At 44.5% G+C, this 55,809-nt stretch overlaps 1 pseudogene; it reads left to right on the plus strand.

Annotated features, from left to right (window-relative positions):
* Positions 1 to 1,105: 1,105 nt before the first annotated feature.
* On the plus strand, positions 1,106 to 44,786 carry LOC141088539 (cytosol aminopeptidase-like; annotated as a pseudogene).
* Positions 44,787 to 55,809: the final 11,023 nt, after the last annotated feature.

A 55,809-nucleotide genomic window follows, 5' to 3' on the forward strand; every position in this document is an offset into this window, starting at 1 on the left:
GTCGACGACCTCGTGGCCGACCTCATCCTAGGGTCGGGTTTCGTTTCATGAAACCCGACTTTGCCAAAAGTCGGCGACTTTTGAATTTTTTCGACCCGTTTCGCTCAACTCTAGTCTTTAGTGCCGCAGGTGGTGTACTAACAGACCGTCGCACGCGACTATCCTCCGATAACATTGACCGGCTTACTTTTCTGAAAATGAACAAGGCCTGGATCTCGCCGGAATTTGCCAGTCCTCTTCCAGAATAAATAATTGGTTGGCAACAGTATCCAGGTCTGCTGTTGTGTTCATGTTTCTGCCACCTGAACTGTAATCCCTGGGCTCCAACACCACCAGTTGCTGCTCAGAAGTGCCGTCTGCACAGAGAAAAACACACGCTCCAGTGTTAGTGGGGTTCAGTAACGCCAGCTACTCCCCTGCTGTGTGTCTGGCAATGTCTCCTGCTCCCTCCACATTCACACTACATCAGATTTTACACTTGCTCCAAGTAGGCCTCAGCCTACTCCATGATTGATCCTGGGCTCCAACACCGCCAGTTGCCAGTTTTTTTGTTTTTTACATATCATGAAATCTAAATTCTGATGGAGCTTTTTAAGGACGTCAAAAACAACAAATTTTTCAAGTGGAACCGCTTCAGGAAAAACTCCTTTTTTGGGGAGGTTTTTATTATCCAGTATAGTGTGTGTATATATATATATATTATAATATGAAATGTTTTTTTTCAGCTGTTTTACTTGATGTGTAAAATTCGGAGTGGATTCCAGAAGATATTCGCCTCAGAGAGGTGACATGTAGCCGAAGAGGAAGAAAATGCTCAAAAACAAGATTTGAACAGCAGGGTGGCTTAACATTGATGGGTAAGCTCTGACCCAGTACAGTGATGGACAGCGGTCTGCTTTTATTGTTTTTTATTCTTCACATATGAGAAAGGAAACAGACGTGAGACTGAGACCTCAGAACAGTTTGTAGATCTTCTTAGAGCCTTGCAGTATGATGTACCGCCACAAGGTGGCACCCATGAGCTGTGATAGGTTTCTGCTGCCTGTGGCTGACGTCAATGCAGGGAGGCCGGGCGTCGTGGCTCCGTGTGATGACGTCATCATCCTGGGTCTCTGTGCACATGTGCGGGGCACCAGCTGAGCCTCAGTGACAGCTACTGCCACTCCAGAGCGGAGATCATGCTGCAGCCCCTCAGAGCGGCGCTCCACAGCAGTGTGCACAGGAGCTGCTGCAGAGCGTTCTCCGTGTCTGCACGTTCCTACAACTCTGGGCGCAAGGTAAAACCCCGCTATAACGCGAGCCGCCCTCATCTCGCCCCTTGCTATCGGTTCCTTTAACCTGTTCACGTCTGCACACATCTGTGTCATGCCCTGGCTGTATCTGTGCTGTTCCTCTGTGCAGTATACGGTGGAGGATGGCGCTGCGGCTGGCGTATTAGGGCGCTCCGACCGCCGGCAGCTTTTTTTTTTTGCCCTCTTGATCTGACTGATCAAACTCAACCGTGGGTCTGTTATAAAAACACGAAAAACCTCTCGGCTGCCCCCCGACCATAGGTAATAATGGCAACAGAATTTATTTCCCATGGCTCATAAATGGCTGAGAATTGGATCCAATACACTGGTTACATTTTTGGCTCCCCGGATTTGCTGCTAGCGCCATGTTCTGAAGCCATGTGCATGACCCACCGCACCTTCCACCATTTGTTACCTCTGTGATATAGATGTTTCCTTTCCCTCCCAGAAGCCGTGGTGGTGGGGGAGCATGAAGAAGCCTCGGAGTGGTATGGGGGCCATTATGGCGCCATATTACACATCGCGGAGCCGTACTGCGGCCTCAGCTATTTCCATCTTTCTGCTTTAGGGCCTTGTTCTCGGTGTATATGATAAGAATAAGGAGGATGAAAGTCTCCCCCTGAGCCGGGCCGCAGACAGGTTCGACAATGCTGTTTCAGGAAAACTGCGACTTCAGCTGACAAGGTAGAAATCCAATGTTATCCGTGTATAACGCAGACTGTTCCCACCCCATCGCCCCCATAGTAATCCATGGTCTTCCTTTACAGGTCCGGGCCTGCACTGAAGAAGGGGAAGACGCGAGTGTTTTATGGTTTGCATGAGGCACGTTCTCATTATTACTATGTGATGTGTAATTATCTGGTAATATAGCGGGAAAGATGAATGAGTATTATGAGGGTCCCGCTGTTTTGTGTATAAAGCCTTTATGCAGCCCTATGTGTCGCCATGGCTACACCCTGTCCTATAGTTGTGTATTACCCCTGTCCATCTGCTGCCATTTTTTGTATATAGGTCAGGGGAAGGACGGGGTGTAGACAGCACTTATATGTGGGTTTACATTCTGCCGTATCATTACTATGTCAGGGTTGAGCAGGGTGGATTTGATTTAAATCTAACTGATTTAAATCACGATTTAAATCACGATTTAAATCACTAGTCAGTAAGGCTTGATTTAAATCAGTGATTTAAATCAAAGTTTCTACCTAAACTAGTTCTTGCTACTTTAACATGCAAGTAGATGAAGATTTTTAGAATCACTTTTTATATTACTTTTTTCTCCCCAGTTTAATGGGTTAATCATTCATATTTGGACACCACTGTTCTGTTGTACTTAGGAAGGAGAAAAATAATCCTGACCTTAATAACAATTTAAATAGATTTATTCAACTGAAACAATAACAACATTACAGCATAAGTTATTTGCTTACACAAACATCCATGTTTGTTAACTAATTTGGCTAAACAAAATATATATATATTTTAAGAAACTTAGACTGTCAGCCCAGCCGACACATGAAAAACTTAAATACTACTGTCCCTGCAGTCCTCTGTAGCTCACTTGTCGTCATCTTCATCATCATCTTCTTCTTTGTTCCTATTCATAATCTGGAAAAGAAAAACAAGCTTTCCTGCTTTATTGGGTCCCAACTGATTTCTCAATTTAGAATGAATGAGTCCAAAGGAAGAGAATATTCTTTCAACGCCTGCAGAAGAAGCTACTGCTGTTAAAAGTGAAATCATTACTTGAACAGTCTCTAAATCCAAGCGCTTAAGTGACTTCCACCAGTTTACTGGTGTGACCTTCCTTAAAATATCTTCAGCAAACATATATTTCTTGAATGGTTCCCCCTTAGCTCTGAAGTTTATTATAGTTGGCATTAAAGATGGATGATTGCTGGATACCCATGTCATAGCTAACTCCTCTTCCTCAGCACTTAGGTTTTGACCCTGATATTGGATATTGACAATATTTGCCAAAAAATGAGCTGGAGTCAGTGCTTGTCCCATTCGTTTGTTTACTGCTTGTAATTTAATTCTGTCCATGTGTAGTTCTGTTTTTAAGTGTTCACTCAGTTCCTTCCAAATTTCAACAGCATCCGCAATAAAACAGCTATTTTTCTGTATTTTGTTTAAAGCTTGAGAGATGGGTTTCAGGAAGCTCAGCATATGTTCAACATTTCTCTTAAGCCCAATGTTGAGGATTTTGGCCGTGACAGTGCCATCTATTTTATCTCGATTTTCTTCACAAAGTGTCATCAGAATAGGCCAGTTTTTGATATACTGCTCAAAACAGTCCACCACAGAGTTCCATCTAACATCTTGTGGGAGCGTTAGCTTGGTTCCACCCATCCTTTTCAGAGCTGCTGCAGCAAAATGATTATTACGGAAGTATTTAGCAATTTCAACAACATTAGCCTTTATTTCTGGAACACTTAAGTCTTTGGCTAAGAGGTGCAGCAAATGAGCACTGCAACCATATGTTATTAGCAGCTTTGTATTCCCTCCCTGCTCTTCTAAATCTCTTCTCATCTTGGATACGTTTGCAGCATTGTCAGTGACCAAACTGCGTACTAGACATTTGAATTTTTGTTCACATGTCGTTATAGCTTTTACTGCCACTTCTTGTAAGTATTCTGCTGTGGGTGCATTTCCTGACTTATCAGTTGTTTGTGCAAGGAAGACTTTACCTTCTTCTGTTGTTATACAAGCACATACAATAGGATCATTGTGGACATTACTCCACCCATCAATACTTAGGTTAACAATTTTACCCTCCAGAGCTGTTGCACATTGCTCCATTTCTCTGTCATGCACTTGATCCAGCAGTTTCCCTGCAACATCAGCTCTGCTGGGTGGACTGTATCCTGGTCTCAGTGACTGAACCATATTAATGAAATGTGGGTTCTCAGTCAGACGGAAAGAAGAGTTCGTTGCATAAATAAACTGGGCAATTTTTTCATCAATCAACTCTTTTTCTAATCTGCTAGTTCTTATCACAAACCTATCTATGGTGGTTCCAGGAGGTAAAGGTTTTGTCTTCCTTTTGGGTGATGGTGATATGTGGCTGTGGGTGTCTGATGATGATGCTGCTAATGAAGCACTATCCTGGATGGATAACTCTGAAACTGTAGAACAGGATGATGGTGATCTTGGAGGTGGATAGTTTCCAGAATCCATGAATTCCCCTAAACAAAAAAAGTCAATGCTGTTATTTTATTGTTTATACAATTTCTGCTTATTGTACACAACACATCACTGCCCCTGCCCCAAAAGGAATATTTGTTTTTCTTCATAACTGTACCAAATGACAGTAACATGCAGTAATAATAAGAAATATAATTTTTCTCACACATGACAGTTCAGTCTTTAGAAATAGGATTCAATAAAAATGTTTACCAACCTGAAGATCCTGCCTGTTCAGAAGTGTTTCTTTGGTCATCTTCATCACCGCACTTCTCATGATGTTGCCTCATTCGCGTCACCAGGCCTTGCATCTCTTTGTTGCATCGTTTGCATTTTGCACGCATGCCTGCCTTACCGATAGGCGAAGGAGCTTCATTAAAATATTCCCAAACTGGGTCTCTTTTACGGCCTGCTGCCATTATAAGGAAAGAATGTAATAAACCTCAGATCGTACACACAAACAGATTCAGACTTGTCTGTCTGTGGCTATGCTGCAGTATTGTGCTCAAAGTTTCACTTTCATTTTCTTGTCTGCTTGCCCTTCCTCCTCCTCACACTTAGATTCACATTCTTCTTGTGTTGTGCAGATCTATTCCACTCCAAACAATCAGAAACATATTGTCTAACTTCTTGGACTTGGCACTGAAGGGGTTGATTCTGTATTCATAGGTTTGTAGAACAATAGGATTAAGGTCTTTTTCTCAACTCTGTTCATGTTGTAACATTTTTGCCGTGAAGAAGAGGCTGGGACCTCTGCGGAGTCAAATTCAGTTTTGAAAACTGCGTAAGTAAAGCGAGCGTCTGTGATAATATAGGAGAGAAACTGCCCACTAATCCTACAGAAACCTCTGGAAGAGCATGGCATTGTGAATGTTACACATATACAGCCTTTATTCTACTGAGTTAAACAATTCAGCTTTATCTCATGATGGAAGAACCTTTGGATGGTAAAATATTTTCCTCAAAAAGCAGTTTATTGAAAAAAATCCGATTTAAATAAAAAAAAAATCCGATTTTTTTTTTTTATTTTTTTTTTTAAAAAACATTGATTTTTATCCACCCTGGGGTTGAGTAACTTATCCCAAGCGGTGACATGAGACTGGCTGAGTAGGGCCGAACCAATAGACTAAAACTAATTCTGTTCAATGTTAATATATTTTTGTTAATTTTATCATTTAATATTGAGCAGAATTAAGTATGTCTGGCTGTTACTGCTATTACATGTTAGGATTGGGATTACTGTAAGGTTTACGCTTATCAGTAACCACTAATCAAAACCATATACATCACTGTTTTCTATAATCATACATATCCGATTCAGCTTTTGTGCCATGATCAATAGCAACCCCCCGACGCTCAGTATGATGTGCCCCTCGCCACCATGCCCAACGCTCAGTATGATGTGCCCCTCGCCACCATGCCCGACGCTCAGTATGATGTGCCCCTCGCCACCATGCCCGACGCTCAGTATGATGTGCCCCTCGCCACCATGCCCGACGCTCAGTATGATGTGCCCCTCGCCACCATGCCCGACGCTCAGTATGATGTGCCCCTCGCCACCATGCCCGACGCTCAGTATGATGTGCCCCTCGCCACCATGCCCGACGCTCAGTATGATGTGCCCCTCGCCACCATGCCCGACGCTCAGTATGATGTGCCCCTCGCCACCATGCCCGACGCTCAGTATGATGTGCCCCTCGCCATGACGCTCAGTATGATGTGCCCCTCGCCACGACGCTCAGTATGATGTGCCCCTCGCCACGACGCTCAGTATGATGTGCCCCTCGCCACGACGCTCAGTATGATGTGCCCCTCGCCACGACGCTCAGTATGATGTGCCCCTCGCCACGACGCTCAGTATGATGTGCCCCTCGCCACGACACTCAGTATGATGTGCCCCTCGCCACGACGCTCAGTATGATGTGCCCCTCGCCACCATGCCCAACGCTCAGTATGATGTGCCCCTCACCAACACGCTCAGTATGATGTGCCCCTCGCCACCATGCCCGACACGCTCAGTATGATGTGCCCCTCGCCACCATGCCCCTCTCCAACACGCACAGTATGATGTGCCCCTCACAGCTCTCCCCGACGCAGAGCATATGGGACCCCACAGCCCTTCCCCCCACAAGCAGTTTGATGGCCTCACACAGCATGATGGAGCCCTCCCTCCCACAGCATGGGGGATCCCACAAACCTTTTCAACACACAGCGAGAGGGACCCTAAAGCACTGTCCTCCAAACACCGTGTGATGGCTTCCTCATAGTACAGCATGATGGATCCCCCAACCCTCCCCCACACAAAGTATGATGCCTCCCAGACTTCCCTCACTCACAAGTGAATGACTACTCGCCTCGCCTTGTTTCTCCGATGTGCTTTGCTGTAAGTACTGAGGCTCAGTAACAGACATCTAGTAATGTCATCTTGCCCGCTGCGCTGTCTCATTCTGACTGGTGGAGGAGGGAGCTGACTCTTGCCTGTTCGACCGTTGTGTTCAGCAGTATCTACACTCTGAGGATGCAGATAGTGTTATACTGTACTTGTGATGCTATGCCATACCAGGCCCCTCACCCCGCCACCCCCAACTCCTGGGCGGTACTCCGCTGATTCCATGCCTTTGACTGTTCCAGTCCACACGAAACCGCCAAAGGGCTGCATGTGACCCACAGGCCGGCCACAGTTTGTCCTAAGTGAATGTACACTATGGCGGTGTCCTGACCACATTTTATCTCGGCATTTGATGGGTCTGACCTATTTCTACGTACAATTGTACCCATGAGCTGTGAACAGAATTTCACCCCGTCATTAACAGGTCTCTTTCAATGGCAGGATTTCCCCAGTGTGGTGACGGTGGGGTTGGGGAAGCAGTCGCCAGGTGTCCACCAGCAGGAGCTCTGGAATGAAAGCAAGGAGAACATTAGGGCTGCGGTATCAGGTAACTTAGTGTGACCGGTCGTGGCTGTGGTTACCGCTGACCTTTGTATTTTTGGCAGTGATTCTCTTAATACTTCAGTAGTGAACTAAAAGGAAAATGTACATCAGCTTATTAGTTAAAGGGAATGGCTAGACTTAGTCTTGTCACATTCTTGACACGTTTTTTTTTTTTTTGGAAGTGCATTGAGCAGCAAGGTGGTGTGCTGGTAAAAGGGGGGGGAAAAAAAAAAGAAAAAAAAATCTTTTAAATCTTCTGCCTGAGCGAGTGTGACCTGAGCGTATGTGCGAACTGTGGTATGTGTGTGACTTGAGATTCAGTGAAGAGGTGTTTGGAAAACCTATAACAAATACCTGTGTGAGTTGCTGAATTGTAGGTTGCTGAGTGCTTTCTACCTGTCCAATTTTTGGGGGGCTTGGGGGCTTGTTTAACCTATTTTTTTTTTTTCTCTCTCTAATCTTTAATCTCTTATTTTACTATCTGTGTTTTTAAGGGTTAACTATATTGAATTTAAATCTTGATGTGTAACTATATTCACAAGGGGTTAATTAAGGGTGGGAGTTCATACAGTAATTAAGGGTTTATAAGGGGCAGCTGGTTGGGGCTTAACTCCTTTTGGAAGTGCATTGAGCAGCAAGGTGGTGTTCTGGTAAAAGGGGGGGGAAAAAAAAAAAATTCTTTTAAATCTTCTGCCTGAGCGAGTGTGAACGAGCTGAGTGTGACATGAGCGTAAGTGCGAACTGTGGTAAGTGTGTGACTTGAGATTCAGTGACTTTGGATTCAGGGAGTTTCCAAGGGAGGTATTACTGAATTGCTGCTATATTTTATTAATACTTTTTATTTATTTTTGCTTATCGTATTGTCTTTTGCAATCCCCATTAGGATGTGCTCCACTATTGCCAATGCCATCCAGTGCACGTCTTGCCGCATGTATGAAATCCTTGAACAGCCGGTCGAGGGTGCATACTGCTGTGCGAGATGTGAGCACGTTGTGCATTTGGAAGCCCAGATTCTGGATCTAAATGTGCAGCTGGCAACACTGAGATCCATAGACAATATGGAAAGGAGTCTTCTGCTCACTGAGCAGACGCTCAATGGGATAGATGAGGGGGGATGCTAGGTTGGAGCTGCAGGACAATGAAGCAGCTAGCTGGGTGACAGTTAGAAGGCGGGGTAGAGGGAAGAGCACCAGGGAGGCTAGTCCTGATCTGGCACACCCCAATAAGTTTGCTAAGTTGGCAGATGAGGGGAGTGTTAGTGCAGGAGTAGCACTGCTGCAGCAAGGCATGTCCTCTGAAAGCCGGAGGAGTGTCTGCTCCAGTAAGGGGGGAAATAGGAGAGCAGGGCAGGCCAGACAGGTTCTGGTAGTGGGAGACTCAATTATTAGGGGAACAGATAGGGCAATCTGTCACAAAGACAGGGATCGTCGAACGGTGTGCTGCCTACCTGGCGCTCGAGTCCGACACATCGCTGATCGGGTTGACAGATTACTGGGAGGGGCTGGTGAGGATCCAGCGGTCATGGTGCACATTGGCACAAATGACAAAGTTAGAGGTAGGTGGAAGGTCCTTAAAGATGATTTCAGGGAATTAGGCTGTAAGCTTAAAGCAAGGACCTCCAAGGTGGTATTTTCGGAAATACTTCCTGTACCACGTGCCACGCCAGAGAGGCAACGGGAGATTAGGGAGGTTAATAAGTGGCTCAGGAATTGGTGTAGGAAGGAGGGGTTTGGGTTCCTGCAGAACTGGGCCGACTTCTCCGTTGGCTACAGGTTCTATGCTAGGGACGGGCTGCACCTCAATGGGGAGGGTGCAGCTGTGCTGGGGGAGAAAATGGCTAGAAGGTTGGAGGAGTGTTTAAACTAGGGATGGGGGTGGAGGGTATTCCTTTTATAGGAGGGGAAGACAGTGCAGATAGAGACCTGGGCACAAATAATGAAATTGGGGGTGGGGGTGGCATGGGGGGTGGGGTTAGAACAGTTAATAATTTAAGAAAGAATAGAGGTACAGAGAGATACATAAAGTGCATGTATACTAATGCCAGAAGCCTCGCCAACAAGATGGAGGAATTGGAGTTAATGTTGTTGGAGCATAATTATGACATGGTGGGGATATCTGAGACATGGCTGGACGAGAGCCATGACTGGGCGGTTAATGTACAGGGCTATAGTCTGTTCAGAAATGACCGTACTAATAAATGAGGGGGAGGCGTGTGTTTATATGTAAAATCATCCTTAAAACCCATCCTGCGTGATAATATATATGAATCTAATGAAAATGTAGAGTCCCTGTGGGTAGAGATAAGGGGAGGGGGGAAAAATAATAAATTACTGATAGGGGTTTGTTATAAGTCTCCAAAAATAATGGAAGCAACAGAGAATATCCTCATAAAGCAAATAGATGAAGCTGCGACTCAAGGAGAAGTCATTATTATGGGGGACTTCAACTACCCTGAAATACATTGGGGAACCGAAACCTGCAGTTCCGGCAAAGGTAATAGGTTTCTGACAACTATGAGAGACAATTACCTTTCACAGCTGGTTCAGGACCCAACAAGAGGGGGGGCACTGCTAGACCTAATATTATCCAACAGGCCAGACCGCATATCAAATGTAAGGGTTGGGGGTCACTTGGGTAATAGTGATCACAAATTAATAAGTTTTCATGTATCCTTTAATAAGATGTGTAGTAGAGGGGTTACAAGGACACTAAACTTCAGGAAGGCAAATTTCCAACGGATGAGAGATGATCTTGGTGCAATTAACTGGGACGATATCCTGAGACATAAAAATACACCAAGAAAATGGGAGACGTTTATTAGCATCCTGAATAGGACCTGTGCACAATATATACCGTATGGGAATAAACATGCTAGAAATAGGAGGAAACCGCTATGGCTAAATAGAGCTGTAAGGGGCGCAATAAGAGATAAAAATAAAGCATTTAAAGAATTAAAGCAAATAGGTAGTGATGAGGCATTAACTAAATACAGAAGATTAAAAAAATTCTGTAAAAAGCAAATCAAAACAGCAAAGATTGAGACAGAGAGACTCATTGCCAGAGAAAATAAAAATAATCCCAAAATATTCTTTAACTACATAAATAGTAAGAAGCTAAAAAATGATAGTGTTGGTCCCCTTAAAAATAGTCTGGGTGAAATGGTGGAGGAGGATGAGGAAAAAGCCAATATGCTAAATAACTTTTTTTTGACAGTGTTTACACAAGAAAATCCCATGACGGATAACATGATCAGGGATAAAAATTCTCCATTAAATGTCACCTGCTTAACCCAGCAGGAAGTACGGCGGCGTCTAAAAATCACTAAAATTGACAAATCCCTGGGCCCGGATGGGATACACCCCCGAGTACTGCAGGAATTAAGCACAGTCATAGACAGACCATTATTTTTAATCTTTAAAGATTCCATAATAACAGGGTCTGTACCACAGGACTGCCAATATTCAAAAAGGGGACAAAAACTGAACTTGGAAATTATAGGCCAGTAAGTTTAACCTCAACTGTGGGTAAAATCCTGGAGGGTTTTCTAAGAGATACTATACTGGAGTATCTGGAGAAGAATAAACTTATGACCCAATATCAACATGGGTTTACAAGGGACCGTTCCTGTCAGACTAATCTGATAAGCTTTTATGAAGAGGTAAGTTCCGGACTGGACCAAGGGAATGCAGTGGACGCGGTGTACATGGACTTTTCAAAAGCTTTTGATACGGTGCCACACAAAAGGTTGATACATAAAATGAGAACAATGGGGATAGGGGAAAATATGTGTAGGTGGGTTAAGAGCTGGCTCAGGGATAGGAAACAAAGGGTGGTTATTAATGGAGCACACTCGGACTGGGTCACGGTTAGCAGTGGGGTACCACAGGGGTCAGTTTTGGGCCCGCTTCTTTTTAACATATTTATTAATGACCTTGTAAGGGGCATAGAGAGTAGAATTTCAATATTTGCAGATGACACTAAACTCTGCAGGGTAATCAATACAGAGGAGGACAATTTTATATTACAGGAGGATTTATGTAAACTAGAAGCTTGGGCTGATAAATGGCAAATGAGCTTTAATGGGGATAAATGTAAGGTCATGCACTTGGGTAGAACGAACAAGATGTATAATTATGTGCTTAATTGTAAAACACTGGGTAAAACAGTCACTGAAAAAGACCTGGGTGTATGGGTGGACGACAAACTCACATTTAGTGGCCAGTGTCATGCAGCTGCTGCAAAGGCAAATAAAATAATGGGATGCATTAAAAGAGGCATAGATGCTCATGAGGAGAACATAATTGTACCTCTATATAAGTCACTAGTGCGACCACACTTAGAATACTGTGTACAGTTCTGGTCTCCGGTGTATAAGAAAGACATAGCTGAACTGGAGCGGGTGCAGAGAAGAGCGACCAAGGTTATTAGGGAACTGGGGGGTCTGCAATACCAAGACAGGTTTTTACACTTGGGGTTATTTAGTTTGGAGAATCGAAGGCTTAGGGGTGATCTTATTACAATGTATAAATATATGCGGGGACAATACAAAGACCTTTCTAATGATCTTTTTACTCTTAGACCTGTGACGGGGACAAGGGGGCATCCTCTACGTCTGGAGGAAAGAAGGTTTAAGCATACTCACAGACGCGGATTCTTTACTGTACGAGCAGTGAGACTGTGGAACTCTCTGCCATATGATGTTGTAATGAGTGATTCCCTACTAAAATTTAAGAGGGGACTGGATGCCTTTCTTGAAAAGTATAATATTACAGGGTATATACACTAGTTTCCTTAGTGTTGCGTTGATCCAGGGAGCTAGTCTGATTGCCGTATGTGGAGTCGGGAAGGAATTTTTTTCCCCAATATGAAGCTCACTGTTTGCCACATGGGGTTTTTTTGCCTTCCTCTGGATCAACATGTTAGGGCAAGTTAGGATAGGATATGGATTGAACTAGATGGACTTAAAGTCTCCCTTCAACCTTAATTACTATGTTACATCTGACACCCAGCAAATATTCTGCTTGGTCCTCCTTTTCTAATTAAGGGCTATTCACCTTTTGGGAACTTTTTTTTCCCCTCTCACGTGAAAATATCTGGGGCTAAAAAATCATTTTGAAATAGGTTTCATTAAAAGTTTTTCACCCTTTGACTTCTGAAGCCTCGGAGTTGCAAGGCCTATTGCTTGCAGCCGGATGAGTTAACTGAGAATCTATCAGTGAGCTTGGTCTGAATGAATTCTTTGAAAATTCTTGGAGAACAGGAGAAGTCCCAGAAGACTGGAGAAGAGCAAATGTTGTTCCTATCTTCAAAAAGGGGAAGAAGGTGGACCCAGGCAACTATAGGCCGGTGAGTCTGACTTCTATACCAGGAAAGATCTTTGAACAAATTATTAAACAACATGTATGTCAGTACCTGGAAAAGAATGAAGTGATTAAACAGAGTCAGCATGGGTTTGTAACTAATAAGTCATGTCAGACTAACTTAATTTCCTTCTATGATGGAATCACTGATTGGGTGGATCAAGGAAATGCTGTAGATATAGTATATCTTGACTTCAGCAAAGCATTTGACAAAGTATCTCATACAATCCTTATTGAAAAAATGACTAAGTATGGAATGGACAAGGCAACTGTTAGGTGGATTCATAACTGGCTTAGTGATCGGACCCAAAGAGTGGTCGTAAATGGCTGCACATCCAGTTGGAAGAATGTCTCAAGTGGGGTACCACAGGGCTCTGTCCTGGGTCCTGTATTGTTCAACATCTTTATCAACGATTTAGATGAAGGAATTGAGGGTAAACTGATTAAATTTGCTGATGACACAAAGCTAGGAGGGATAGGTAATACTAGAGAAGAGAGAGGATTCAAAAAGATATAAATAAACTGGAGCAGTGGGCAGCAACTAACAGAATGGTTTTTAACAGGGAAAAATGCAAAGTACTACATCTGGGCAATAAAAATGAAAAAAGCATATACAGAATGGGAGGAATAGGGCTAAGCAACAGCACATGTGAAAAAGACTTGGGTATACTAATAGATCACAGACTGAATATGAGTCAACAGTGTGATGCAGCAGCAAAAAAGGCAAATGCAATTCTAGGATGTATTAACAGAAGCATACAGTCTAGATCACGTGAAGTCATTATTGCCCTCTACTCCTCTTTGGTCAGACCTAATCTGGAATATTGTGTCCAGTTTTGGGCACCACATTTTAAAAAAGACATCAACAAACTGGAGCAAGTTCAGAAAAGAGCAACCAGAATGGTGACCGGTCTGCAAACCCTGTCTTATGAGGAAAGGTTGCAGGATTTGGGAATGTTTAGTTTGCAAAAGAGAAGACGGAGAGGAGACTTAATAGCTGTCTACAAATATCTCAAGGGCTGTCACATTGTAGAAGGATCAACTTTATCCTCATTTGCACAAGGAAAGACTAGAAGCAATGGGATGAAACTGAATGGGAGGAGACACAGATTAGATATTAGAAAAAACTTTTTGACAGAGTGATCAATGAGTGGAACAGGCTGCCACGAGAAGTGCTGAGTTCTCCTTCAATGGAAGTCTTCAAACAGAGGCTGGACAGACATCTGACTGGGATGATTTAGCGAATCCTGCTTTGAGCAGGGAGTTGGACCAGATGGCCCAGGAGGTCCCTTCCAACGCTACGAATCTATGATTCTATGAATTCGTAACTTTTCTGAGTTTCACTCATCTGATCTATAACCACAGACCACATCGAAATGTGAGAAAACCTAAGAGCCTGGAAAAGCTAAACTGTGCACAATGTTTAATTAAAAAAACGCAATGTAAAAAATTATATTTTCTGCTCCAAATACATGTTTCTAAGCAAAAAAAAAAAAATCCTATATCTGTTGCCGGTGTATGCAGCCAGAATTGACTATTGTTGATGCTGTAAATGGACCCATTTCTCATCCTGCTGCTTTATTTTTCTGTGTTATTGTGATTAATTATGGCAAATAACTACAAATGTGAATAAAACCCCATTACACATTACTCTAAGGCTAATTTCACATTAGGCTACTTTCACACATCAGGTTTTCGGCGTCAGGCGTGATCCGGCGTTGTGCCGGAGCGCCGGATCCGGCAAATATTTCATAAAACCGGATGTGACGGATCCGTTTTTCTGCCGGATCCATCTTGTTCTTGACAGACAAAACCGGATCCGTCTCATCCGGTTCATCCGTTTTTCGATCCGTTTTTCGACGGATTACGCCGGATCCGGTTTTTAAAAACACCCCTTGTGGCCTTCCGAACGGGATTGGATACTGGAAAACTATATATAGCGTGTTCCTACAGCCCTTCTTTGACAGGTTGTAGAGGAGAAAGTGCAGGTTGGAGAGAAGAGCAAGTTACTGGCGAAGATGGATGTTGTCATTGGAAATATTTTGAAGAATTTGGCGGATTTTATAGCGGAGGCGAATCGTTTGAGGGTGATTGTTCTGGAGAAGGAGAGAGCGAGACAGCAGCGCATCAGGCATCGTAGACGACGTTTGTGGATCCACCCTATCACAGCCAAGAGAATGACGCGTGGGGTCTATTCTACACTCTGCATGGACCTTCGACGAAACCCGGATAAATTTTTTGGATATGTTCGGATGAAAATGGAGAATTTTGATTACTTGGTGGAGCGCATTGCACACCTCATAAGAAAAGCAGACACCTATTGCCGCTTCTCTGTTTCACCCGCAGAGCGTCTGATGGTGACTTTAAGGTAAGCCACATTTATTGGATGTGATCGCATCAGAGCACACTTTCACTGCAATCTTGTTGGTGGTAGTTTGTATCTCCAAGTGTTATAGCTGAGTTTTGGTATGTAATGCTGTGATTTAAAACTAATTGATTGTTTTTTAATTCTCCACAGATTTCTTGCAATTGGAGAATCCCTTTCGTCACTGCATTTCCAGTACAGACTCGGGATTTCCACCATATCTGGAATAGTGAAGTACACATGCCGTGCACTCTGGGACTCCTTAGCTGAAGAGTTTTTACCAGAGCCAACAACAGAGAGGTGGATTGAAATTTCAGAAAAGTTTCAACAGATATGTCAGTTTCCCAACTGCTTGGGCGCTGTGGACGGGAAACATATCCGCATTGTAAAGCCAGCCGGATCGGGATCGGAATATTTCAATTACAAGAAATATTTTTTAATTGTCCTCATGGCCATCGCTGACGCGGAATACAAATTTATTGCTGTTGATATTGGGGCCTATGGCCGCTCCAATGACTCTCAAGTTTTCAAACTGTCTGCCATGGGGCGTAAACTGTATGGAAACACCTTCCAGTTCCCACCCCCTAGACCGCTGCCGCAAACATCTGGTCCACCTATGCCATTTGTCTGTGTAGGGGATGAAGCCTTCCAGCTGTAAGAACACCTTTTGAAACCGTACGGTAGCAGAGGATTGTCAAGAACAAAACGCATTTTTAATTACCGCCTAACAAGAGCAAGAAGAATGGTTGAATGTACCTTTGGTATTCTGACAGCCAAATGGCGGGTCCTATTGACTGCGATCAACCTCAAGACAGAAACTGTGGACGAGGTGATCAAAGCGTGCGTGGTACTCCACAATTTTGTTATCTGCAAGGAACCCATTTCCATTGAGGACACCTCTGAAGAAACCACCTTGCAAGATTACCATGACATTACCACTAGAAGTTCTGTGACGGTTTCAGTAATGAGGGACAATTTTGCACTATACTTTGTCACCTCAAGGCAGAGTACACTGGCAGGATGACAGAGTGTGAAAGATTTGTGCCCTTAACCAAAATTGTGTACCTTCTGTACCAACAGTATATATCTTTGCCAACCAAAGTTGGCTATCTTGTCATGGTCTTACTATTTTTAGCTTTAGGCCACAGGTGTGTACCTGGTTGTGTTTTATGCACAGTATTTCACCTTTTAACAAAAGTTGTGTACATTGTTAGGAAATCGCCAACAATAAACACAACTTTTTAGGTGAAATACTTTGCTTCAAACACAACCAGGAACACAACTGTGGCAAAAAGCTAAAATTTACCCACAGTTATATACCTAGTTTTGAATACCTTTTTACCTTTTAAATACCCTGTATTTAACCTTTTTGGCCGCAGAAAGAAATGACAGATAACCAGTGTAAAATAATTTAACTTTTATTGAAAAATGTTTTTTATAGTAAACTGTTTTTAAATTTTAATAAACTTTTTTAATAAAGCTTTGAAACCATAAAACTGGTCATTTTTATTAAAATACACATATTATAAATCTGTGTAGTGTGGGGTGGAAATACTGCTGGAGGGGCTGCGGGACACTTCGACACTGGGAGTGTGGAGAGAGGACTGGGATCGTGGTGGGGAAGGAACAGTTAGAGGTGAAGGTGTGGAAAAAGCTACAGAATGGGTGGACATGTGGGAGGCAGAAGAGGTGGTGGGTGGTGGAGTGGAGGGTTGGGCAGGGACTGTAGGAGCAGATGATGTTGATGGCAAGTTGTATGGGGAAGGAGTTTGGTATGGGGCAGGTTGCTGGTACTGGGGAGGTTGCTGGTACTGGGGAGGTTGCTGGTACTGGGGAGGTGGATGGTATGTAATAGGAGGGGGAGGATGGAAAGTGGCTGGAGGGGGTGCAGGTGGAGGAACTACTGGGGTGGGAGGAGGAGGTTGGGAGGTAACGTGCTGGAGAGCACCGTGGCATGAATGCATTACATGCATCTGCTGGGTAGGAGATAGCGTTTCCATGCGCTCCACAACAGACCTGAAAAAGGTGTGGTTTGGCGAAGATCTTGCTTCTGAATGCATGGTTTGCAGAAGTGTCTTCACCTCCAGAATGCTGGAGTTGATCTGCTGAAAGCCTGAGGAGATTTGCTCTGACAAGACTTTTAGACAGTTCTGGAAAGATTCATTCAGATGCAAGAACTCTGGCGCATAAGTCTTTTCCTGACCCCTCTGCCGCTGCCGCCCAGTACCCGCAGGTGTACTAGAGGTGGCAGGGGCAGAAGGGTGGGGTAAAGGGAAAGCGATCTCCTCACCAGCAGCTTCATGTAATGTAGGCGGCCACGATGCTCCTGTGCTGGTGGATGGGACAGAGGGGTCGAATGTGTTGGAAGGCTGTGAAGGTGCAGATGTACCGGGGCGGTCGAAGTATCCCTCGGTGCCGGTCTCCTCAGGGATCGCCTCAGAAGGGTCCAACCGTGCAGGCTCCCGAGTGCTGCTCACCGTGCTGTGGAATAAAGAGAAAAAAAAACAATTAAAATAGTGACATGGTATGGCCCTGGCTGAAAAAAAATTGTTACATCTAAACATTTTTTTTTCACATGTGGTGTGTAATATTTACCTTCTGGTGACCATTGTATCCTGGAGGAACGACAGGGCTTGTGCGTACTTGTACTTGCTCCTGCGTCCTCCAGATCCACTCGGGGCCCGCATCTCTTTATTGAACTCCTTCTTGAAACGATCCCTCACAGACCGCCACCGCTTCACAATTCTTTCCCCTGAAACGAGAAAGGACAAAGTGGTTAGTATACAACATCAGTGTTTCCCAAACTCCAGTCCTCATGGTCCCCAGGGGTCATGTTTTCAGGATTTCCATAGTAAATAGAAATCCTGAACACATGATCCGTGGGGACCACGAGGACTGTTGTTTGGGAAACACTGGTTTACATCAAGCAACCGGTACTGTATATACTTACGCTCTTTAATCTGGGCCCGAGCATCGAGGTCCTCCCAGCGGTCCACAAGGAGCGAACAGATTTCCTCCCAGAGTCGTCGGGTAACGATCAGGTCAGCGTGGCGTCGGTCAGCCATATTCCAGAGCGGCTCCCTTTCTCTGACGAGATCGATGAGGTGGTCCACATCGATTCCTCCATCCTCACCGTCAGAGTCGGGACCACGCTGTGAAGGCTGTTAAAGAAAAAGACAAAAATAACATAATTGGCCTCCACAAAAGAAATGAAATAAAAAGTGCAAAAAAACAAAGCAAAAATATTTATACTTACACGATGGTGACCGCCGCGTTGCTGTCGCCGACGACCCTGGGAGGCACTCCGAGGACCTCTTGACCGAGCACCAGATTGGGAAGACTAGAGAAGAAAACAAAAAATGTTATTTCTTAGGATGTAGGCATTTGTTTGCTGTGTGTGGTCTGCAGAACATTGTTTTCTATGTGTTGTGTGTAGTGTGATGTTGTGTTTCTGCGTTTGATGCCAAAAACTTACCAATTGTGAGCCCACTCCAGGTGTCTGTCCACCCCTTCCTTCTTCTTCTGGGAGCTCCTCTTCAGCTTGTGATTCCTGTTTTGAAATAAAAGGCAATGAATACACATATATTCCAGAGATGATGGATTTTGGAAATAAAAACTTACCGTCAAACGCTGACGATGAGAGGGAGGGCTCCCAGAAGATGTGCTGTCTTCCTGCTGGCCAGACTCCATGGCTGTGGGTGGTGTTGCTGCTGCCAGTGCTGCTGCTGCATCTCTTGGGCGGCTGTTGAATAAAGAGAAACAAAGGGCCAATGAATATCTTGATATTCCATGGCCCTAGTTTGGAGGAATGGGGGATTTGATAATTACCGTCTCTCATCTGCTGCTGGACTCCCCTCCTCAGCATGTTCCATTTGCTGCTCCATTTGGCGTGGTGGTGGTGCTGATGGTGCTGCTGCAGTGGTCTCCTGCCTTCTCCTGCGCCTGGTTGCTGTCTTGGGTGGCATGTTGGGTGTGGCTGAGGGTCCCACTGTCTTGCTTTTATATATTTGTCTTGTGGGCAGAGCTACTGAGCATGCTCAGACCAAAAAAAACGGATCCGGCGCATTGCGGCGCTCATAGGCTTTCATTGTGTGAAAAAGCCGGACGCGCCGGATCCGGCGTGTCCGGCTTTTTCGCCGGAGACAAAAAACGTTACAGTAGCCGTTTTTCCAGACGCCGGATTGAGACACATTGCCAAATCCGGCGAAAACCGGATGAAACGCATGGCCATCCGGCGCGATCCGGCGCAAATGCAAGTCAATGGGGGGAAACCGGATCCGGCATTGCATTTCGCCGGATCCGGTTTTTGTCAAAATCGCCGGATCGCGCCTGACAGCGAAAACCTGATGTGTGAAAGAGGCCTTAGTGGTTTTTTTGTGCAGCGCATCGTGCCCAATACAAACGCATACAAAAAACGCATGATGTGTTTTTGCATGCGTTTGCGGTTTTTTGGCGCATTCGTTCTCTAGGGGTTAAAACCAGTGTCTACACATATTTACCCCAAAAATGCATGCGCACGAAAACACAGACGAACGCATGTCCATGCACACACCTGCATTCCCATAGACTGTAATGCGTTATTTTGTCACATTCTGTGCGCATGCGTGTTTTTACGCCTTTCGGCAGACCAAAAAATGCAACAGGTTGAGTCGGGCGCGCCTAGGCGCACACGGTGAAAAAACGCGTGTGCACGAAAATGCGTATGAACGCGTGCAAACGCAAGACCATGCGCGCGCCATGTTAAACATAGGTAGGCATGCCCATGGACACGCACGTTGTGCTGCGCAAAAAATGCTAATGTAAAACCAGCATAAAGTGGACTGACCCTGCCAATGTGTGAGAGGTCAGCAGTGAGTCCGTGTACGGGGGTCTATGACAGGTCAGACACCTGTTTAAAAGCATCAACCCTTTTGTTCTCCATGGAGATGAGCTGACGCTGGAGGAGTCCGACAGCGGCCCCCCCATAGAGAACACAGGAACACTCGGCCATGTAGTGAGGGGTCTGGTGCCTTAGCAGTCAGCCGGACATCTATTGCGTGTGGGGGCTTTACCTGCCCTGACTTCTGACTGTTTGTTGCTTTCCCACCCAGCGGGCTGTAGGCACATGCAGGATTTGGAGATTGCACATGTTGACGTTGACCCCTGCAGAGACGCTCAGGCCGCGGCAGAAGGGGCCGTTCTGGGGTTATATGAATATGATGAGCTTAAGGCCAAAAAGAAGAAAAAAGTCTCAACAATGCCGTATGGAAGGTAGAGTTTATTTTATTCCACTATATAGCGCCATTAATTCCGCAGCACTTTACAGACATTATCCCTGTCCCCAATGGGGATCACAATCTAGATTCCATATCAGTCTGTCTTTGGAGTGTGGGAGGAAACCCACAAAAACACTGGGAGAACATGCAAGCTCCTTACAGATGTTATTGGCGGGATTCAACCCAGGACCCCAGTGCTGCAAAGCAAGTGTTACACACTGAGCCACAGAAACCTTTCCTGCAAAGGCTCAGTAAGCTCTTCACATCTACAGTGCCTTGCAAAAGTATTCGGCCCCCTGGAACTTTTCAACCTTATCCCACATATCATGCTTCAAACATAAAGATATCAAATGTAAATTTTTGATGAAGAATCAACAACAAGTGGAACACAATTGTGAAGTTGAATGAAATTTATTGGTTATTTTGAATTTGTGGAAATTCAAAAACTGAAAAGTGGGGCGTGCAATATTATTCGGCCCCTTTACTTTCAGTGCAGCAAACTCACTCCAGAAGTTCATTGTGGATCTCTGAGTGATCCAATGTTGTCCTAAATGACTAATGATGATAAATATAATCCACCTGTGTGTAATCAAGTCTCCGTATAAATGCACCTGCTCTGTGATAGTCTCAGGGTTCTGTTTGAAGCACAGAGAGCATCATGAAGACCAAGGAACACAACAGGCAGGTCCGTGATACTGTTGTGGAGAAGTTTAAAGCCGGATTTGGATACAAAATGATTTTAAAAACTTTAAACATCCCAAGGAGCCCTGTGCAAGCGATCATATTGAAATGGAAGGAGTATCATACCACTGCAAATCTACCAAGACCCGACTGTCTCTCTAGACTTTCATCTCATACAAGGAGAAGACGGATCAGAGATGCAGCCAAGAGGCCCATGATCACTCTGGATGAACTGCAGAGATCTACAGCTGAGGTAGGACAGTCTGTCCATAGGACAACAATCAGTCGTACACTGCATAAATCTTGCCTTTATGGAAGAGTAGCAAGAAAGCCATTTATCAAAGATATCCATAAAGAGTGTCATTTAAAGTTTGCAACAAGCCACCTGGGAGACACACCAAACATGTGGAAGAAGGTGCTCTGGTCAGATGAAACCAAAATCGAACTTTTTTGCAACAATGGCAAACGATATGTTTGGCGTAAAGGCAACACAGCTCATCACCCTGAACACACCATCCCCACTGTCAAACATAGTGGTGGCAGCATCATGGTTTGGGCCTGCTTTTCTTCAGCAGGGACAGGGAGGATGGTTAAAATTGATGGGAAGATGGATGGAGCCAAACACAGGACCATTCTTGAAGAAAACCTGTTTGAGTCTGCAAAAGACCTTAGACTGGGATGGGAGATTTGTCTTCCAACAAGACAATGATCCCAAACATAAAGCAAAATCTACAATGGAATGGTTCACAAATAATCGTATCCAGGTGTTAGAATGGCCAAGTCACAGTCCAGACCTGAATCCAATCGAGAATCTGTGGAAAGAGCTGAAAACTGCTGTTCACAAACGATCTCCATCAAACCTCACTGAGCTCGAGCTGTTTGCCAAGGAAGAATGGGCAAGAATTTCAGTCTTTCGATGTACAAAACTGATAGAGACATACCCCAAGCGAGTTGCAGCTGTAATCGCAGCAAAAGGTGGCGCAACAAAATGTTACATTAAAGGGGCCGAATAATATTGCACGCCCCACTTTTCAGTTTTTGAATTTCCACAAAAATTTAAAATAGCCAATACATTTCATTCAACTTCACAATTGTGTCCCACTTGTTGTTGTTTCTTCACCAAAAATTTACATTTGGTATCTTTATGTTTGAAGTATGATATGTGGGAAAAGGCTGAAAAGTTCCAGGGGGCCGAATACTTTCGCAAGGCACTGTATGTTCTCTGGGCGCTCAACACTGCGAGTCAAGTGCAGGAACATCATAATTGTGCTGCAACGTCTGTGCCGCTATAGGAAAAGCACCGGATTAACTGTACCCCACATGGAATGACACTTTTATAGCATTTTGCATAATGTTTCACAAGACGTTTGCAGTAAACGTGTTCCAGAATTAGCTGCATTGTCGAAAATCTATATATATTTATCACAGTATTAAGAGGGAATCTATCAGCAGGCTTTGGTATGTAATCTGAGAGCAGCATACTATAGGGACTGATTCCGGCGATGTGTCACTTGATCAGCTGCTTGCTGTAGTTTCAATACAATCATTGTTTTATCAGCAAAGAGATGATCATTGGGGGACTGGATGTAGCGTGCCAGGCAGTCCAGCTAATCTGTGTAATCTCCACCACTGATTGGCAGCTTTTTGCCTATACACAGTAAGTTGCCAGTCAGGGATGTGGGTGGGATTATACACAGCTCAGGGTTCACAGCGCTATTACATCTGCAGCAGAGACCAGGGATTTTATGAGGTAGTATGCTTATCATATCTTATAAATAAGATATCTAGTACTTCACACGCCTCCTGATGAAGTACTGGATGAAACGTACGTTGGGGCGGTGGGAACGCTTTAACAAGTAGGACCTTTTATGTAAGTAATGCTTCCATGCTGTAAGCTATTTGGCTTGAACTGTTGGATGTTTTGCCCCTTGTACCGTTGTCTATGCTGCTTTATAAGATACAGTTAGGTCCATATATATTTGGACAGAGACAATATTTTTCTAATTTTGGTTCTAGACATTACCACAATGAATTTCAAACAAAACAATTCAGATGCAGTTGAAGTTCAGACTTTCAGCTTTCATTTGAGGGTATCCACATTAAAATTGGATGAAGGGTTTAGGAGTTTCAGCTCCTTAACATGTGCCACCCTGTTTTTAAAGGGACCAAAAGTAATTGGACAGAATAAATAATTGTAAATAAAATGTTCATTTCTAGTACTTGGTTGAAAACCCTTTTTTGGCAATGACTGCCTGAAGTCTTGAACTCATGGACATCACCAGACGCTGTGTTTCCTCCTTTTTGATGCTCTGCCAGGCCTTCACTGCGGTGGTTTTCAGTTGCTGTTTGTTTGTGGGCCTTTCTGTCTGAAGTTTAGTCTTTAACAAGTGAAATGCATGCGAAATTGGGTTGAGATCAGGTGACTAACTTGGCCATTCAAGAATATTCCACTTCTTTGCTTTAATAAACTCCTGGGTTGCTTTGGCTTTATGTTTTGGGTCATTGTCCATCTGTAGTATGAAACGACGAACAATCAGTTTGGCTGCATTTGGCTGGATCTGAGCACATAGTATGGCTCTGAATACCTCAGAATTCATTCGGCTGCTTCTGTCCTGTGTCACATCATCAATAAACACTAGTGACCCAGTGCCACTGGCAGCCATGCATGCCCAAGCCATCACACTGCCTCCGCCGTGTTTTACAGATGATGTGGCATGCTTTGGATCATGAGCTGTACCACGCCTTCGCCATACTTTTCTCTTTCCATCATTCTGGTAGAGGTTGATCTTGTTTTCATCTGTCCAAAGAATGTTCTTCCAGAACTGTGCTGGCTTTTTTAGATGTTTTTTAGCAAAGTCCAGTCTAGCCTTTTTATTCTTGATGCTTATGAGTGGCTTGCACCGTGCAGTGAACCCTCTGTATTTACTTTCATGCAGTCTTCTCTTTATGGTAGATTTGGATATTGATACGCCTACCTCCTGGAGAGTGTTGTTCACTTGGTTGGCGGTTGTGAAGGGGTTTCTCTTCACCATGGAGATTATTCTGCGATCATCCACCACTGTTGTCTTCCATGGCGCCCAGGTCTTTTTGCATTGATGAGTTCACCAGTGCTTTCTTTCTTTCTCAGGATGTACCAAACTGTAGATTTTGCCACTCCTAATGTTGTAGCAATTTCTCGGATGGGTTTTTTCTGTTTTTGCAGCTTAAGGATGGCTTGTTTCACCTGCATGGAGAGCTCCTTTGACCGCTGTTTCCTTCACAGCAAAACCTTCCAAATGCAAGCACCACACCTCAAATCAACTCCAGGCCTTTTATCTGCTTAATTGAGAATGACATAACGAAGGGATTACCCACACCTGTCCATGAAATAGCCTTGGAGTCAATTGTCCAATTTCTTTTGGTCCCTTTGAAAACAGGGTGGCACATGTTAAGGAGCTGAAACTCCTAAACCCTTCATCCAATTTTAATGTGGATACCCTCAAATGAAAGCTGAAAGTCTGAACTTCAACTGCATCTGAATTGTTTTGTTTAAAATTCATTGTGGTAATGTCTAGAACCAAAACTAGAAAAATGTTGTCTCTGTCCAAATATATATGGACCTAACTGTATGATAAGCGTACTACCTCATGTCACCGGTACTTTATAGCGTCCCCACTATTGACTGTCCAGTAGTTCCTTTGTTCTTCTTTTGTTGTGTCAATTTTAACATTAATAATAATAATAATAATAATTAAACATTTTAAGGCTGGGTGCCCACGTTGCATTTTTGTATGCGTTTCCGCAGCGTTTGTGCCGGCTCAGACGCTGCAGAAATGCTTACAAGATGCTTCTAATTCATTTGCATGCATTTTTGGCTTTTTGTGCCAATGCATGCGTTTTTAACCGCTCAGGAATCGCTTAGCAGCTAAAAACGCAGCATGCTCATTAATTCCCGCATTGCTCAGCGTTTTTAGCCATCCCCAATGATCCCAGAAATCGCGTGTCAAAAAACACGTCAAAAACGCGTCAAAAATCGCGGAAAAAGACGCGCGTTTTCTGGGAAAGGGGATCCTTTTCCTGAGCGTTTAAAAACGCTAGCGTGGGCACATAGCCTAAAAGTATATACTCCTTGGTTATTTTCCCGTATTTTTGTTTTTTGTGTGTGCGCAAATGTGATAACATTCAGCAAAATTGTCACATTATTGTACATATGGCACAAATATTGGGATAACAATATAATAAGTATACATTGGAAATCGTCCTAATGTAAAAATAAGGAAATATTGGTGGCAGATTAGTACTTCAGTTGTATAGTATTAGTGGTGATGTGGAGAATGCGGTTGCAATCTTACTCTTACACAGGTACATCTTTTGTTATTGTATCTTTTTTTTTTCTTCCCTTTTTTTGCGTATTTGCTGCATATTAGAAAATCTGTGGACGGCTTCCATAAAGTTGGAAAAAAAATCATCTTTGTATCTAGCCTGCAGTGTGTTTACCCAGAATGATTTGTTCTATTTAGTGAAGAACTAGATGCCTGGCAAAAAGGAGTTTCCTACGCGAAGGGGCAGAACTTGGCTCGTTACTTGATGGAATCTCCAGCGAATTATGTGACTCCGTCAAAGTTTGCTGAGATAATTCAACAGAAGACTGGAGCATTGGGGGACGGGGTTAAGGTGCTCACTAGGTAAGACTGCGGACATATCTGCTGTAAATATTGCAGAAAGGATGAGATGTGAGATGAAGTGTTTCGCAAGAAATGCTTCTTCCAGGGGATATTCTAAATGTATTAATACAACCACCCCATCATTCTCTGCAGTATACCTTTCTTGTATGTATTTCATGTTTTGAGTTTTTTCTTTTTTGGGCTTTTTTTGTGCAATTTAGAACTCTTGTAACTAGGACTGAATTTTGGTTATTTGAATACATACAATGTTGCATTTTTTTTAACCAGTAGACTATAGTTACAGCGACTGTATGCCATGCAGTGATATGCTTCCACTTTGGTTTCCTAGATCAAAGTCCTGGATAGAAGAGCAACAAATGGGAGCGTTTTTAAGTGTGGCCAAAGGATCTGATGAGCCGCCGGTGTTCCTGGAAATCCATTATACTGGCAGCCGTGATCCTAACGAGCCTCCTCTTGTGTTTGTGGGGAAAGGAGTTACTTTTGACAGGTCAGAGACACATCACGTACGGTATGACATTGGGTTGCACAACCTTTGAAAACACTTGCTGACTACTATTGGACAGTATGGAGGTTTTTTTACTTGTGTGTACCTAGATGATGGAAGCAATGTATTACTACTAGCACAGTCCCTGCCCCGGGCAGCAACTATCAGCTGGGCGCACATCCTCCTGATGAATATGTGCAGACTAAAACTACAGAGCATTTTGTGCCTTGTTGAAAGTACCACTGACCCCAAAATGTCTCTTTTTCTAAGTGGTGGGATTTCCTTGAAGCCATCATCTGGAATGGATGCAATGAGAGCGGATATGGGTGGTGCAGCGACGGTCTGTTCTGCCATCTTGACTGCTGCGACTCTCAAATTACCCATTAACCTCATTGGTAAGTAAGTGTGGTTATCCCCAAAAATTATCAGATGCACTTTTTAGTAAGAAAAACTTACTACTAAAAAGTGTGTGTCTTAAATTCCGGAGGAAGCTTCCTGTGATGGAGAACGCAAACTCTAGTGGTTCACGAGCGACCCCGTACAAAGAACTGGCTCTGTGAACGAAGAGAGCCAGCATCCCAGTGAGGGCCACCTGAAGTCTCTGAATGGCTCTCACTGGGGGTAAAATTAGTGTTTGGTGGCTGAAACCCTGCCAGCAGTTGTATTGGTTGGCTACACGTTTGCGGGGTTTCGGCAGTATAAAGTCCATTTTAAATGTGTGTATGTGTCCTCTAGGGTGATCTCACATTTAATTGGGATCCAAAGGAGCCTGCTCTCTTTGAGCGAAGCCAAATTATCCAGGTCACCCGAAAGAGTCAGACTGCCCATTACTAGACACCGCATCCTTTCCAATCACTGTGTGTCTATAAATGTGCAAATGTAGCGAGCAGTGTGCATCTATAAATGTGCAAATGTAGCAGAGCTGTGTGCATCTATAAATGTGGAAATGTAGCAGAGCTGTGTGCATCTATAAATGTGGAAATGTAGCCGAGCTGTGTGCATCTATAAATGTGCAAATGTAGCAGAGCTGTGTGCATCTATAAATGTGCCCATGTAGCAGAGCTGTGTGCAACTATAAATGTGGAAATGTAGCAGAGCTGTGTGCAACTATAAATGTGCAAATGTAGTGAGCTGTGTGCATCTATAAATGTGCAAATGTAGCAGAGCTGTGTGCAACTATAAATGTGGAAATGTAGCAGAGCTGTGTGCAACTATAAATGTGCAAATGTAGCAAGCTGTGTGCATCTATAAATGTGGAAATGTAGCAGAACTGTGTGCAACTATAAATGTGCAAATGTAGTGAGCTGTGTGCATCAATAAATGAGCAAATGTAGCAGAGCTGTGTGCAACTATAAATGTGGAAATGTAGCAGAGCTGTGTGCAACTATAAATGTGCAAATGTAGCGAGCAGTGTGCATCTATAAATGTGATACGGCACAGACTTGAAAATCCACCAATAATAGAAAACAGCAAAAGAGCAAAAAGGTTTACCCGTCCAGGCATCCAGACAAATGCAGTCAGGATGCAGTGGACCCATATAATTAAGATGGCCAAAATATCAGCTTAGGATTTAGTGTTGGGTACCCGTAAACGTGGAGATTTTTGACGCAGGTTACGGGCTTGCGTATTTTGGCCAAAATGTCAGCCAATGCTCCACATTTTTTAATGTGTTTTTTGCACTTTTTATTCAGGGTGCAGTTGGGCCCATTTGGTCTTGTAAACTGCGGTGTCTGTTCACATGGCATGCATTTTGATAGCGCTGGGCCAGCCCGCCTGAGCTCATAGAAGGGTGTCTCTACTAGGCTGGCCTGGATGCTATGCATGGCCATAGTGTGAACAGCGCCGCATACAAGTGTTTTGTTGTGCATTAACATACCAGGCAACCGCCCCCTCCATGTATTGGTAGGCTGCGAGCGGTTGTTTCATCGGTATTCTTGCACCTGTGTTGCCATCTTAACCCGTTCACGACCCCGAAAGTTGTTGTGCAATTTTTCCTGAGTACGCTGATACCCATATGTGGGGGGTAAACAACTGTTTGGGCACACGTCGGGGCTCGGAATGGAGAGAGCGCTGTTTGACATTTTGAACGCAAAATTGGCTGGAATAAATCGTGGCGCCATGTCGCGTTCGGAGACCCTGTGATGTGCCTAAACAGTGGAAACCCCTCAATTCTAACTCCAACTCTAACCCCAACACACCCCTAACCCTAATCCCAACCATAACCCTAACCACAACCCTAACGCCAACACACCCCTAACCCTAATCCCAACTCTAACCCTAACTACAAGCCTAACCCTAATCCCAGCCCTAACCCTAATTCCAACCCTAACCCTAATTTTAACCCTAATTCCAACCCTAACCCTAATTCTAGCCCTAACCATAACCCTAATTCCAACCCTAACCCTAATTCCAACCCTAACCCTAATTCTAACCCTAATTCTAGCCCTAACTATAACCCTAATTACAACCCTAACCCTAGTTCGAACCCTAAATGGAAAAAAAAAATATTTTTTTTATTTTATTATTTGCGCCTGGCTATGGGGGTGATAAAAGGGGGGTGTATTTACTTTTTTTTCATTTTGATCACTGTGAGAGTGTATCACAGTGATCAAAATGAAAAATGAACGGGCAGCCGGCAAATTCATGGGCGCCGCCATCTTGAACAATGGCAGGCGCACTGCGCATGCGCCCGCCATTTTCCAAGATGGCGGGCCGCTGGGAGCCATGGCGGGACACCGGGAGCACCATCGGAGGTCCCAGGGGGGATCGGAAGGTGGGAGGGAGCGATAGGAAGGGGAGGGGGAGCAGATGATGACGGCGGCGGCAACCGGTTGTTTCATCGGTATTCTTGCACCTGTGTTGCCATCTTAACCCCTTCACGACCCATGACGCCTACGTAGGCGTCATGAAAAGTCGTGCCCAAACGACCTATGACGCCTACGTAGGCGTCATGCTATAAATAGCCCCCCTGCGGGTCGGGTGACCGGGGTCACTGAAAGGTCACCCGACCCGCACACGGAGGACACTCTATGGTTAATCCCAGGGGGCGTGGCTTAACCCCCACGTGCCTACGATCGCTCTGATTGGCTGTTAAAAGTGAAACAGCCAATCAGCGATTTGTAATATTTCACCAATGAAATTTGGTGAAATATTACAATCCAGCCATGGCCGATGCTGCAATAGCATCGGACATGGCTGGACACCGACACCCGACCCCCCCCCCCACACCGACTGACCCCGGTCACCCGACCCGCAGGGGGGCTATTTATAGCATGACGCCTACGTAGGCGTCATAGGTCGTTTGGGCACGACTTTTCATGACGCCTACGTAGGCGTCATGGGTCGTGAAGGGGTTAAGATGGCAACACAGGTGCAAGAATACCGATGAAACAACCGGTTGCCGCCGCCGTCATCATCTGCTCCCCCTCCCCTTCCTATCGCTCCCTCCCACCTTCCGATCCCCCCTGGGACCTCCGATGGTGCTCCCGGTGTCCCGCCGTGGCTCCCAGCGGCCCGCCATCTTGGAAAATGGTGGGCGCATGCGCAGTGCGCCTGCCATTGTTCAAGATGGCGGCGCCCATGAATTTGCCGGCTGCCCGTTCATTTTTCATTTTGATCACTGTGATACACTCTCACAGTGATCAAAATGAAAAAAAAGTAAATACACCCCCCTTTTATCACCCCCATAGCCAGGCGCAAATAATAAAATAAAAAAAATATTTTTTTTTTCCATTTAGGGTTCGAACTAGGGTTAGGGTTGTAATTAGGGTTATAGTTAGGTCTAGAATTAGGGTTGGAATTAGGGTTAGGGTTGGAATTAGGGTTAGGGTTGGAATTAGGGTTATGGTTAGGGCTAGAATTAGGGTTAGGGTTGGAATTAGGGTTAAAATTAGGGTTGGAATTAGGGTTAGGGCTGGGATTAGGGTTAGGCTTGTAGTTAGGGTTAGAGTTGGGATTAGGGTTAGGGGTGTGTTGGCGTTAGGGTTGTGGTTAGGGTTATGGTTGGGATTAGGGTTAGGGGTGTGTTGGGGTTAGAGTTGGAGTTAGAATTGAGGGGTTTCCACTGTTTAGGCACATCACGGGGTCTCCGAACGCGACATGGCGCCACGATTTATTCCAGCCAATTTTGCGTTCAAAATGTCAAACAGCGCTCTCTCCATTCCGAGCCCCGACGTGTGCCCAAACAGTTGTTTACCCCCCACATATGGGTATCAGCGTACTCAGGAAAAATTGCACAACAACTTTGGGGGTCTAATTTCTCCTGTTACCCTTGGGAAAATAAGAAATTGGGGGCTAAAAAAATGGTTTTTATTTTCACGGCTCTGAGTTATAAACTTCGGTGAAGCATTTGGGGGTTCAAAGTGCTCACCACACATCTAGATAAGTTCCTTGGGTGGTCTAGTTTCCAAAATGGGGTCACTTGTGGGGGATTTCCACTGTTTAGGCACATCAGAGGCTCTGCAAACGTAACATGATGCCCGCAGACTATTCCATCAAGTCAGTATTTCAAAACGTCACTACTTCCCTTCCAAGCCCCGACATGTGCCCAAACAGTGGTCCCTCCCCACATATTGGGTACCAGCGTACTCAGGACAAACCGGACAACAACTTTTGGTGTCCAATTTCTCCTGTTACTATTGTGAAAATAAAAAATAGCGGGCTAAAAAATCAAATCAAAAAATCAAAAAATTTTTGAGGAAAAAAATATATTTTTATTTACACAGCTCTGCGTTATACACTTCTGTAAAGCACCTGGGGGGTTCAAAGTGCTCACTATGCATCTAGATAACTTCCTTAGGGGGTCTAGTTTCCAAAATGGGGTGATTTGTGGGGGAGCTCCAAAGTGTAGGCAGACAGGGCCTCTCCAAACACGACATGGTGTCCGCTAACGATTGGAGCTAATTTTCCATTCAAAAAGTCAAATGGCGCTCCTTCCCTTCGGAGCCCTGCCGTGCGCCCAAACAGTGGTTCCCCCCCCCCACATATGGGGTGCCAGCGTACTCAGGACAAACTGAACAGCAACTTTAGGGGTCCAATTTATCCTGTTACCCTTGTGAAAATAAAAAATATCGGGCTAAAAAAATCATTTTGAGGAAAAAAAAAAGATTTTTTATTTTCATGGCTCTGCGTTTATAAACTTCTGTGAAGCACTTGGGGGTTCAAAGTGCTCACTACACATCTAGATAAGCTCCTTGGGGGTCTAGTTTCCAAAAGGGGGCATAATAGATGGCCATCTTGACTGGGGGCATAATAGATGGCAAACAGAAAAATATGATATCTAACATAGTATTTGACCAAAAAAGAGCGCCAAATGTTTTACCAGTATCTAGTGCATCACATAGCGACTATATTAGGCACCATGGATAAGTATCCAATAGCATAGGTGGATAAGGTAACCGCACATGCGCAAATGACCATAAAAAATTTATATACGGCCATCAAAGATGGAAACACACCTAATAGTAAGCGTAAAAAATACCAATGTATTTATATGAAAATTTATAGATTGTTACAAAGCATAAAAAATGATTAAACACAAGGGTTATAAGGATATAGGGTAACCCAACGTATTCCAGTCCTATACAGGTTTATGACAACAATATATATACCCCATGCATTAGTTTAGTCAAAAATTATAGCCATAAAAATGTACATAGTCCTATTATAATCTAAATGGAATAAGTTAGCCCAAAAATAATGCTATTACAATGAAATATAAAGAATAATCTCTATCAGCCGCATTATTATGCATTGCCCCCATATATATAACTACATATGCTTGTAAATAGAGGTGTATACAGCCATATATCAATGATCACCACATAGAAGTCCACCCATAAAAAATGGAAAAAAAAATGGGCAACAAAGAGAACACATCTTCATCTTCTTGTATAGGAGAATGTTGATATAGTCATAGAAGAGACGATCATATTTATCCAAAGCCTCCAGAAGATATTTCGGACCCAGACAACCCAACCAAAAAGATGCCAAATCTAAAAGACTAAAATAAAACAAAGTTAAAAAAGACACAACAAATGTCACTCCAGAAGTGTAACAGTACCACAACGGGGGAATAGGTGGAGGAGAAGAGGGAAAGATAAATGGAAAACTCACAAAAATGGAACGAATGAAAGACATTCGTTAAGGCCATATGGATGGACTGTTTTCAATTTCCAAATCCATTTAGCTTCTAATTGACTCAATCTTTTAGAGAGACCCCCACCTCGAATATCAATTTTCAGGGCCTCAATGCCCCATACCATAAGTGAGGTGGAATCACAGCCATGGTGCTCCTTGAAATGTCTAGGTATAGTCCTCAGGGTGGAAGCATCCGTGTGGCCACGAGTCGCCTGAATCCCCAACACGTGCTCCCTGACTCGGACCTTGAATTGTCGCGTAGTAAGGCCTACATAAATAAGGCCACAGGGACACGTAGCATAGTATACGACATACCTAGTCGTACAGGTAATGCGTTGTCTAATACTGAAGACCTGATCTCCACTCGAATTGTTAAATTCAGTACACCGCATAATGTTGGGGCAGGCGACACAGTGGCCACACGGATAACAACCAACCCCGGGAATGTGACCATCCAGAAAGGTAGTTTTAGAGCCCACAGCGTAGTGGCTCATAACCAGATGATCCCTTAAGTTTCTAGACCGTCGGAACGCCATGGCTGGTCTCTCTGTTGTGATCCTGTTAATGACCGGGTCAATGCGGAGGATAGGCCATGCTTTATCAAGGGCAGAACGAACAGCCTCTGATCTAGAGCTAAAAGTAGTAATAAACCTAACAGTTTGGTTACCCCTAGATGTATTGGACATCCCTGATCTATATAATAAATCCTGCCTAGTAGCATGCTTAGCTCGATTGAAAGCAATTTTGATGGATCTCCGGCTATATCCACGTTCTAGAAATCGTTGACGAAGCTCATCCGCCCGATGAAAGAATGTCTCATCTGTAGAACAGATACGGCGCAGTCGTAAAAATTGACCGATGGGTACCGCCTTAATGACATGTCTTGGATGTGCGGATGAGGCGTGCAGCAAGGAATTTGTCGCGGTAATCTTTCTAAATATGTCTGTTTGCACCATCCTATAGGGGTCCCTCCTTACGGTAACGTCCAAAAAGTCCAATTCATTAGCATCAGATGTGAACGTAAGTATAATATTACGGTCATCGCTGTTCAATTTTGAGATAAGCTGCGCAAGGTCGACGGAGCTGCCTTGCCAGATGAAGAATATATCATCAATGTACCGCGTCCAAAGGGGGACACGGCACATTGACGCATCCTCATCTGACAAAAAGAGGTCCCTCTCCCACAGCCCCAGGAATAGGCCAGCATAGGTGGGCGCAAAGGCCGCACCCATGGCGGTCCCCTGGAGCTGGAGGTAGAAGGACCCCTTGAACACAAAAAAATTGTGCGTGAGGGTGAACTCTAATAGTTCCAGCAGAAGGTCCCTAAGCCTGGGAGCCAAAGGAGAAGTCTCCAAAAAGAATTTCACGGCTCTCAGGCCATCCGAATGTCTGATGTTAGTATATAGGGACTCCACATCTGCTGAAACTAGAAGAGTGTCACCCTCAAGGCAGAGTCTGTTGACCCTGCGCAGCAGATCCCCAGTGTCACGGAGGAAGGAAGGGAGGCTCATAACAAGAGGTTGCAGGTGGTAATCTATCCATTTGTTTATATTTTCCAGAAAGTTGCCACGTCCCGACACTATAGGTCGTCCGGGTGGCACCGAGGAGCTCTTATGTATCTTAGGGAGCAGATACAGAGTTGGGATCGTGGGTTCAGGAACCATTAATGCTGAAAATAATGGTTTGGTGATAACGCCATCCCGTAGAGATCTTTTCAGAATTGTTTCCAGCTGAGATAAGTATGAGAGGGGGTTATAGGTCAATTTTCTATAACAGGTCTACCTCCAGCTCCAGGGGACCGCCATGGGTGCGGCCTTTGCGCCCACCTATGCTGGCCTATTCCTGGAGCTGTGGGAGAGGGACCTCTTTTTGTCAGATGAGGATGCGTCAATGTGCCGTGTCCCCCTTTGGATGCGGTACATTGATGATATATTCTTCATCTGGCAAGGCAGCTCCGTCGACCTTGCGCAGCTTATCTCAAAATTGAACAACAATGACCGTAATATTATACTTACGTTCACATCTGATGCTAATGAATTGGACTTTTTTGGACGTTACCGTAAGGAGGGACCCCTATGGGATGGTGCAAACAGACATATTTAGAAAGATTACCGCGACAAATTCCTTGCTGCACGCCTCATCCGCACATCCGAGACATGTCATTAAGGCGGTACCCATCGGTCAATTTTTACGACTGCGCCGTATCTGTTCTACAGATGAGACATTCTTTCATCGGGCGGATGAGCCTCGTCAACGATTTCTAGAACGTGGATATAGCCGGAGATCCATCAAAATTGCTTTCAATCGAGCTAAGCATGCTACTAGGCAGGATTTATTATATAGATCAGGGATGTCCAATACATCTAGGGGTAACCAAACTGTTAGGTTTATTACTACTTTTAGCTCTAGATCAGAGGCTGTTCGTTCTGCCCTTGATAAAGCATGGCCTATCCTCCGCATTGACCCGGTCATTAACAGGATCACAACAGAGAGACCAGCCATGGCGTTCCGACGGTCTAGAAACTTAAGGGATCATCTGGTTATGAGCCACTACGCTGTGGGCTCTAAAACTACCTTTCTGGATGGTCACATTCCCGGGGTTGGTTGTTATCCGTGTGGCCACTGTGTCGCCTGCCCCAACATTATGCGGTGTACTGAATTTAACAATTCGAGTGGAGATCAGGTCTTCAGTATTAGACAACGCATTACCTGTACGACTAGGTATGTCATATACTATGCTACGTGTCCCTGTGGCCTTATTTATGTAGGCCTTACTACGCGACAATTCAAGGTCCGAGTCAGGGAGCACGTGTTGGGGATTCAGGCGGCTCGTGGCCACACGGATGCTTCCACCCTGAGGACTATACCTAGACATTTCAAGGAGCACCATGGCTGTGATTCCACCTCACTTATGGTATGGGGCATTGAGGCCCTGAAAATTGATATTCGAGGTGGGGGTCTCTCTAAAAGATTGAGTCAATTAGAAGCTAAATGGATTTGGAAATTGAAAACAGTCCATCCATATGGCCTTAACGAATGTCTTTCATTCGTTCCATTTTTGTGAGTTTTCCTTTTATCTTTCCCTCTTCTCCTCCACCTATTCCCCCGTTGTGGTACTGTTACACTTCTGGAGTGACATTTGTTGTGTCTTTTTTAACTTTTTTAACTTTGTTTTATTTTAGTCTTTTAGATTTGGCATCTTTTTGGTTGGGTTGTCTGGGTCCGAAATATCTTCTGGAGGCTTTGGATAAATATGATCGTCTCTTCTATGAATATATCAACATTCTCCTATACAAGAAGATGAAGATGTGTTCTCTTTGTTGCCCATTTTTTTTCCATTTTTTATGGGTGGACTTCTATGTGGTGATCATTGATATATGGCTGTATACACCTCTATTTACAAGCATATGTAGTTATATATATGGGGGCAATGCATAATAATGCGGCTGATAGAGATTATTCTTTATATTTCATTGTAATGGCATTATTTTTGGGCTAACTTATTCCATTTAGATTATAATAGGACTATGTACATTTTTATGGCTATAATTTTTGACTAAACTAATGCATGGGGTATATATATTGTTGTCATAAACCTGTATAGGACTGGAATACGTTGGTTTACCCTATATCCTTATAACCCTCGTGTTTAATCATTTTTGATGCTTTGTAACAATCTATAAATTTTCATATAAATACATTGGTATTTTTTACGCTTACTATTAGGTGTGTTTCCATCTTTGATGGCCGTATATAAATTTTTTATGGTCATTTGCGCATGTGCGGTTACCTTATCCACCTATGCTATTGGATACTTATCCATGGTGCCTAATATAGTCGCTATGTGATGCACTAGATACTGGTAAAACATTTGGCGCTCTTTTTTGGTCAAATACTATGTTAGATATCATATTTTTCTGTTTGCCATCTATTATGCCCCCAGTCAAGATGGCCGCGACCATTTTGTGGCCGTCTGCGCATGCGCGGGTGACGCGCGCCTAACTCCACCCCCATCCGCCCGTGGTCTGGCGTCTGACGTCACGGGGCCCCGCGTATTGTCAGCGCCAGCCCGGACGTGTTGGTGGGTGGGTGGTTGGTCGCTCCCCTGATTGGCGCTCAGGTTTATTTGGACCCCTATTTATAGTACACCCGGTGGCCTTTTATGACACACCCCCTGAGGAAGGAAGCGGTGTAGCTTCCGAAACGTACGTTGGGCTGTTTTCCTTGCGCCGGTGGTCCAGTGCCCCCTTAGGTATGAGTATTATGTTTGTATTTTGATCTCTCATAACCCCCTTCTTTGGGGTTGCCTGACGGTCTAGGGATTTTACCCTTTATTTCACTATGACTAGTCGGCTTGTATATACCACTAATGGAGATACATTATACCATATTGATATACCTTAGGGAATCTCTGTACCTCTGTGCGTTCTGCTTGTGTCACTTCTGTCATGCCAATTTTTATCTGTGTCCTTAATAAAGATTCATGTTATTTCTACCTATTTTGGATGTTTATGCACTGTTTTTTCGGTTGCTTCTTTATAAGAGGTACAGGGAGTGGACTGCTGAGGACTGGGGTAAAGTCATTTTCTCTGATGAATCCCCTTTTCGATTGTTTGGGACGTCTGGAAAACGGCTTATTCGGAGAAGACCAGGTGAGCGCTACCACCAGTCTTGTCTCATGCCAACTGTCAAGCATCCTGAAACCATTCATGTGTGGGGTTGCTTCTCAGCCAAGGGAATGGGCTCTCTCTCAGTCTTGCCTAAAAACACAGCCATGAATAAAGAATGGTACCAGAATGTCCTCCAAGAGCAACTTCTCCCAACCGTCCAAGAGCAGTTTGGCGATCAACAATGCCTTTTTCAACATGGAGTACCTTGCCATAAAGCAAAGGTGATAACTAAATGACTCAGAGAACAAAACATAGAGATTTTGGGACCATGGCCTGGAAACTCCCCAGATCTTAATCCCATTGAGAACTTGTGGTCAATCATCAAGAGACGGGTGGACAAACAAAAACCTTCAAATTCAGACAAAATAAAAGCATTGATTTTGCAAGAATGGACTGCTATCAGTCAGGATTTGATCCAGAAGTTGATTGAGAGCATGCCAGGGAGAATTGCTGAGGTCCTGAAGAAGAAGGGTCAACACTGCAAATATTGACTTGCTGCATTAACTCATTCTAACTGTCAATATAACCTTTTGCTACTCATAATATGACTGCAATTATATTTCTGTATGTGATAAAAACATCTGACAAACACACATAAAAACCAGAGGGCAGCAGATCATGTGAAAATATAATATTTGTGTCATTCTCAAAACTTTTGGCCATGACTGTAGATAAGTTCCTTGGAGGGTCTAGTTTCCAAAATGGGGTCACTTGTGGGGGAGCTCCAGTGTTTAGGCACACAGGGACACTCCAAACGCGACATGGCAACCGCTAAATATTACAGTATATTTTCCATTCAAAAAGTCAAATGGCGCTCCTTCCCTTCTGAGCCCTGCCATGCGCCCAAACAGTGGTTTATGACCACATATGAGGTATCGGTGTACTCAGGAGAAATTGCCCAACAAATTTTAGGATCCATTTTATCCTGTTGCCCTTGTGAAAATGAAAAAATTGATGCTAAAAGAAAATTTTTGTTGGAAAAATTAAAATGTTCATTTTTTCCTTCCACATTGCTTTAGTTGCTGTGAAGCACCTGAAGGGTTAATAATCTTCTTGAATGTAGTTTTGAGTAGCTTGAGGGGTGCAGTTTTTAGAATGGTGTCACTTTTGGGTATTTTCTGCCATATAAACCCCTCAAAGTGACTTCAAATGTGAGGTGGTCCCTAAAAAAAATGGTTTTGTAAATTTTGTTGTAAAAATGAGAAATCGCTGGTCAACTTTTAACCCTTATAACTTCCCAACAAAAAAAAAATTTGTTTCCGAAATTGTGCTGATGTAAAGTAGACATGTGGGAAATGTTATTTATTAACTATTTTGTGTCACATAACTCTCTGGTTTAACAGAATAAAAATTCAAAATGTGAAAATTGCAAAATTTTCAAAGTTTTCGCCAAATTTCCGTTTTTTTCACAAATAAATGCAAACATTATCGACCTAAGTTTACCACTAACATGAAGCCCAATATGTCACGAAAAAACATTCTCAGAATCGCTAGGATCCGTTGAAGCGTTCCTGAGTTATTACCTCATAAAGGGACACTGGTCAATATTGTCAAAAATGGCCAGGTCGCTAAGGTCAAAATAGGCTGGGTCATGAAGGGGTTAATTGTATGGGTCCACTGCATCCTGATGGTGCATTTGTCTGGAGGCCTGTACGGGTAAACCTTTTTGCTCTTTTGCTGTTTTCCATCTATAAATGTGGAAATGTAGCAGAGCTGTGTGCATCTATAAATGAGCAAATGTTTCAGAGCTGTGTCTATACGTAGCAGATCTGTGTGTGTATAATACACATTAACAATTGATCTATTACATTCCTATTCTACCCTAGTGCATTAAAATTAGTGATCATGACCTCTCCATTTTACCCGGGAAGTTTTAGTTAGTAGGAAAAATGTTTTTCCTATTTTGTGCTCTCTAAACCTAGAGTGTAGTGCAAAATAATACAGTATTTATCTTTCAATTTTAGTTATATAAAGGCTATATGAAAATGACAGTTTTATTCACTTTTACTTTTATGCCACCAATTGAACCACATACCGTGGTATGAGCTGTGTACACAAATTTGTGGAATATTTGAAAATTAATTTTGTTTTAAATGTAGTGGAACAATTTTTAAAAATCTGGCTGTAAATGTTTTCCCCTCCCAATTTAAGTACGGTAACTTCCGACACATCAACTGTTTTGATTAATGGTGTCGGAGTGCTGAAACCTTCGCAGACCACTTATATACTTTTGTGAGCATATACAATGCTAACCCTGCCCCTCCAAAAATGAGCTAAAAGGGCACAATTCTGATTATAGTGCCCCTGACCTTTTTGTTTTATGGATCAGTGGGGGGGTGCTAAACTCGCATACCCTCACTGATCAAAACTTAAAGCGTTTAAGTGTGACATATAAAAAGTTCTCTAAAATTGCTTTTTGTCTTCCATGGAGGGGGGGAGAATTGCCCAGAATTGTGGCACTTTTTTTTGTGAAGTTTCTCTAAAAGAAAAAAAAAACTGAAGAGGGAGATTGGAGTAGATAGCTGACCTGCATTTTTTTCTTTTTAAATCCATTGATGAATCGGACAAAAACTCCACGAAACCACCCAAACTCTGGCAACAATGGCGGGGACAGCAAAAACAGAAAAATAGACACGTAAACACACAAAAATAAACTTTAAAACAGGCAAAATGCGATAATGGATTACTTTCTTGTCCCATCCCATGGACCACTTTTTAGGACATTTTTTTTATATTTGATTATTCTGCAGTAAATTACTTAAAAAAATCAATTTGGTACAAAGTAAAACACCCGTCACGCAGCGGCTTATCAGAACAGTAGGAAGTCGGCCAAGTCTTTGGTCCTGTTGCCAAGAGGCTCCCAAACAGCGGCCATTGTAGTTACTCAGCATTGGTCCTAGGTTTTCTATGGCATCTCTACTCCTGTCTGATACTTTTTATCTTGTATGTAATATGTTTCTGTAAAACTAATGATGGTGTTAATCTCGTCCTGTAAGGTTTGGCTCCACTGTGTGAAAATATGCCCAGCGGCAGAGCTAATAAGCCTGGGGATGTGGTGAAGGCCAAGAACGGGGAAGACCATCCAGGTAATCTTCACCCATTGCCGGCTGTGGTGACGGACATTATCCTGACTAGTAGGAGTTTAGTAGGGTGACGAATACAAATATCAGCTTTGCCCTAGGTTTCCTCAGCTTTTGGCTCCCTAGTAAACATGATATAAATGGAGATCTGGCCCCTGGGTTTATGCTCTTATCTCATTGTAACCCAAGGCAATGTGTAGCGGGGCCTGTGATGGGTTGGACCATTAGATGTACATGGTCAGTGTGAAGCTGGAAAGTGTTCTGTACCAACACCACCAAACAATGGAGAACCAGCTCAAAACTCGCCACCCTGAGCCATTGTTAGTAGTGCTATCCAGTTCAAAGTGGCACTGAGGAGTGGCCATACATTTGTCATGTATAGTCAATGGCGTAGCGTGTGTTGGGGGCCCCGGTAAGGCAAGTGTTTTCATTGTGCTGTGTAGTATTAGTATAGAGTCCCTTACACTAATCCAGTACTGAACCCCCAAACATATTATTGTTTTTGTTTTTTAACCCCTTACTGATATCTGTCGGCACCCTGTCTTTGATGCGAGCTCAGGAACTGAGATTGCATCTTTCCCAGCAGATGATGGCTGTGTTATTCAGCCATCATCTGCCTCTAACATCCTCGTGTAGAGCGGAGCTCTGTCCACAGGTGTTAACCTGTTAAACTTAGCTGCCAGTCTTTTGACAGCGGCATTCACAGCTCACGTCCTGAGGAGCGCGCTGTTCTAATTGGCTGTTGGCTCCAATGCGAGGTGCTCGCGGTCTCACAATGGGTTGTCATGACAGCTGGGGGTCTGCTGAAGACTCCTTATGGCTGTCATGGTGGTGCTCCAATGAGAGCGGGATTTTTTCCTATATAAAGCAACACTGGTATTGCTTAATCCTATATATCCAAGGAGGATAATGGTAGACACTTCACTATTCAATACACCACCTATATCTGTTCCTGCAATAGTCAGTAGCTGTCAGATAGGAAGAGATTCCAGCTTCATAATTAAAATATTGACTTTTTCGATGGATATATAAAAACAAATTACAATTGAAAAGACAAGGCAAGAAGCCTCCACAGAAGGGGGACACGAGCAAAATATAAACCCATCCCACAATAGTGGATAAATTGCTGTATTCAGTCCTTCAGGGTTTAGATTTATTACAGTGCAGGATCTTTCTAGAATAGACCACGATAGAGCCGGATTGTTCTCTAATGCCACCAGTTTTGTGACTATTATAGATAAAGTGCGAGTCCTATATTTCAATAGAATACAGATATCTAACCGCAAGATGAAGGGTTCTCCTCTAATAAGTATTGATCCCTTGCCCTGTACTGATCAGATCTGAACAGCAATTTAGTTTGTTTTATTTTATAGATGGCAAAGTAGTAAATCCATGACTGCTGCTGTTTCCTCACAGGTAGATAACACTGACGCGGAGGGACGGCTGCTGTTGGCGGACGCTCTGTGTTACGCACACAACTTTAATGCAAGAGCGATCGTAAATGCAGCGACATTAACAGGTATGGGAGCTGCGTACACATGATGGAAGGGGCTGGAAGAATGTACACATGGGCTCCGATTCATTAAGTGTGGGGTCTCAACGTGAGAGGCGCGCGCCACTTAGGATGCCCCAAACTCGTTATCACTGCTGTGCGGATCCATGCACCTCGCAAGAAACAGGACTGGAGTAACACTTGTAGAGTAAGAATCACCCCCCACTTTTGATGAATTTAATGGGCGGGTGTAGCCAGGCCCCATCCCCCTTCACCAGCTCAGAATAGATGATCCGTTACTGATCGGCGAGGGTCTGACCAGGGAATAACTGTCCCTGATTGAGCTTTTTTTTTTAATTCAAGTTACAAAATTGAGTGGCAGATTGGATACTTGATTACTGCTCCATACCTCCTCTTACAGGGCTGCCAGAAAAAGCCGAGTGCAGCACTGGGCAGCCCCCCATAGGATGAGCAGAGCAGCGGTCAGGTATCTGCATTGCCGCTCTATTTAACCAGAGATAAAAGTTCCAATTTTGCCGATCAATACGGTTACCGATCAGTAAGATTTCACCAGTAGACTTGGGCGACTTTGCAGAGGGAATCCGGGTTCCTGGATCACGCCTGCCCATCAGCTGATCGCCGCCGCAGCTGCATATGTCACATGCTGTGACTGACACAGGCGCGACACATGCAGCTGCAGAGCCGTTCAGCCGGTGTGATCCAGGAAGCCGGGTTCCCTCTGCAGCTTATTTGGTAAGCGCTTATAGCTTGCCGAATAAGAGGGAACCCGAACAAATTTGCTCAACTCTAATCACCAGTCCTATGGATGGGTAATAACTGGAGAACCCTTTTAATTTGGATTTCAAAAAAATATAATTAATGTATGTCGTAGAGAAATAATGTTTGTTTTTTCTTTAGCTGTATATTTTATTAGTTTTGCATTGTCTGTCTGGTGGTCTGTGCTTTATGGCGGCTGCAATTGGGTGGAATATGAATGGTGGAAGAAGTGTCAGTAGACACAACCAGCTACCAGGATGTGATTGGTGCAGATGGAGCCCGGCTTTATCCGTTTCACTTTGTGGGATTGTACTGCAGCTGTATGCAGTTATTGTATGTAGATGTCTGCCTGTGTCTTCTCACGAGGAGCGCGGCTCACCGGGAATTGTTGTGTAGGTGCAATGGACGTAGCCCTGGGATCTGCAGCCACTGGAGTCTTCACCAATTCTTCTTGGCTTTGGAATCACCTTCAAGAGGTCGGAAACATTTTACTTTCTATCTTCTTGTCATAACATGCTCTTCTGTCTGAATCATTGTTCATTTCACTTTATTCCCCCCCTTTCCTTATTCCAGTAGCTCTTTATTTGTCCACTAACATAACTGTACGAGAGATTTTTTTTTTTTTTTTGGGTTGGGAGGAGGGTGTGTTCTAGTTTTGAAAGACACCATTCACTTTTTGTACTATATTTGTCTTTTTTTTTTATTTTTTTTTTTTATAGCGCTCATTGTGCAGTAAATGACCTGGAACACAATTATTCAGGTCAGTGCAATTACAACAGTGCCAAAGCTGCATAGGTTTGGGCTCCCCCCTTTGTTTGGTCTTAAAGAAAACATTTGGAACTTTTGTAATAAATAAAAAGAATAAAAAAATTTCTTCCATTCATATAGCTGTGCAAGAGCTTGTTTTTCACATGGCGAGATTTTTTTTTCTCTTTCTTTTCCTTGACCCAATTATGGGGTCCATGCAACGTTTTGATTTTTCACTGCATTTTTTGGAGGTTATGTTGACCAAAAAAATGGTCAGTTTGGCTTTATTTTTTTGTCTTTTCCAGTATTGTAATTCTTAACATTTTTCATTGTTTTTCCTTCATTTTGCAGCAATGCCAAATAGATTCAGATCAGGAAAAGGAATTCAATTCATACTGTCAGGGTGTGTTTTTCTTTACTTGAACTTGTTCTGTATACTGCAGCAATATATAGTAAAAATTACCAGTCGCCTATTAAGATAGGGCAAGGCTGCGTAGGAGCACAAAGATGGAGGCAATGAGGGCCTTCAGAAGGTGTCTGGCTGCCAACGAAACCATCAGCACCTTCCCATTCAGCACTATTTCAGCTGTCATACAGCGATCTGAGCTAGCTCCAGTTGTTGCTACTAGAGGCAGTTGCCAGCTGTGTAACACTGCCAGCATCTGTTCTGTATGGGGGCGGCTCAGCTCCTGAGAGAACTCTGTACACCTGCACCTTTTGTGGGAAGGCACCAAGTATGTATTCTAGACCTGTGGGATGTCCTCCACATTGCTGAATTTACTGCTGATGTTTCATGTTCCTTCCAGGCCAGCGTTGTGACTGGGGATCGTGTATGGAGAATGCCTCTCTTTGATCATTACACTAAACAAGTGACTGAGTCGGCCCTCGCAGACCTTAATAATGTCGGGAAGTACAGCAGGTAATGGATGTAAATATGGTGGTTGTAGTAGGTTTCTAAAGTATCTCATAGAGCGACCCCCGCCTCTGAGACCTCCATCCATCACCAAAACGGAGATCCAGATTTGCTCATCTGTTGGAATTCCTATAGAAATGATTGGTGAGATCCTAACCACATGGGTGCACCCCTACAGGATATGTCATCAATTTCTATCATGGGAATATTATTATTATTATTGGGTTTTTTTTTTTCCTTTTTATGTGGATTTTATTAAAAAATAAACCTACAATTTCCACATCAGTAGTATACATGAGGTAATGTATCTTGCTCCACAGAAACTAATGAAAGGTTTTCTTCTCGCAGATCTGGGGGTGCGTGTACGGCCGCGGCTTTCTTGAAGGAGTTTGTCACGTCCCCGCACTGGGCTCACCTGGATATAGCCGGAGTCATGTCCAACAAGGATGAGGTCTCTTATCTGCGCAAGGGCATGTCCGGCCGCCCCACAAGGACTCTGGTAGAATTCGCCGATCGGCTGAGTAAGGACAAGAAGCCCAAATAATCCGGACATCAGTTACCGGATCTGCTTCGTCCTATGTGGACGTAATGAACTAAAGCGCAATGACCTTGCTATGCACTTATTTTTTTTACTAACACGACCAAAGCAAATCTAGAATCTGCGCCTCCATCTTCAGATGATTCTGCAATTTTAATACATCTACGTGCTGAGTGGAGAAATGTCTGAAAATAAAGAAAAAATCAAAAATTTTATCTGCCAGTCATATCTCACACATTTGTTTTATAGGTGTTGAACGCTTTAGGCACGATTCATCATTGCATTTTGGACGTGACAAATTAATCAAACTATTTGTACTTTTTTTTTTTTCCTCCAAGCGGTTTCTGATTTTTATGTCAGTGTGACTTTCCAGATGAATTAAACAGATTCATTAAATGCGACTATTTAAAAAAAAAAAAGTTGCAAAATTTGGCACAATTCTACTCTTCTAGTCCTCCCTGGAGTGAATATATCAGTTATTTGGCTGCAACTTTTCCCATTTAAGCACTCGCAGAACCAGTTAGGAAAAAGACAGCTTGAGGTTATGCTCAAAACTCGAGTCTCATGTGCCATTTTGATGAATCTAGTGCAACAAAGTCAGCAAAAACCACAAGTTGAAAGACTTAAAGGGTTCAATTCATCATGAGCTGGGTATATTTTACTATCTGCCGTGCATGTACTGTGCAAGTCATATGTGTATGGAGCTGGGCCGCAAAGTGTAAATGATTAAGTCACGGGTTTCCCTGAATCTTCTATATATCAATCTGCTCAGCTCCTGGTCACGCTACAAAGCAGTTGTGGAGTTTCTCACTCAGGATGCTGTTTTCTCTGTAGATGTAGATTTACTGAATATATTAGTGGAAGGGATCTTCCTGGCATTTGTTCTCAGTAGATTCCTTTTGTATAGTTAATGGGGACCTGTCTCCTTGGAAAACGCCACCTTCAAGTCCACACTCACTGCAGCAAAACAAATCTGCTTCTCATATCTTATATCCTCCCTGTCTCGCAACCCTAATCAGCTATTCAGTAGTTTCAGTTGTCTCTTCCATCCCCCAGCACCCCCTCTCTCTCCTCTCATATCAGCTGCAGACTTTGCTTAATTCTTCAAGCAGAAAATTAACATCTGAGAAAGCTCAGGCCTACAGCCCTTCCTCATAACTCAGCCCTCCTCCTCCAAAACCAGTGTCTCTGCCATTATAGAAGACCAACTTTCCTCTCTACTCTCCAGATCACATCTCGCCACCTGTGCACTTGACTGATCCTGTCCCACCTCATACTAAACCTCACCAGTCTTCATCCCACCTCTTCAACCTCTCACTAACAACTGGTGTCTTCCCCCTTATGCTTTATATGTACCTTGATCACGCCCACCCTTGACCCATCCTCTGTATCTAGCTATCGACTCGTATCACTTCTCCCCTATGCCTCAAAACTACTGGAACAACACGTCCATCTTGAACTGTCCTCCCACCTCTCTTCCTGCTCCCTCTTTGACCACTTATAATCTGGCTTCCAGCTGCATCATTCCACTGAAACTGCCCTGACTAAGGTCACCAATGACCTACTAACTGCCTAAGCCAAGGGACACGACTGTCCTCCTCCTAGACCTGTCCTCTGCCTTCGACACAGTGGACCACTCCCCCTTACTACAGATTCGCTCATCTCTTGGCATCACAGACTTGGCCCTATCTTGGATCTTGTCATACCTAACAGACCGGACATTGTCTCCCTCTTGCACACCACCTCATCACCCCCTATCTATAGATGTCCCCAAAGGTTCAGTTCTAGGACCCCTGCTCTTCTCAATCTACACCTTTGGTTTTCAGTATCACCTCTATGCTGATGACACACAGATCTACCTCTTTGGACCTGATGTCACCTTCTTGCTTACCAGAATCCTAACATCTGTCTATTTCATCTTTCTTCTTAGCTAAATTTCTAAAACTTAACATGAACAAAATACAATTTGTCACCTTTCCCCCATCTCTCTCAACCCGCCTCCCAACCGACCTGGCCATCAAAGTCAACGCCTGTTCACTCTCCCTAATCTCACTTGCTCGCTGCCTTGGGGTTATCCTTGACTCTCATCTCTCTTTCAAACAACATATCCAAGCCCTTTCCACTTCTTGCCAATTCCAACTCAAAAATATTTCCTGGATTCATGCATTCTTGGTTCAGGAATCTGCAAAAACAATAGTGCATGCCCCCATCATCTCCCATCTCAAAGACTACAATCTCCTGCTCTGTGACCTCCCTTCTAACACACTTGCATCCCTCAATACTATCCTAAACTCTGCTGCCCGACTAATACACCTATTCCCCCACCTCTTCTCCCTGTCAATCCCTTCACTGGCTCCTCATTGATTGACCAGAGACTCCAGTTCAAAACCACAATCATGGCATACAAAGCCATCCACAACCTGTCTCCTCCATACAGCTGTGAGTTAGTCTCCCAACATCTATTCTCACCCACCATGGGAACCTTCATAAGAAACCTAAAGACTCACCTCTTCAGACAACCTGCAGTAACCCTTGTTCCATCATACTGCTGCACAAACAGCTCTACCCTCCCTATTGTAGCCTCACACATCCCTTGTAAACAGTGATCCCTCACGGGCAGGGTCCTATCTCTCCTCCTGTACCAGTCGATGACTTGTATTCATGATTATTGTACTTTTTTTTTTTACACTCTTTTAACATGTAAGGTGTCATGGACGTAATGGTGCTAGAAGAATAATCTGCCCTTTAATAGCAATATAATGTTCCCTGTCCGCCTTATTGAACATTCAGATATAGGGAGAAAATTAATCTCCTGAGAGCTGCTGGATCATTTACCCCTTCATGACCTTTGACGTACATTTACGTCAAAGTTTGTGCCTGTCTTTGATGCGGGCTTGCACACTGACCCACAACTTTTCCCCGCACATGATGGCAGATTTAATCAGTCACCATGTGCCTTTAACAGCCTTGAGTGTAGTGGTGCTCTGCCCGTGGCTGTTATCCGGTTACATCTCGCTGTCCATTACTAACGGTGGGATTTAACACGTGCCGGCCAGAAGTGCGTCATGCATCTTGACCATCAATGCACCCGACACGTGATCGTGGGGCGCAATTGGATTGTCGTGACAGCCGGGGGTCGGCAGAAGACCTCTGCACCTGCCATTACGATCCTACTGTGAGCACCGGCTTATGGCTGGCTTTCATAGAAGACTGTGATCTCTGCTACACACAGCAATGCTGATGCACAGGGGTGGATTAAGGGTAGCCAGGGCCCCGGGCTGTTCAGACTCCATAGGCCCTCCGGTCATGTGACGGGGTCGGGAAGTCACTAGTTTTCATGACGCATACGTGGCGGGAAGGGGTTAAATACTGAGGTAAAAAAACTCTGCAAATAGGCAACGTGTGCACGAGGCCTCACAAATACTGAGGTAAAAAACCCCAAATGCTCAGTGTGTCCATGAGGCCTTACAAATACTGAGTGAAAAACTCACCAAATACTCAGCGTGTGCACGAGGTCTTACAAATAGTGGAAGGCTTCCACCCAACATCTAGTCCTGACTCACCTGTACCTAACATCGAAACCAGCTAATAGCCTGCAATCACCTGCTGACCTGGACCCATGACCTGTCAGACAAGTTACTTCACATGAGTCACACAGAGGCTTCTGCTTCATGAACTTCCCCAGATAGAAGAAGCAGCCTCCGATGTGCAGCCTGTGGCCGGATACACAGGAAGAGACGCTCCTCGTCACAGGCTGTGTCCAGCATGGCAGCAGAGGGGTTAACGCCACAGACAAGTCGCCGTCTCCTCACACACTGAACACGACGCTGCATCTGGCGACGAACAAGCGCACATTGCGCAATGTTAGTCATGTCCCAGATGTTCAGCATGTGGAGGACCAAGGGGGACCAAAAAAGACCCCAGGATTGGAACAGGAGCATGGGAAAGTGGACGGCGGTTGGAGGGGCAGGGTTTATATAGGGGTCGGAGTAAGTATATATATATATATACACACAGACACATATTACTACATGCGGGCAGTGCACACATGCACAATCCTCAGGTTGTACAACTTCCAACTGGTCAAAACATTTCAGTATGCCAAGAAATATAGCAGGAATAAAATACATCTCATAGTAACTTGTGTGAGGCACAGGTGACAAGAACCCGCCATCTCGTGCCCACCTTACTAGAGGTGCCCACATATAACAAAGTTGATGGAAACAGATGCCTTCCACTATGATGATTGGCTACCGGCCGCCCGACCACACCCATTTCACAACTAGTCACACCCATGTCCACGCCCCAACCACACCCATTTAGCACTGCTGATCACACTGACTGGTACTGAGGGCACAGTGGCTGGTACTGTGGGCACATTGACTGGTACTGAGGAAAAGAGAGAAAGAAAGAACAGAGAAACAAAAAAAGAACAGAGAGAAAGGAAAAAAGAACAGAGAAAGAAAGAGGGGATAGAAAAAAAGAACAGAGAAAAAAAGAAAGAGAAAGAAAGAGGGGAAAGAAAGAATAGCGAGGGAGAGAGAAAGAAAGGGGAAAGAAGGAACAAAGAGAAAGAAAGAGAAAGGTGAAAGAAAGAATAACGAGAGAAAAAAAGAAAGAAAGGGGAAAGAAAGAACAGAGAGGGAGAAAGAGAGGGGAAAGAAAGAACAGAAAGTGAAAGAAAGAAAGAAAGAACAGAGAAAGAAAGAAAGAAAAAGACAAGGAAAGAGGGGAAAGAAAGATTCTATAAAGATACTATACCAGCTCACATTGTAGTGCCCACCTGAGCCTCCTGGTGCAGGACATATCATGATCCACTCACATGGCCGACATCCCCGAGTCCAAGGCGATCCCGCTGTCCGCGCTCTCAAAGGAGGACATGGTGATGATCTGAAGCATTCCCTGAAGAGCCTCCATGGTTCCGTCACAATCTCCTCTGGTCATTTACATCTCATAGTAACTTGTGTGAGGCACAGGTGACAAGAACCCGCCATCTTGTGCCCACCTTACTAGAGGTGCCCACTGCCCACATATAACAAAGTTGATGGAAACAGATGCCTTCCACTATGATGATTGGCTACCGGCCGCCCGACCACACCCATTTCACAACTAGTCACACCCATGTCCATGCCCCAACCACACCCATTTAGCACTGCTGATCACACTGACTGGTACTGAGGGCACAGTGGCTGGTACTGTGGGCACATTGACTGGTACTGAGGAAAAGAGAGAAAGAAAGAACAGAGAGAAACAAAAAAAGAACAGAGAGAAAGGAAAAAAGAACAGAGAAAGAAAGGGGATAGAAAAAAAGAACAGAGAGAAAAAAAGAAAGAGAAAGAAAGAGGGGAAAGAAAGAACAGCGAGGGAGAGAGAAAGAAAGAGGGGAAAGAAGGAACAAAGAGAGAAAGAAAGAAAGAGAAAGGTGAAAGAAAGAATAACGAGAGAAAAAAAGAAAGAAAGAACAGAGAGGGAGAAAGAGAGGGGAAAGAAAGAACAGAAAGTGAAAGAAAGAACAGAGAAAGAAAGAAAAAGACAAGGAAAGAGGGGAAAGATTCTATAAAGATACTATACCAGCTCACATTGTAGTGCCCACCTGAGCCTCCTGGTGCAGGACATATCATGATCCACTCACATGGCCGACATCCCCGAGTCCAAGGCGATCCCGCTGTCCGCGCTCTCAAAGGAGGACATGGTGATGATCTGAAGCATTCCCTGAAGAGCCTCCATGGTTCCGCCACAATCTCCTCTGGTCATTTTCCATCACGTCACTTCCGATAGAATGTCATGTGCGAGTTTTCAAGTGCTCCTTGGGGCTCCGCCATATACTCCTGTGTCCACGGGAAAAGTAAGCTCCAGGTCGGGGCAGTGGGGCAGACTCTCAAAATCTGGTACGGTTGGGAGGTATGAATGCTCCCCATCATACACCTTGTACACACATGGCTCCGCACACCTCATTCACACACTGTTCCGCTTTGTATGCCTCGTACACACGGCTTCGCTCCGTACACCTCGCACACACAGCTCCATTCAGTACACACATCGTAAACCTCGTGCACATGCGGCTCTGCTCCGTACACCTTATACACACACGGCCACACTCTGTACACCTTGTACACACATGGCTCTGCTCTGTAAACCTTGTACACATGCGGCTTTGCTCCATACACCTCATACACACATGGCTCCGCTCCGTAAACACATGGCTCAGGTCTGTACACTTTGTACACACAGGGATCCGTTCCGTACACCTCGTACACACGCGGCTCCTCTCCGTACACCTGGTACACATGCGGCTTCGCTCCGTACACCTCGTACACACACACGGCTCCGCTCCGTACACCTCGCACACGTGCAGCCCCGCTCCGTACACCTCGCACACGTGCAGCTCAGCTCTGTACACACAGGGCTCCGTTCCGTACACCTCGTACACACATGCGGCTCCGCTCCGTACACCTCGTACACACACGCGGCTCCGCTCCGTACACCTTGCACACGTGCAGCTCAGCTCTGTAAACACAGGGCTCAGCTCTGTACGCCTCGTACACGCGCGGCTCCCCTCCGTACACCTCTCGCGTGCGCAGCTCTGCTCCATACATCGCGCGCGGCTCCGCTCCGCACACCTCGTACACACACGGCTCCGCTCCGTACACTTCGTACACACACGGCTCCGCTCCGTACACTTCGTACACACACGGCTCCGCTCCGTACACTTCGTACACACACGGCTCCGCTCCGTACACTTCGTACACACACGGCTCCGCTCCGTACACCTCGTACACACACGGCTCCGCTCCGTACACCTCGTACACACACGGCTCCGCTCCGTACACCTCGTACACACGGCTCCGCTCCGTACACCTCGTACACACACGGCTCCGCTCCGTACACCTCGTACACACACGTGTCCGCTCCGTACACCTCGTACACACACGTGTCCGCTCCGTACACTTCGTACACACACGGCTCCGCTCCGTACACTTCGTACACACACGGCTCCGCTCCGTACACTTCGTACACACACGGCTCCGCTCCGTACACTTCGTACACACACGGCTCCGCTCCGTACACTTCGTACACACACGGCTCCGCTCCGTACACTTCGTACACACACGGCTCCGCTCCGTACACCTCGTACACACACGGCTCCGCTCCGTACACCTCGTACACACACGGCTCCGCTCCGTACACTTCGTACACACACGGCTCCGCTCCGTACACCTCGTACACACACGGCTCCGCTCCGTACACTTCGTACACACACGGCTCCGCTCCGTACACTTCGTACACACACGGCTCCGCTCCGTACACCTCGTACACACACGGCTCCGCTCCGTACACCTCGCACATTCGCGGGTCTGCTCCGTACACCTCGCACACACACGCAGCTACATCCATCCTGTAAACCCCTCCTGACCCCACACATACTTTCCTCATCCAGCACCATGACAACCAGCACAGCAGAGTCCCGCATACAATACAATGATGGCTGTGTGCACAGGACCTGTGATGAAGTCACAGGAGGGGAGGAGTCAGGGGTCACATGATCAGGGGCCTCTACTGAAACCCCTGACTCCTCCTGTGACCTCATCACAGGTCGTGTGCGCACAGAGCAGGGATTTATCAGTGAGGGGCTGGCGCTGCGGTGGCCGGTGGGTCTGGGAGGGGGAGGAAAGGGTTGATACATGGGGGCGTGGCGCTATGGTGGCAGATTATAATGGGGCAATTTTCCCTGGGCTGGTGGGCCCCCCCACACCACTGGTCACAGACCGCTCCCGGCACTTTATCCCCCGGAATACTGTGATCGAATGCGATCACAGCATCCTGGGAGCAAGCAGAGGGCTGACAGCCCCTCTGCCTTTGGATCGGAGACCCCCGCGGCGTGACGATCGCTGCTATGGCAATCCGACAACACCCGGGTACCAGAGCTGAGAAACTTCCTGTCATGCGCAGTGCATGATCAGGAAGTCTCTCAGGTCAGTGTGCAGAAAGTGCAGCGCTGACAGCTTCTATAGCATGCAGATCTTCATCTGCATGCTATAGTCTAAGCGATCAGCCTGCAAAAAATGATTGTCCCATGGTGGGACAACATGTAAGAGATAGAATGAAGTAAAAAAAAAGTTTAAATAACTGTAAAAATATTTTTAAAAAATCTATATTCTATAATTGTAAAAATATTTAAAAAATAAAAAAAATCAATATTCTATCACTAAATAAATATTTGAATTAAAAAAATCTAAACAATAAAAGTACACATATTTGGTATCGCTGTGTCTGTAATGACCTCTCCTATAAAACTGTCTCACTAGTTAACCCCTTTAGTGAACCCAGTAAAAAAATAAGCAAAAAACAATGCTTTATCATCATACTGCCAAACAAAGTGTAATAACACGCGATCAAAAAGACGGATATAAATAAACATGGTACCGCTGAAAACGTCATCTTGTCCCACAAAAAAAAATAAGCCGCCATATAGCTCCATCACCTGAAAAATAAAAGTGATAGCTCTCAGAATAAAGCAATGCAAAAATAATAATTTTTTATATAAAAGTTTTTATTGTATAAAAGCACCAAAACACAAAAAATGATATAAATGAGGTATTGCTGTAATCGCACTGACCCAAAGAATAAAACTGCTTTATCAATTTTACCACACGTGGAACGGTGTAAACGCCCACCCCCCCCCCCCAAAAAAAAAAGAAATTCATGAATTGCTGGCTTTTGCTCATTCTGTCTCTCAAAAAACGTCATGTGCCAAAAAATGGTCCCGCAAAAAACAAGACCCCACATGACTCTGTGGGCCAAAACATGGAACAATCATAGCTCTCGAAATGTGGTGATGCAAAAATTATTTTTTTGCAATAAAAAGCGTCTTTTAGTGTGTGACAGCTGCCAAACATAAAAACCCGCTATAACGCCTCTTTCACACTTCCTGATATTTCCGGTACCGGAGATGTCAGTGTCCATGTGTGTAATACTTATGGCACACGTGTGGCATGCGTGTGCAGCATCAGTACCACATGGACGGGCGCCAGGGAAGAAGCGTTACAGTAAGCACTGTTCCCCGGCGCCGGATGCTGATCTTGTCATTCTCCCCTGCTCTGCGGGCGATCAGCACAAGAAGCGGAGACTGATGAGAGCTATAATCAGCACCCGGCGCCGGGGAACAGCACTTGCTGTAATGCTTCTTCCCCGGCGCCGATGCGTGTCGCATGGATGACATCCATGTGTGTTATGCGTATGCACGTGTGATGGATGTTTTGTGGCCAGCGACGACATTGAAAAACGGACATGTCAGCATGTTTTGCCCATGGACACATGGTCTGTGGAACACACTGACATGTGCACAGAGCCATTCACTTGAATAGGCAAATAGCGCTCCGTTCCTCCTGAGTCTCTTCGCATGGCTGTCCAATGGTATAAAATTCTGTGACATACCCATGGTGTCAATATGATCACTGCACCCCTAGATGAATTCACTGAGAGGTGTAAGTCATAAAATGGGGTCACTTATGGGGGGTTCTGCTGTTTTGGCACCTCATGGGCTCTCCCAGTGAGTCATGGCACCTGCAAACCATAACAGTAAAATCTGGCGCTGCTTCCCTTCTTAGCTCTGCCATGCGCCCAAACAGTGGTTTACCCCCACATATGGGGTATCAGCGTACTCAGGACACATTGCACAATAATTCTTGTGGTCCAAATTCTTCTGTTACCCTTGGGAAAATAAAAAATTGGGGTCGAAAAGATCATTTTTGTGGAAAAAATTATTTTTACATTTTTATGGCTCTACGTTATAAATGTGTGTGAAGCACTTGGGGGTTCAGAGTGCTCACCCCACATCTAGATAAGTTCCGTAAGGGGTCTAGTTTCCAAAATGGGGTCACTTGTGGGGGTTTCCACTGTTTAGGCACATTAGGGGCTCTCTAAACGTGACATGGCGTCCGATCTCTATTCCAGCCAACTTTGCATTGAAAAGTAAGACTATGTGCACACGGAGTTTTTTGCCTCTGCGGATTTTGTAGTGAAAACTGCAGATAAATCTGCAGGATTAAAGTCCTGTGGTTTGTGTGCGGTTTTACACCTCATAATGGATGAAAAGAATTGACATGCTGCGGATTGTAAACTGCAGCAAAACTGCGCGGAAAAATCCGCAGCATGTGCACAGCGGTTTCCAGTTTACCATTGAAAGCAATTGTACTGTACAACGCAGCTAAATCTGCTGCGGACCAACAGGACCAGAAACGCTGCGGATCCGCAGCAGAATCCGCACCGTGTGCACATGGCCTAAAACGGCGCTCCTTCCCTTCCGAGCTCTGCCATGCGCCAAAACAGTGGTTCCCCCCCACATATGAGGTATCACCGTACTCAGGACAAATTGCACAACACATTTTGGGGTCCAGTTTCTCGTCTTACCGTTGGTAAAAAAAAAAAAAATTGGATTTGAAGTAATTTTTTTGTGAAAAAATGTAAATGTTCATTTTTTTGAACATTCCAAAACTTCCTGTGAAGCACTTGAAGGGTTAATAAACTTCTTGAATGTGGTTTTGAGCACCGTGAGGGGTGCAGTTTTTAGAACGGTGTCACTTTTGGGTATTTTCTATCATATAGACCCCTCAAAGTGGCTTCAAATGTGATGTGGTCCGTAAAAATAAAATGGTGTTGTAAAAAGGAGAAATCGCTGGTCAACTTTTAACCCTTATAACTTCCTAAGAAAAAAAAATTTGCTGCTCCCAAATTGTGCTGATGTAAACACGTGGGAAATGTTACTTAGTAAGTTTTTTGTGTGCTGTATCTCTGTGATTTAAGGGCATAAAAATTCAAAGTTGGAAAATTGTGAAATTTTCAAAATTTTTGCCAAATTTCCGTTGAAATTTTACCACTGACATGAAGTACAATATGTCACGAGAAAACAATGTCAGAATCACCGGGATCCATGGAAGCGTTCCAGAGTTATGGCCTCATAAAGGGACAGTGGTCAGAATTGTAAATATTGGCCGGTCATGAACGAGCAAACCACCCTTGGGGGTAAAAATATGGGGGAACCACAGAAGTTCGGATCTCCCCACTTCTCCCTATTGCTGCATTCCCTCTGGATCAGTCCGTCATTGTTACTGTCAGTGACATCTGTGATCTGTATGTCAGCCCTTCTCATGCACAGCACCATGGAACCAATGGTGCTATATAAATAATAATAATTCGTAAAAATACGATGTATGAAAATAGAAACTAATCCGCTCAGAA

This window comes from Dendrobates tinctorius, unplaced genomic scaffold (assembly GCF_039654945.1).
Source record: "Dendrobates tinctorius isolate UK_male_01 unplaced genomic scaffold, ASM3965494v1 ptg000039l, whole genome shotgun sequence".
NCBI classification, from domain to species: domain Eukaryota; kingdom Metazoa; phylum Chordata; class Amphibia; order Anura; family Dendrobatidae; genus Dendrobates; species Dendrobates tinctorius.